The 72,089-nt window shown below is 38.1% G+C and overlaps 1 protein-coding gene, 1 long non-coding RNA gene and 1 pseudogene across 2 annotated transcripts in view; all 3 read left to right on the top strand.

Annotated features, from left to right (window-relative positions):
• The first annotated feature begins 607 nt into the window (after nt 1-607).
• On the top strand, nt 608-23,053 carry LOC137032462 (uncharacterized; annotated as a pseudogene).
• Nucleotides 23,054-25,260: 2,207 nt separating this feature from the next.
• Nucleotides 25,261-32,187, top strand: LOC137032463 (tripartite motif-containing protein 16-like). Its single transcript, XM_067404227.1, has 2 exons — nt 25,261-25,267; nt 31,403-32,187. The coding sequence occupies exons 1-2, from the start codon at nt 25,261-25,263 to the stop codon at nt 31,930-31,932; spliced, it is 537 nt and encodes a 178-aa protein (XP_067260328.1). The 3' UTR covers nt 31,933-32,187.
• A 39,298-nt stretch (nt 32,188-71,485) lies between these two features.
• Nucleotides 71,486-72,089, top strand: part of LOC137033032 (uncharacterized) — a 2,804-nt gene continuing 2,200 nt past the window's right edge. The window contains exon 1 of the long non-coding RNA XR_010896794.1: nt 71,486-71,591. This is a non-coding gene — a long non-coding RNA (uncharacterized lncRNA). The remainder of the gene's footprint in view (nt 71,592-72,089) is intronic.

A 72,089-nucleotide genomic window follows, 5' to 3' on the forward strand; every position in this document is an offset into this window, starting at 1 on the left:
CTTTTACTTTCTGACCCCTGGACTTTCCACCTCTGCCTGTATAATTGCATGTTATTTGAATTTGAAATAAGCAATAAACCTACAATAAACCTGGCTTTCATGTGTGTAGCAACACTTGAACATGACTACTCATAATTAGGCTACTGTACGGCTTTAGAAGTAGGAAGTAGAATTTCAGGTAATACATGAAGATAGCATGAAGGCTAGAATGAGACAGTCTTTTGTCTTGCATCTCATGATAAACTCAGGCGAGCTCAGTGCTGATCAATTTTCCACTAATTCTTTTTTTTTGTGAATTAGAATCTGTACAAAGGATTGAAGGATACACTTCAAAACAGGCTTAATGATGGACACAAAATGAAAGCTTTCTTCGAAAGATTTTAAAGAGCAATGGAGTTTAAAACATACTGTTTTACTCCATGAATCTGAGAGATTGTTGTTACTGTACGTTTGTTTTTATTGTCCTTTTGAAGGTAATTAGCAGATAAATGCCTTGAATCAGGAAAAAGAGCTGGGGAACACACATCCAAAATGCATCACTGTGAGGAGATAGAGGAGGACAGGAAGGAGAAAGAAGAGTATGATGCAGGATCCAGCTGTGTGTCAATGAAGAGTGACCAGTCCATGCGCAACCCCATTATTTTCAGTGATGGAGAAGTGACATCTGACCCCAGGTACAGTAAGATACCCATGTATGCATTTGGCAGATGCTTTCAAATTAATTTACAGTGCATTCAAGCTACCTGGAGCAACATGTTGGGTTGTGTTCTAAATCACACCCTATACCCTCATTCACTATTCCCTACATTAGTTCACTAATATAGTCCACTTGACAGAGTGAATGAAAAGAAGTGAGGGAATTCAGACACTGATGAACACCTGATAAACAGAATCACTGAAGGACAGAGAAACAAGACCAGAAAAAAGAGAAGAGACGAGCAGAAACACAAGAACTACAACTGACTTCAGTCACCATCGTGGTGACCAGTGTCTGCTTTAGTTGGGCTCTTGACTCTTTTACATTTGTTTTCTCTGACTGCTGAAACTGAGTGTTTATAAAACACATTTGATATGGATGGAAAAAGCCAACATGAAGTTGATCAGGTGTTTTGTTTGTTGTGAAAACAACAAAACATTGGTCAATTAAAACTTTCTGTGAGTGTGCAGTCAAACCTCATGTATATTTACTTTTTTACTGCCACCATTGTTTAGAATGATCTGCTGATTTTTGATATCTGTGTGTCTAAATAATGATGCAGCTTTCACTTTTACTTTACGTGCATGGTGTTTAAAAAAATAAAAATAAACTGATTGTTGTTGGAAGTCTTGCTGTGGCTTCACAGTGCTGAAAATGTAACATTTTAGTCTGTTAATAATGTAAGACAAGGGAATAAACACAGTATGAGTTTAATGAGTCAAGAGACTATGTTATGTTATATCTTCATCAACACATAACTATCAGCAATTTTTTTCCACATTTGTTTCTGCTATGACAAATGTGGCTTGCAAAAATAGTTTAGGCAGCCAGAATAAAAACAAAAACTGATGTATAAAAAGGCAAGGGTCAAGATCTCAACTAAAGCAAACGCTGATCTCATCAATGGTGACATCAAACCAAACATTTTAGAAAAAAACATCAATATCTAAATTTCTGTTAATTCTCAATAAGATCTTCTGTAGAAATAAAGTTCAACTGGTCAGTAATAAGTGCAATAATGTGTAACGACTGGAATATTTTTTTTTCCGTTCTTGTTCCTCTTTTCAGTGGTTCTGCTTGTTAACAGCAGGTGTTCATCATTAATGCTCAATCATCACTTAAATATTAACTTAATTATCTCACTGCAACAGCGTCAATGTTACTTTTACTCTGTAGTGTGGACACTAGAGGATGTTCCTGTGGGGTTGAAAGGGTTAAAGGTGTAAGAAAAGACACACCCACAAAATGTATTTTAACAGTAACAAACTGTTAGTTAAAAAAAAACTGTTAGTGGCAACACTGTTGCCAGTAGTTTATGGCAAAATTGAGTTTTGTGGGTCACTATTGTGCTGAAGAGTAGAGCCTGTGCTTAAGTTCAGGAGAAGATCAAGAGAAAATGATGATATGCTGCATGTTGTTTTATTTAACAGATGGTGGTTGTGTAGTTGCTGATGCAGTAAAAAATTCTTTATTTAAAATGTTTTGAATCTAAGAGTGTTATACGTGTACCATTAGTAGTATGTGAGTGTTTTTGTGTGCAGAGACTCAAACTCTCTCTTGAGAGACTCACACAACACTGTGCTGTATTTTTTTTAAATTATAAACCCAATAAATATCTTGCCAGTTTCCTTTAAATACCCAGAACAAATAAATATTTAAATCTAATTTCTAGAATTTTGGTTGGGTAGGATCCCATTACCCAAGGCTCACACTTGTTTTGGGGAAGCAAATTTTTCTCACCAGAGGCATTGAGGCAGACACACCCCTCAAAGAAAGAGCAAAATCCTCATAAGTTTTAAACCTTTGTTATAATGTAAATTACTACTGTGAGATTTAGACCATTTTACTAATCACACTCATTGTTTTTTTTCATCCAAATCATGGATCAGTGTTCCCAGATTATTCAAATGAATATGGTCCATATGATCTTCCTGTCTGAGTGTAGGGAGTTAGAACCCACCACTGCATCAGCTGTAAAAGACATTTAAACAACAACTAAAATTTTTGTCCTAATGATGTTATTCCCAGTCATTTTTTTCAAGCAAATCTCTGACTGTCTATTACCCAGCTTATTGTTTTTAATTAACAAGTGCCTGACTAAGGTCACATGCCCTCTAGATTTTAAGCATGCCGTTGTGACCACTTTTAAAAATACCTAACTTAGCTCCAGGGGACCTATTTTCTATTTTACGTAATCTTGCAACATTTATTATCATTCATAAACACAAGGCTAAAGTTGAGACTTTCCAATCAGGTTCCAATCTGCAGTGCAGAGTACCAAGACAGCTTTGGTACTAAACATTATCTTGGTAACAATTTAGCATAGGGAACACTATTAACTACTACTTCTCCCTTAATAAAATCCCAATTTACTTCTTATTAATAGTTAGTAATGTAGTTAAGTTTAGGTATTGAGTAGGATTAAGAATTTAGAATAAGGTCATGCAGAATAAGGCATTAATATGTGCTTAATAAGTACTAATAAATACCCAATATTCTAATAATATGCATGCCAATTAGCAACTAGTTAAAAGACATTAAAATAAAGTGTCTTTCTGACCTTAGTATTCAATATTGATGATATAAGCCTTGTTTCCACCAAAATTACCCATAACATTGTTCCAGGAACTGTTGCTATCTGCTTTTCCATAGCAGTCTAAAGATTAGTCTGGTGACATTGGACTGCATGCGACTTTACATGTTCCGCTGGATTTCATCGTTCACATTTAAGCTTAATAAAGCCTGAACCTTATCGTCGGTCCTTCTGTCATATTTTTAACCTGCAATGTTGATTCGAATAGCAAACAACACTTACTGCACACATCGTAACCAACTTTTAAAAATGGTGGTTGAAATAAAATGCTGCTTGGAGTCAACCAATCAGCATATTCAGTGCTTCCAGTGAAAAAGTACTACCTTGCAAGCAGGGACGTAATGTTACATATCCTCATGTTTCCGTTTTCCCCTGTGACCTAGTTTCCCCATTCTGTTCATTAGTTCATTTGATTCACCTGTGTCTCATTATCTCATCACCTTGTTAAGTTCCCTTTGTTTGCTTCCTGTATTTAATCCCTGTGTTCACCCTCATTCCTTGTCCGTTCTCGTCTGTGTAAGGTTGTGTTTATTCTACGTGTTATTATTAAAGCCTGTAATCTTCAACTCTCCTTCGTTTTGCCTGGTGTTAGCTACCAACTGTGACAGAAGAACGGACCAATACCGATATGGACTTACCGGCTGTCCAACTGCTTTACCTCGACCAGGAGCAGCAGTCCCTCGAGACCCACACCCAAAGGTTTTTAGATCTGGTGTGCCGTACCAACATCCCAGACGAAACGCTGAGTGTTTTTTCTATATGAGCCTCAGCACGACGTCAAGAGCTCGTCTGCCTGGTGTGGGTCCTCGGGGGAATTTCGCCGAGTATGTGGAGTGGGTGCTGGTGAACTGTGACTCTCCATTCACTATCGCCATCAATGAAGAATTCACCAGCCCCACTCCCCATCCAGAGTTCAGCCTGCCTTCACCCAGCGACACAGTCGACAAGCCAGAGCCCACCACAGATGGAGGTAATCAGCCTGCCGCGAGAAATGAGCCGGAGCTGACAAGCGGGACCGAGTTTCACTTCACCTCAGAACTGGAGTCCCGAGGACAGATGTCTGACCAGGTGTGTGAGCCGGCAACAACGTGCGCCAACGTGGGAGTCCCCGTGGAGTTCGAGGGGATGGAGTGGAGCCCCACCCATATTCCCACCACAGAGGGTGAGCAAGCGCTGGACTATTTACTTTCTTTTTATGAGGAGTGTAGTGAAGAGGAGGATCCCCTGTGTCTCCTACCCCCGCTGGTCCCATCCAGCCTAGAACTGTCCGTCTCCCTGCTGGTTCCGTCCAGCCCTGCGTCTCCTTTGGTCCCTCCCAGCCTCCCTCTCCCGCCTCCTCTCCAGCTACCATCAAGTTTCTCTGCCCAGTCGCCGCTGCATCACGCTGGCGCCTCAGTGTCTCCTCCACCAGCCCTCTGTGGTGTGGATCCACCTCGGGCCAGCCGTTCTACAGCGCCGTCTGGATCCCTGGGCCGCTTAGCTCCGCCTCCTGCCTCCGATCCAGTCTCTCCACCTCGGCCCATCGTCCAGACTCCTCCGCCATGGCTCCTCCCCCTCTCGGCTCCGCCTGGGACCATCGGTCATTCGGCTACACCGGGCTCCCTCGAACCTCCGGCTACACCTTGGTCAGACATTGCCACGCCTTCGCCACGGACTTACGAGTCGTCTGCTGCACGACGCCTCTCCACCCCTACGGCTCCATCTGGCTCCGCCCTCCCTCCGGTTCCGCCTTGGTCCTCTGTCGCTCTGGTTCCACCTCAGACCTCTGGCACCCCGGCTCCTCCTCAAGGTATCGTCGCCACGCCTCCCTCGTGGTGTCGTGCCTGGTCGTCGGCCATCCATCTATGCTCTGGGCTCCTTCTCCATCGGCTTCGTCTCCATCAGTCCTACCCACGGTTTTGTCGAGGAATATTACACCATGGCTCATCCGTCCTTCGACTCCACCGTGGATCATCATCCTGGCTGGACTCTGGAGTCTCCATCTACTCTGCCTGCTCCTGGTCCCCCCCTGGCTCCTCCCACCCTCCACGCCCCCTTGGACTATATTTTCTGTTCCATGGACTCTTTTCTTTTGTGTCTTTATTTCACTTCACCCTCCTCCAGAACCCCCTCCCTCCCTCCTCTGTTGGACTCTTACGGCGCGAGGACGCACCTATCCGGGAGGGGGCGAACTGTTACAGATCCTCATGTTTCCGTTTTCCCCTGTGACCTAGTTTCCCCATTCTGTTCATTAGTTCATTTGATTCACCTGTGTCTCATTATCTCATCACCTTGTTAAGTTCCCTTTGTTTGCTTCCTGTATTTAATCCCTGTGTTCACCCTCATTCCTTGTCCGTTCTCGTCTGTGTAAGGTTGTGTTTATTCTACGTGTTATTATTAAAGCCTGTATTCTTCAACTCTCCTTCGTTTTGCCTGGTGTTAGCTACCAACTGTGCCACGTAACTTTATTTAGACCCTGGTTCCTGCGGTCGAAACACACCAAGTACCACCCCAAAGTCCCTAGTTCCTAGGGAAAGTTCTTGTGGTGGAAACAGGGCTATAATATCCTCATCTCAAACCTTGAACATTTGTTAAGATTAAAATTGTCACTCTTTTAAGATTAGAAAATTTAGGTTGAAAGTATATGTAATATATTTAGATTATAATGCTGTGTGATCTTTTTCATGCAAAAATTTTGTTGATGTACATGTGTCTTTTGTATGTTGTGATCAGATCTGTGCCATCCACTTCATCCCACTCTCAGATCCATATCAGGCAGGACAAAACTGAAGCAGTCCTGCAGTCACACACACTGGAGACTGAAGACTTGCAGAGAGTCAAAGACCAGCACAAAACCAGCATGAAGAACAAGTATGAGAGATTATTTGAGGGAACCAAACTCCAAGAGAATGAAACCCTCCTGAGCAGGATCTACACACAGCTCTACATCATAGAGGGAGAGAGAGAAGGAGTGAATGAAGAACATGAGGTTTTACAGATGGAGAAAACAGCCAGAACACCACACTCACAAGATATTCCAGTCGACTGCAATGACATCTTTAAAGCCTCATCTGAACCAGGATGTGAGGAGAAAGACCAAATCAAGACTGTTCTTACTAAAGGCATCGCTGGAATTGGAAAAACTGTCTCTGTGCAGAAGTTCATTCTGGACTGGGCTGAGGGAAAAGCCAATCAGGATGTAGATTTCATGTTTGTGCTTCCATTTCGAGAGCTGAACTTGATCAGAGATCATCAGTACAGTCTTCACTGACTTCTGCTGGACTTTCATCCTGAACTTCAAGATCTGGACTCAAAGATTTATGAGGAGTGTAAAGTTGTGTTCATCTTTGATGGTCTGGATGAAAGCAGAATACCATTGATGTTTTCAGATACTCAGAAAGTTTCTGATGTGACTGAGAGTTCGTCAGTGGGTGTGTTGATGTCAAACCTCATGAAAGGAGAGTTGATTCCCTCTGCTCTCATCTGGATCACCTCCAGACCAGCAGCAGTCAATCAGATCTCCAAATACATGAACCGTCTGACAGAAATTCAGGGATTCAATGAGCCTCAGAAGGAGGAATATTTCAGGAAGAGAATCAGTGATGAGCATCAAGCCAGCAGAATCATCTCACACATCAGAAGAGCAAGAAGCCTCCACATCATGTGCCACATACCCGTCTTCTGCTGGATCTCTCTGGATCTTTTGTGCTTCAAAAGATCCTGAAAGAAGATCTGAGTGCAGAAATCCCTCAAACTCTGACTGAAATGTACATCCACTTCCTGCTGATTCAGATCAACATGAGGAATCAGAAGTATGAAGAAAGAGATTCAGAGAAACTCCTGCAGTCCAACAGAGAAGTGATTGTGAAACTTGCTGAAGTGGCTTTCAAACAGCTGATGAAGGGCAATGTGATGTTCTATGAGGAGGACCTGAGAGAGAGTGGCATAGATGTCACTGACGCCTCAGTGCATTCTGGGATTTGCACTGAGATCTTTAAGGAGGAATCTGTGATTAATCAGAGGAAAATATACAGTTTCATTCATTTGAGCGTTCAGGAGTTTTTCGCTGCTTTCTATGTGTTTTACTATTATGTTATAAAAAATTTTGACATATTACAGTTTTGTGATGTGATGCATAATCTGCATAGGGATGCAACAGATAAAGCTCTTGAAAGTGAAAATGGACACCTGGATCTGTTTCTGCGGTTCCTGCTGGGCATCTCACTGGAGTCCAATCAGAGACTCTTGCAGGATCTACTGTCACGCACAGAGAACAGCTCAGAGAGCATCAGGAGAACCACACAGTACATTAAAGAGAAGATCAAAGATGGACATGGAGTCTCCACTGAAAGATCCATCAATCTGTTCCTCTGTCTGCTGGAAGTGAAAGATCAGACTCTGTCCAGAGACATTCAAGAGTTTGTGAAATCAGACAAACTCTCAGAGAAGAAACTCTCTCCTGCTCACTGCTCGACAATCACCTATGTGCTTCAGATGTCAGAGGAGGTGCTGGATGAGCTGGATCTCAAGAAATACAACACATCAGATGAGGGTAGAAGAAGACTGATACCAGCTGTGATCAACTGCACAAAAGCCCTGTGAGTGTTAAATCATGTCTTAATGGCTTAAATTATGACTTGGGCATTTAATTTCAATGTCATTTTCAAAAAAAAAGATATGGCAATACAGGTATGGCAATTTACTGTGTTTTACTCTCTTTCAGTCTTGCTGGCTGTAATCTCACTGGTCAGTCATGTGAAATTGTGTCATTAGCTCTTCAATCCTCACACTCTGTCCTGAAAGAGCTGGATCTGAGTAACAATGACCTGCAGGATTCAGGAATGAAGTTGATTTCTGATGGTCTGAAGAGTGCAAAATGTCAGCTGGAGATAATGAGGTATTTAAGAATATATAAGGCATAATGTACGGTTAGCCAGCCATAGTGTTGATGTGTGTCTGTAGATGATCTGACTGTGTGTTTCTGTAGGTTGTCTGGCTGTATGGTGACAGAGGAAGGCTGTGGTTATCTGTTTTCAGCTCTGAGTTCAAACCCCTCACACCTGAGAGAGCTGGATCTGAGCTACAATCACCCAGGACGATCAGGAGTCCAGCTGCTCAATCACAAACAAAATCCAAACTGCTCACTGCAGATACTCAAGTATGTTTAGCAGTAATGACTCAAATATCTGTATGTGATTAAGGTCACCTAAGAGAGATCTTTTGTTAAGAAATTGCTAGTGAATTTTTTGTTTTTATGGTATCATTACTTTTTTAACCGGCTTTATCCGTAAATGTCTCATAAGAAAAAACTTTGAACAGTCAAATTTTGAGGGGGTAAAACTAAAGGACTAATACAAATTAAATTGTAGAAAAAAAACAAATTACTACAACCCATATATTTTTAAAGTCCTACTAGGATTCAAGAGAGTTTAGTTTGTATAGTGGAAAGTCAGTGTATGTATTGAGGCAATTTATTGTTTTTTGAGACTAAATGCTGTCTTTTGCCTGAATGATTGGCCAGTGTTGTGATAATATGTATAGTATCCAAACGATTGCATTTGTAGGTTGATTTTTTTTTTTTTTTTGTATCAGTTTGTCAATAGGTTTTATGCTAAAACTCTTAGCTCTTTTTAAGGGATGTGATGCACTCTTTGTATGTGCATTGACCAGTGTTTATAAAACTAAATTTTATTAAAAGCCTAAATTAAATTTGTTTGTCATAATGTGGATTAAAACAGATTAAAACAGATCGGATTAAAAGCCACAAAACTCACATTTTTATTTGCAATTATAACAATCTTCCCACATATCATATACTCTGTGTGTGTGTGTGTGTGTGTGTGTGTGTGTGTGTGTGTGTGTGTGTGTGTGCTTTTGTTTATATTACATTGTGGGGACCAAATGTCCCCATGATGTAATATAAACCTGAGTTCACCTACATCGTGGGGACCAGCCAGCGGTCCCCACAATGTAAATGGGTTTATAAATCATATAGAATGAGTTTTTGTGAAAAAGTAAAAGTTTGCACAGTTTCCTGTGAGGGTTAGGTTTAGGGGTAGGGGCAGGGTAGGGGGATAGAATGTACAGTTTGTTCAGTGTAAAATGCATTGAAGTCTATGGAAAGTCCCCACAATTCACAAAAACAAACATGTGTGTGTGTGCGTGTGTGTATACCTGGTAAACCCTACATTATATCCCCTTAAAGAGTAATAACTGTAATAACTAGTAATAACTGTAATTTTTGTTGGGACATTTTTGGCCCCTATGTGGAAAACAGCTTATAAATCATGTATGTATATATGTATGTATGTATGTATTTTTCTTTCAATGATTGGTAGAATATACAGTTGGTAGAAATCATTATCCATTTGGAATGTTCTCATAATGATAGGTATACCAGTATGTGTGTGTGTGTTTAGAGAGAGAGAGAGAGAGAGAGAACGAAAGAAAGAGAGAAAGACAGGACTTACATTTTTGCAATCCTGGTCTGATCATGATATCTCCTCCATGGTCCAAACTATACACACACAAACACACACACACACACACACACACATGTTTGTTTTTGTGAATTGTGGGGACTTTCCATAGACTTCAATGCATTTTACACTGAACAAACTGTACATTCTATCCCCCTACCCTGCCCCTACCCCTAAACCTAACCCTCACAGGAAACTGTGCAAACTTTTACTTTTTCACAAAAACTCATTCTATATGATTTATAAACCCATTTACATTGTGGGGACCGCTGGCTGGTCCCCACGATGTAGGTGAACTCAGGTTTATATTACATCATGGGGACATTTGGTCCCCACAATGTAATATAAACAAAAGCACACACACACACACACACACACACACACACACACACACACACACACACACACACACACAAACAGGCGCACCTATCTTAGTGGGGTCTCTCCATAGGCGTAATGGTTTTTATACTGTACAAACCGTACTTCCTATCCCCCTACCCTACCCCTATCCCTAAACCTAACCATCACAGGAAACATTCTGCATTTTTACATTTTCAAAAAAACATCTTTTAGTATGTTTATTAATCCATTTCCCTCGTGGGGACCGCTGGCTGGACCCCACAATGTAGGTGATCTCAGGTTTTTATTACATCGTGGGGCCATTTGGTCCCCACGATGTAATATAAACAAGAACACACACACACACACACACACACACACACACACACACACACACACACACACACACACACACCTGTGCATATTTAACAATGTCATTGGTGTTCTCCTCTCTCTTCTTGATTCAGATGCCTGTGATCTCACACTGGATCCAAACACAGCTCACACTCAACTCATCCTGTCTGAAGAGAACAGAAAAACAACATTTGTGAAGGAGCATCAGCCCTATCCTGATCATCCAGAGAGATTTGAGAGCCAGGAGCAGGTTTTGTGTCGAGAGAGTCTGTCTGGACGCTGTTACTGGGAGGTTAAATGGAGTGGATCAGGTCATGTAGCAGTGGCATATAAAGGAATCAGCAGGAAAAGTGGGATTGACTGTTGGTTTGGACTCAATGAACAGTCCTGGAGTATGTACTGTTCTGATATGAATTACACTGTCTGGTACAATAATAACAGCACTGATGTATCTGGCCCTTCAGCCCGCTCTAATAGAATAGGCATCTTTCTGGACGTGTCGGCCGGCACTCTGTCCTTCTACAGCGTCTCTGACACACACACACTCACACACATTTACACATTCAGCACTACATTCACTGAACCCCTCTATGCTGGATTTGGGGTTTATCCTGATTCTTCAGTGTCTCTGTGTCAGATTTAACATTCTCCTGTGAGGAAATACATTTCCACCTCAGAGAAAAACAAAACATAAATGTTATTGAGATTTCAAATCTTTCCACTGCAACTGTTTCACAATTGTGACATCAATTAATAGTCACAAGTGCAAATAATAAAGTTTCAGTTATGAGCTATAGTCACATTGTAATGTATGAGATCGCTTTTTGAAAATAAGTCACATTGTAATATAAATTTGCAGTGTAAAAAGTAGTTGCAGATTTGAGATTTAAAGTCACATTGTATGATATAAAGTCACAATTACCAGAAATAAATTCCCAAATTATGAAATACAAAGTCACAGTTGCAAGAAAACGAATGAATCAAATTCTGCATTTCACAGGGATATTGATCATTGGCAATTAAATATAGAGCACTAGACTCTGGCTGTGTTTCAGTCTATTGAAGACAGTGGTGTTCAGCGCATCAACAAGGTTTCCCTTCAATGAGCTCTAGAGGGCAACTTCCACAGGTGCAAATAAGATGTGATTGGTCAGATGTTCTGTCATATTGCTAATGTAATTGATATAGAAATTATATTGTTAAATATATTGAGTAGAATTAATACAAATTCATGTTCATATCTGCTACCTGGTATAGCTGTCTATGTGTGAGTGTTTCCCTTTAACCCCTCATGGGTATTTTCAGAGTTTATTTTCTGAGTTACACAAATAAAATGACTTTTAACTCCAAAAGAAGCAAGAAGAGTCAAGAGTCAAAAATTTTGGTTTTGTTTTAAATTATTAAATAAATAAATAAATAAATAAATGTAATAAATTTGGACATTCTCATGCAAAACTGCAAAAAAGGGAAAATTTCATCATCACACGCATGTGTCGTGCTGCTAACGTGCAGCAGCGGCCGATAATGAGCCGACCTCCAGAGGTAATCCTGAAAGTGGTTCATTTTTCTGTCTATGGATGAGGCATATACCTCTCGGATTTCATCAAAAATATCTTAATTTGTGTTCTGAAGATGAACGAAGGTCTTTTTTGGGTGAACTAACCCTTTAACTCATGTTTATAATGTGATTTTTATTAACTGTTATTAGTTTTTGTCATTTTACTATTTGAGTTATATTTTTTATCTTTTATCTAAATGTGGGTGATCATATTGTATGTTTGTTTTTGCGTTGGGGACCCTTTTGCACCATGATTGCATGGGATAGACAGGACATTCAAGGGCGTTTCACCCTCAAAAGCCTGTTGCCCCGTGTTTAAGTGACCAATGCCACTCAACATCTACACAACGCAGAAGTTGCAGTTTCTTCTAACTGGTTTCGTGAACTCTAGCTACATCAGTTACACTTGTCGTCATGATCCACCGGTTACACTAAATGAATGAATTACTGAACCCTTCACAATATTTTGTGAAGGCTCACACAGTCATGATGAACTATCACAGAATAATACTTCTTACACTCTCTCTTAGAAAGGAGAGATTATGTTGATCCATTTGAAGTAATTGAGCTTTTATATTTTATTTATTAAATATAAATTATAATTTATTTATTTATCAAAAGGGGAAATAATGTTTATGGAAATAAGGTTAATGTTTCATTACTTCTTCATTAGTTGTTTTGCTATCCTGATATTTGTCACTCCTTCTCTGAATGGTTTGAATGCAGGTCACAGGTATCGGGTATCAAATGTTGTTATTGTGTGTTTCAGTGGAGACTTCAGTGAATTAAAGGTGATGGTCTGTAGAAACACTCTGGCTCTTCATTTGGTGTGATCTTATAAAAGCTACTGTAGATGTCCTCACTGTTTCAGAGGATCCACAGACTCACTTTCATACTGCTGGATTTTCTGAAATTGTTAAGTCAATGTGTTTCTCCACATTGGATCAATGGATTGGTTTTGTCAAAACATTTGGTCAGTTAATATAAAAATGTGCTTCATGTGGGAAGAGCTAAATGAACCTCCAGGTTTTATTCTACTAAACAACTGATAACATGACTGAATCAATCTGACTTCAGTAGATTGCAGTAGTGGAAGTAACAGGTGAAAATGTCTCTTTACTGTAACATCTGCACAGTGTAACACTGGGTTACTGGTTTTCTTCAATGAATCTTTACTCATGGTGAATCACTTTGTCACGTTACATCTGTGAAGTTCAGCTTGAGACTGAGAGATTCAGACACTAAACACTGAGATGATGCAGTGTTTCAGTGTGTGTTTAAAGCATGTGTTTGTGGACAGACGTCACATTCTCACACTGTCTGTTCTTCTCCATTTCATGTGTCTTTCTGATTTCTCAGTCTGTTTTCATTCTTCATCTTCATTGGTTCCTCTCTCATATCCTGAATGGATGTGTTGTTGGAGTCTCTGCTGCTGGACGGGGGTCTCTATGAGTCTGTGTGTCAACTCAAAAATTTAATTCTTTTTTTGCCATGTTTTACCCCAGACAAATGGGGAGGGGAAAAAAACATTTTGAATGATGATAACTGATCCATTTCTGAAAGCTCTGATGATATTAAATGGATTCTCTGTATGTGTCATGATGATACTGTGCAGTAATTGAGGACATCAGAACACATGCTGATCAAGAAAATGGATGTGGGGAAAAAATATCTTAGGCCAAATTTTAATGTTGGCTTGATAAAAATAATGATTTTTAATCAAGGTCATGCTTTAGCTATTATTTAACTTATTAAACCACATGATTTTTTTTCCCTTGTGTTTTGTTCCTTTTGTTTCATTTTCATTCATACTGTCTGTGTGTGTTCAGTCAGCACAACTGCTATGGTTATTTTATGCTCTTTTTTACACTCTGATGTGGACAAATCAGATAAGTCCAGTGGCGCAAAAATGGGGTATGCAGTATATGCAGTGCATAAGGGCGCCGCACGTAGGGGGGCGCCATTGTGCCAAAACAATTCTTTGAAAATCTTTTTGAATAAAATTTAAAATAAATTTTAAAATTATGTTTGTTGAAAAATAATGTTTTTTTAGCATTTTAAATGAGTAAAACATATATTATTATATTAAGTGAAATCAACTGCTATATATTTGGGACAAAAACACGGCTTAATTTAAGTGTTTGTATATAAATAAGTTAATTTTAACCTTCAATATTACAGTAAAGTAGTATCAACTGACTCCCATATGTAGTTTACAGCATTAGTTGAGAGATTTTTCCTCTAGAAAATTTGCCATGTACTGTAACTGAAATACTACATCCAAAATAATCGATATCGAATCGAAATCGTAATCGAATCGCAAGCATGTGAATAGAAATTGAATCGAATCATGCAAATTGTGTCAATACCCAGCCCTAATAAATATGAGACAAAAACTCAATCAGGCATTTTTGCTCCAATATCTTGAATTTTATGGACATTCCAACTGCATTCTATAAGCTCCACACTCAAAAAAATAACTTGTTGGTCTAACTTAATTCAATTATGACACCTATTTCCACACAGTTGAACTGATTTATTTGAACTTAAGCTAGGTTAATTGTACTGATGAGTAAAATTCATCCTAATTGAATGAGATCACACCAGTTTCATTTGACGTATTCTGTGAATGTTTCCTGAACATAATTCATTCTTGTTGATCCAACCAGTGCTATTGCAATTCAGACTGGTGCTCTTGTGCAGAGTTGCTCAAGTTTTCTGCACTTTTAAGGAAATGGAAAGACCTCTTAGTGTTTAAGTGTTTAATGTTTAGTTATTTTGAACATTTAAAAGAGTTTGTAGCGTATACATTGTTTTTTTTGTTTTTTTTGTTTGTTACCATCATGGTGAAGATGTGCGCTTGTGCTTAGGTTGTGAATAGCTGTTGTACACAGACATACATGTTTCATGACCATTGAGAGGGATAAAGCTGATGACCATATATAGACTGTGTAACTTATGTGCTGGCCCTCAAACTAATTTATTTATATTTCTATAAAAGCTAAACTAAAATAATACATTTTCATATGCTAAGTGTAACATTTGTAGCATGCAAGTAATGATCAGATAAAGAACTTCTCATCACTGGCTTTAGCACAATTAAAGCTTGTTGAGAACAACATAGATTTATTTCATGTAGCCACCCATAGCCTAACCACAAGGTCTACACTTCAGCATAATGGTAACCTCATAAAAATCGACATAACATAAACTCTTTTAAATGTGAAATATAACTGAACATCAAACTTTAAAAGGTATTTCCCTTTACTAAAAAACACATTAAACAGCACTTAAGTTCAACATTTACTGTCCCGATCTATCCCTATGCAAAGCATGCTGGGAACTAGAAATCCACTGCCCAGTTTCAATCAATGCAACATAAATGTTTCATGTAGTCCCAACACAAATGGTTTAGGTTGACCTAACATTTTGCAAATTTAATTTCATTTAACATAATACAATTAAGTGCAAATGCCAATTAAGTAAAAAACTAAAGATTTGTGTTGGTTCAGCTTATTGTATTTAAATAAACTGAACAAGCAGCTAGAATCATTTTTTTGAGTGCATCGCATAGTGAGTTGTTGCCCTGCATTATATTCCTCATCATGGTTGGTATGGGGGGGCGCCAACCATTATCTAGCATACCCCTGAGCAAATGTGCAGTTGTGCCCATGCCGATAACGCTCTCAAAAACACCCCTCTGTTTATGGCCTCGCCCTCTGATCTGGAAACTCTTATCTCTGTCCTGCAGAGACCTGTACTTGGGGTTGGTGGAGTTAAAATGAAAGTAAAAAAAAAAAGAAACTACGCCATTCGGAAGCCATTTACTTTAAACATCGTTTTATTTAAACGGCTGCATATTTTGTGGTAAGTTCATAATTTATTCATCATGTAAACTATCAGTCATATAAAGCTGCTATTTAGGTTTGTGTTCCTTACACTCTCAGAAAATAAAGTACATAATTTTACCTTTAGGGGTACAATGGTACAAAGGTACTAATTTGTACCCTTCTGATTTTTACCTTAAGAGACCAGTTTTGTACCTTTGGTGACAATTTTGTACCTTTGTTAATTGACCCTTCAAAAAGGGGACAAAATTGGCTTTGACAGCATACAATCGTTGACTATAATGAGATATATATATTTTACACACACACACACACACACACACACACACACACACACACACACACACACACACACACACACACACACACTGAATTAAAATCAGAATTTATTAAATCCTTTTCATTTTAAACACATTTTTAAACATTCCATATGAGTCCATCTTGCCGGGTGTTAAAAAGTAACACTGAAGCAGTGTTAAAGTTAATGAGATAATTGATTGATGATTGAGTGATGATTGACAATTAGTGGAGACACCTGATGATAATAAGCAGAATCATTGAAGGAAAGAGAGAAAAAAGGTGTTAATTAATGTTTTATGGACTGTTTCATTTCAAGTCACCATGAAAGAGGTCAGCGTTTGCTTTAGTTGGGCTCTTGACTCTTTACCTGTTGTTATTAATTTATCTCTGGCTGCTCAAACTTTGTGTTTGTAAAGAGAGAAAGAGAAACTCTGATCTGGTCACAATATAATTTGATGATGATATAATAAAGTACAAATCACAAGGGTACAAATTTGTACCATTGTACCCCTAAAGGTACAGTTATGTACTTTATTTTCTGAGAGTGTACAGTGGATTAAGGGTATTTTAATATATCTGTACTGCAGTAAACACAAACAGTAGGTTAAAGCATTTTATTTGCTGTACCGATTATGTTGTACAGAATAATTGAACAACACATATTTATTGTATCTTTTTTTATATCTGTATTTTCACACAAAAGGTCTGAAATCAATCTCTCAACACTCTTTGATAAATGAGAGTAGGAGGACAGGCCCTCTAAAATGAGTTCTCCATCTGCTGGATCAAGCGGCAATGCATCCGGTGATGAAACCGAGACGTCTGATCCCAGGTGACACATCAGCCATTTTTGCATTTGGCATGTTTTTAATCCACAGTGACTTTACAGTGCATTACAATACTCTGCAGTTGAGACAGCAGTTGCAGTTCAAATTCACTGATTTTAAATAGCTTGTGCGTTTAAAGTGACAGGTGACGAATATACAAGAATTTATAATCTGTTGATTCTAATGTTATAGTTATTGTTTTTATTGTGAAGAGTTATTAAATTTATAGTTCACCCAAGAATTAAAATTGTCATTTTGTTTTCTATCCCTCAGGCCGTTCCAAAATTCATTCATTTTCGAATCATAAATTAAGATAGTTTTAATGAAACCTGAAAGATTTCCGTCCTTCTGCTGAAAGTTCTTGGCATCAAAATTTTGAAGATCCAAATGGGTCATAAATACATTGAAAAACTAATCAATATGAATCAAGTGGTTTAATCCCAGGCTTGTGAAGAAATACAATCATTTTATATGATGAACAGATTTATTTAGTCTTTAGGAAGACCCTTAATGGATCTTTAAAGTTCTGGTGGCATGGACTTTGAATGGAGGCATATCAATTACTTAGGTTTCATTAAAAATATCTTAATTTGTTTTTCAAAGATGAATAAAAGTCTTACATGTTTGGAATGACAGACTATTTATTTTTGGGTGAACTAACCAGTTTAAGTACTGTCTAAAATGCTGTTTTGTTTTTTTTTGAATCAGCAGGAGGGAGAGACAGAGATCAGAGTCTCCAGAACCCAGCGGTGTGTCTCTAAAGAGTTGCAGATCCATGGAAGCACCCTTTAAATTCAGTGATGAACCAGTGTCTTCTGATCCTCTGTTAGTATAAACATTTACTTGCTAATTTACTGTAGTGCATCTCAGATGAATAATGATTTAAAGGGTTAGTTCACCCAAAACGTGAAAATTATCCCATGATTTACTTACCCTCAAGCCATCCTAGGTTTATATGACTATTTTCTTTCAGACGAACACAATCTGAGATATATTTAAAAATATCCTTAGTCCTCCAAGGTTTATAATGGTTGTGAATGGCTGCCTGAAATTTGAAGACAAAAAACTACATCCATCCATAAAAAAATTAATCCATACGACTCCAGGGGGTTAATAAAGGCCTTCTGAAGTGAATCAATGCACATGTGTAAGGCAAATATCCTTATTTAAAACTTTATAAAGTAAAATAATGAGCTTCTGGTGCGACAAGCATATGCATTTGACGTACGTCCAAAAAACATTAACTTCTGTGACGTAGTACACAATGCCATGACATACTACGCTCTGTCTACTCTATAACGCGTTGTACGTCATGTCATTGTGCCTTTATTAACCCCCTGGAGTCATATGGATTCATTTTTTTTATGGATGGATGCAGTTTTTTGTCTTCAAATTTTGGGCAGCCATTCTCAACCATTATAAACCTTGGAGGACTAAGGATATTTTTAAATATATCTCAGATTGTGTTCGTCTGAAAGAAGATAGTCATATAAACCTAGGATGATTTGAGGGTGAGTAAATCATGGGATAATTTTCAATTTTGAGTGAGCTATCCCTTTAACAAACTAAATTAAATCCTAGATAGTAAGCAACCATTGAAACAATGTTAAATTGACGTTAACGTGTCAACGTTAGTTGCATTGAATCAATATCATGTTTGCACCAACAATTAATGTTGAAAATTTGAAATTTCAACAAAAGATCAATGGTAATGGCACTGAATCAATGTTACAATGTGATGTTGATTCAACATAATGCTTGCACTCTCAGAAAATGAAACACAATAACTACAACTGACTGAAGCCACACAGCCTGAAATCAACTGAAGATAAAAGAAGACAATAAATATCTCAAGATCTCAGCAGAGGATGATTAAACAACTCCACAAACAGCATTACCAGCTTCACTTATTACTAACCAGACTGACTTTATTTCTGTCACAAGTCTACAGAAGCTCTTTTTGAGAATTAACAGAGGTTTAGATGTTGATGTTTTATTGAAGATTTATAGAAAATGTCAAATGTTTAGTTGTGCAGTTTGACAAGTTTGTGGTCTTTGTAAAAGTGTTTCCTGTTTACCAAAACACAAAATGTGTTGCAAAGAAAGCCAGAAACAAAGATCATCAGATGATATAGTTTTCATCATCATAACATAGAATAATTTACTAAACTTTTCCCTAACCAAAAGTGGTTATTTGTTATTAATAGATTATATTCACCAACAATACTTTCTTTCAACAAATCAAACATTCTAAATTTTGAATTTTAAAACACATTATGGGGAAAAAGATATTTAGACACACACACACATCAAGAAACAGCATATAAATCTCAACAATGGTGACAACTTCATGCCGCAATGCATGCTGGGAGTCATGAGTTTTGTACTTTGTTGGCTCCCAGCATGCATTACGGCATGAAGCATGTCACCATACTTGAGATTCTTATGCTGATTCATGTCTGTGTGTCTAAATATTTTTTTACTAGTGATGCAACGGTACTGACACTAGTAGTGGTATCAGGCCGAATACCAAGCTCATGTACTTGTACTCGTAAAAATACCCCCAATACCAAAGACCTCGCGTGAAGTAACTGACAGAATTTTCTGTGCACAGAGACTCCGACAGCAGCAGCAGAAACAATGTCAGCATCAGAGGTGTGGAAATACTTTAAAATTAATGATGACAAACCACACAATGCGAACTGCATGCTTTCAATCACAATTCGTTATCGATTAGTGAAGGCGGGATAGGTGGAATCGCGCTGAATGACACAGACCAGAAGCCTCTCTCTCTCGCACATGCTTTCTCTCTTTCTTGCGCGCGATCAGTTCTCCTCGCGCTTGAATGGTCAAATGCTCAAATAGTGTCAAAATGTCCATCGTGTGGAGTATCTCACGTAAATACAGTCGGTTATGGCTCAAGTGGACGTAAACATTTGGGTAAAAACAGGATATGTGTCAGTATCCATGGATTCGGTCTTAAAGGGACTGTAGCCTATATTTGTCATTCATGTTAATAAAACAACAAAAGATGTTAAATAAATGTATACATGGTAAATAAACATACTGTATCTGAAAAAACAAGTTTATTTAATTTGTATCTCTATAGTATTTGTTGTATTGTTTGTAATGTCATATATGTTTGGAATGACAGAATAATCATTTTTGAACAAACCAGTTTAAGTACTGTCTAAAATGCTGTTTTGTATTTTGTCAGAATCAGCAGGAGGAAGAGACAGATATCAGAGTCTCCAGAACCCAGCGCTGTGTCTCACAGATCCATGGAACAACCCGTTAGATTCAGTAATGAACCAGTGTCTTCTGATCCTCTGTTAGTATAAACATTTACTTGCTAGTTTACTGTAGTGCATCACAGATTAATAATTGTTTAATAAAAAAAAAATGAATGAAATGAACTCCAAAATATGCAACATATGCACTGTACAGGGGTGCAACTTGAAGAGGGGTGCCAAACTTATTTCTAGTAACCAGTATTTTTCTGATGGTCGTCAGATGTCCTTGTATCACTGTCGTTGTCATCTTTTCATTTTCAGCAGGAGGGAGACACATGAGCTGAGATCTGTGCCATCCTCTACACCCCACTATCAGACTCACATCAGGCAAAACAAAACTGAAGCAGTCATGCAGACATACACACTAGAGACTGGAGACCTGCAGAGAGTCAAAGACCAGCACAAAACCAGCATGAAGAACAAGTATGAGAGATTGTTTGAGGGACTCAAACTCCAAGAGAATGAAACCCTCCTGAACAGGATCTACACACAGCTCTACATCATAGAGGGAGAGAGAGAAGGAGTAAATGAAGAACATGAGGTTTTACAGATGGAGAAAACAGCCAGAACACAACACTCACAAGATACTCCAATCAACTGCAATGACATCTTTAAAGCCTCACCTGAATCAGGATGTGAGGAGAAAGACCAAATTAAGACTGTTCTTACTAAAGGCATCGCTGGAATTGGAAAAACAGTCTCTGTGCAGAAGTTCATTCTGGACTGGGCCGAGAGAAAAGCCAATCAGGATGTAGATTTCATGTTTGTGCTTCCATTTCGAGAGATGAACTTGATCCGAGATCATCAGTACAGTCTTCACAGACTTCTGCTGGACTTTCATCCTGAACTTCAAGATCTGGACTCAAAGATTTATGAGGAGTGTAAAGTTGTGTTCATCTTTGATGGTCTGGATGAAAGCAGAATCACACTGATGTTTTCAGATGTTCAGAAAGTTTCTGATGTGACTGAGACTTCATCAGTGGGTGTGTTGATGTCAAATCTCATGAAAAGAGAGCTACTTCCCTCTGCTCACATCTGGATCACCTCCAGACCAGCAGCAGCCAATCAGATCCCATCTGAATACATCAACCGTCTGACAGAATTTCAGGGGTTCAATGAGCCTCAGAAGGAGGAATATTTCAGGAAGAGAATCAGTGATGAACGTCAAGCCAGCAGAATCATCTCACACATCAGAAGAGCAAGAAGCCTCCACATCATGTGCCACATACCTGTCTTCTGCTGGATCTCATCCACTGTGCTTCAAAAGCTTTTGGAAGAAGATATGAATGCAGAAATCCCTCAAAGTCTGACTGAAATGTACATCCACTTCCTGCTGATTCAGATCAACATGAGGAATCAGAAGTATGAAGAGGGAGATCCAGAGAAACTCCTGCAGTCCAACAGAGAAGTGATTGTGAAACTTGCTGAAGTGGCTTTCAAACAGCTGATGAAGGGCAATGTGATGTTCTATGAGGAGGACCTGAGAGAGAGTGGCATAGACATTACTGAGGCCTCAGTGTATTCTGGGATTTGCACCGAGATCTTTAAAGAGGAATCTGTGATTCATCATAGGAAAATCTACAGCTTCATTCATCTGAGCATTCAGGAGTTTCTTGCTGCTCTCTATGTGTTTTACTTTCATGTAAATACAACTATGGAGGGACTGAAGAGTTTTGCTTCTGTACAAAATCTGCTCAAAGGAGCAGTAGATAAAGCTCTTGAAAGTGAGAATGGACACCTGGATCTGTTCCTGCGGTTCCTGCTGGGCGTCTCACTGGAGTCCAATCAGACACTCTTACAGGATCTACTGACACACACAGAGAACAGCTCAGAGAGCATCAGGAGAACCACACAGTACATTAAAGAGAAGATCAAAGATGGACATGGACTCTCCACTGAAAGATCCATCAATCTGTTCCTCTGTCTGCTGGAAGTCAAAGATCAGACTCTGTCCAGAGAAATTCAGGAGTTTGTGAAATCAGACAAACACTTAGAGAAGAAACTCTCTCCTGCTCACTGCTCAACAATCACCTACATGCTTCAGATGTCAGAGGAACCTCTGGATGAGCTGAACCTCAAGAAATACAACACTTCAGATGAGGGTAGAAGAAGACTGATACCGGCCGTGGTCAACTGCAGGAAAGCCCTGTGAGTTTTTAATCATGTCGTACAGTGAATATTATTTTCTGAAGGGTATTACAGTTTCTGTTGGTGTACTAACTGATACATCTTAAGTATTCTTTTTTTTATTAGATTTTCATTATAGTAAAAGACAGTGATATTATTGAAATACATATTGAAGAATGAAGTTAAGAATTTAATTCTCATATGTTTTACTCTCTTTCAGTCTTGCTGACTGTAATCTCAGTGATCAACATTGTGAAATTGTGTCATCAGCTCTACAATCCTCAAACTCTGTCCTGAGAGAGCTGGACCTGAGTAACAATGACCTGCAGGATTCAGGAGTGAAGCTGCTCTCTGATGGACTGAAGAATCTAAACTGTCAGCTGGAGATACTGAGGTAAGACTGTGAGATCACTCAATGCATCTACATGACAAAAATCTGTTTTTGCTTATTTGTTTTATCCATCTTTAGGTTATCAGGCTGTATGGTGTCAGAGGAAGGCTGTGGTTATGTATCTTCAGCTCTGAATTCAAACCACTCACACCTGAGAGAGCTGGATCTGAGCTACAATCACCCAGGACGATCAGGAGTCCAGCTGTTTAATGACAAATTGAAGGATCCAAACTGCTCACTGCAGAAACTCAAGTATGTGGAGCAGTAGCATGGTTTTACTCAATATCTCTTAACACTTCTAATCAGAGGTGTACAGTAATGAAGTACAAATATTTTGAAAAAAAAAAATCAATATCTACTTTACTCGAATACAAATGTTTTGTTAACTTTTACTTCTCTATATTTTAAAGAGAAAATTTATACTTTTACTCTGATACATTTCTCCAGACTCTGTTGTAAATTTGCCACTGCAAAGTGCAAAAAATAACAGCAAGAAAAGGTTTGCTTATCAGTCATAACGATATCCAGTTTATGAATGAATCTTTTAATCTTTTAATAGTTTGAGTTTATGCTCAATGTAAAAACAGGACATTAGAAAGTGCTGACTGACTGACTAAATGGTTTCTACACCAGCTTTAAGTTGTCTACACACCCTTCATACATAAATGTAGTTGGGTCTTTTGTGTCACATTTCATGAATTGCTGGAATACATGGAGCCAGTAGGAATGCTATCTGTAGAGGAGGATCTTGGACTGTTATGTTCTGATTAGGTAATGGACAAGTAAGACCCCCTGATTACTGGTCAGAGCACAAATAATGTGGAGACAGGTAATCAGCATAAGACTGTGTATTGGAGGCAGAGTGATAGGTCACAGATGTAAATTCAATGATGTACATTGTATGAGTACAATAATTAATGAAGTACAACATTAATAAATTACAATTATAATAAAGTATTTTTCCAATTCATGGAAAAATACACGCCATAAACAATCATTTGACATTAATAACATACAGTGCCCATATATAGATAAAGGTGTGGTGTAAATGAGCAGATTTCAACTTAACATGATGTTAATCACTCAATTGGTATTATAACCAAATGAAGACTTTGGTTCCAAAACACAATAACTCCATTTTGATTAATTTGAGTAAAAAGATGTTTTCTTTACCAAGAAAGTGGCAAGATGAAAACCACTATTTTCTGTTTCATTGATTTTGAAAGTTTTATTATAAAAAAAAAATATTTTTCCCCCCAAAATGCAATAAATCCATGACATGTTTTTTTTTTTTTTCAAAATGCAATTAATCCATCAATATAAAAGTTATTTTTAATATTGAAAATACACAAGAAAGTAAGTTGATCCACATATATGACAGCCTCTGAACTTTGCCAACACTAATCTTATAAACAGGCATTTGACTAAAATACATTCAGCCGTAGCTCCCAAAATGAATTCAACGGGTCATCTTGTTAAAGGGATAGTACACCCAAAATTGAAAATGTGATGTTTATCTGCTTACCCCCAGCACATCCAAGATGTAGGTGACTTTGTTTCTTCAGTAGAACACAAATGATGATTTTTAACTCCAACTGCTGCAGTCTGTCAGTCAAATAATGTGAGTGAATGGGAACTCGATCAATAAGAGTAAAAAAAACGTGTACAGACAAATCCAAATTAAACCCTGTGGCTCGTGACGACACATTGATATCCTAAGACACGAAACGATCGGTTTGTGCAAGAAACCGAACAGTATTTATATTATTTTTTACCTCTAAAACACCACAATGTCCAACTGCGTTCAGCATTCGGTTAGTGAGATCTGATCGTGTTCTGACAACGGCAGTGATGTCTCGCACTTATACTTCAATGAGCGCCAGACATCACTGCCGTTGTCAGAGTCCGATCAGACCTCACTAAACGAGAGATTTCTCTGTGCACGTTTTTTTGACTCTTATTGATCGAGTTCCCATTGACTCCCATTATGTGACTGACAGACCGCAGCGGTTGGAGTTAAAAATCATCTTTTGTGTTCTACTGAAGAAACAAACATCACCTACATCTTGGATGCGCTGGGGGTAAGCAGAAATTTTCATTTTTGGGTGAACTATCCCTTTAATGTTATAAATGAATTATGTCTCCGTTTGTCATTACCGATTAAAGAGTATCTGGCGCCACCGCATGGTTAAAATAAATACATTTGCCGAGTACATTGGTATTAAAAACGGCTTTTAAAAACTGTCCATGATTCAGTTTTGTGGACCGCGACAGAAGTTTGATGCTGTCGTGGAACAAGCAACAGCTTTACCGAGCGCCTCATCTTTATAATCTCCTCACGTAAATGATTACATTTTGATGACTTGCGTTTCTTCCCCAATGCAGAAACCTCCACAGGTTCATCAATGCCGTCAAAATTATACATTTTTCTGTTTTTGTTGATCACAAAGTACAAAGTAGATAAGGAAAACTAGGATGCCGGGTATCTGCAGAAAAAAGGAGACTGTTGTTTGTCGCGTTTTGGAAAGAAAGGGAGAAAACATGATGGAATAACACAACGGATATCGCATTTTGCGCAAAATTAATAACTGACTTTTCAACAATGACCAGATACAATACTGACTGTGGTGGAAACTAGTTTTTTTTTAATTAAAAATGGTGTTTATCACGTTTTGGAACCAAACTCTTCAAATACAGATTAACATCATTAAGATCATTTAGAACCCAGAACACTGATCTGCATCTCAAAGGGTCATTCACCCAAAAATGAAAATTCTGTCATTAACTACTCACCTTCATGTTGTTCCAAACCCGTATGACTTTCCTTCATCTTCGGAACACAAATGAAGATCTTTTTGTTAAAATCAGAGAGCTTTCTGTCCCTCTATTGAAAGGGTCCGTGTACGTTTTGATAGTTTGTTTTCCAATTTGAAATGAAACAGGCAGAAACAAGAAAACAGTCGTTTCCCGTTTTTTCGATTGTTAAAAAAAACCGGAAAAACGAGATTTTGACTCGATTTTCGTTTTTTCCGGGTCACGGATAGAAAACGGAAACACGACTCCAAAACTCGTTTTCCACATGTGAGCGGTCATTACATGCCCCTTTGAGCCGATTGGTCTATCAAACCTGAGCCAGTGACGTCATCTTCAGTTCCTTCAACAAAATAATAGTCCTCTGCTATATCAGTAAATGTCATAAATCGGCTTTCTTCTGTGCAACCTAACGCGTATTTCACAGAAATATGTTTGCACAGATAAAAAAGTTTAAAAAACCTACAGTAAATTTAATTACGTCTGTTTTTAAGCTGTCATTGTGTTTTTAAAATGTAAAATGTAAATGCCTCGACATCTGTTACCAAGCGCATGACATCCTTTGGGCTATACCACCGATCAATAGGCTATAGCCTACATAATGATAGACTATTCTCTATTATAGATCAGTGGCAACTGCACTCATTTTTTTCTTATTTTAATGTTTTGTTTACATTTTATACATTTAAATTCAGTCATTTAGCAGACGCATTCCTTTTATTATCTTTGTAATTATTTTATTTTGTAAATATTCGTGGCTTAAACAGCGGGAAAATTTACTGTATGCAGTTCTGTGAATGTTTTGAAAAACTTAAACTAAACGAAAATTATTGTTGCCTAGCTTGTCAATATAATTTCTGTTTTTTCCCCCCTGACTTTCAACTGACGTGATCATCGTTTCATTAACAGACAAGATTATATTAAATTAGAATTAAACGAAATTTGATAAATGTCTTTTAGCCTACATGAACAAATAGCAGAATAAACACAGAACATGAGGGTTCATCATCATCACGCACCTGCCGCGCTTCTGTGAACGGAAAAAAAGGATTCAATTATATAAAAGGAATAAATAGCCTATGTCTATGCACGAAGTTTATTTCACTTAATTAAAATATTACCAAAATGAAAGGGGAAAAAATGCGACAATATGAGTGTCGGTTCTTTTTTGAGAAGTTCACAGAAAGGAAACCGAGACGGAAATTTCGTTTATTTTACGAGCAATGTTTTGTTTTTATTGTGAGTGTACAAAAATAATAGGCCTATTTAACTCTTCACAGATTCGAATGGTGTTACATATATTTGACCATAAATGTCTGAGTATTTTAAGTTGTTTCCGCTTTTATAAGAAAATTCAAGTGAACGCGTCGGCGCCTCGCGCACAGACAACATCAGTTTTAGTAACTTGACATCACAGCCTGTTAACTGTCAAAATAACATACATTCAACCAAATATATAAAAAGTTATACTACTCATTTTAAGTAGTCTGTGTACAATAAAAGCGTTTAAATAAATATAGTTTAGCCTCCAAATCGTGAATATCGAAACATTTGGATTTGTGTCAAATTAGAGAGGTAGCCTAGGTTATAACGCCGGTTTCTGCTTTAAATTAATTCGTTTTGGCTTAACATTTATATATTATTTTTGTCATAACTAAAATAGCTATGTAGCTGTAATTTTGATCTTTAATGTTTGATCTTTACATATTCCCTCAATCTTTTAACCAAAGGGTTATTAACATTAGCCTATATTCAGCAGGCAATGTTAGGCTATATAAAATAAATAAAGAGAGATGAGATATTGTTCGTTTTTCAAAATTGCTTACACTACTTATTTATTGTGATTTATTCTATTTATTCAAAACAGAATAAAATAAATTTATTTTTTTTATTTTATTTATTTATTTATTTTTAAAATCTGTGCTTTTCATCCGCTCCTCTCTGTGGGTAGTGCAGTTTCACCAGGCATATTAAACTACAAACAGCATTACAAACAGTCTGTGTGCTGATTAACATTTCTGAAATAAATATTTCTGTGAAATACGCGTTAGGTTGCACAGAAGAAAGCCGATTTATGACATTTGCTGATATAGCGGCAGAGGACTGTTATTTTGTTGAACGAACTGAAGATGACGTCACTGGCTCAGATTTGATTGACAAATCGGCTGAAAGGGGCGTGTAATGACCGCCCACATGTGGAAAACGAGTTTTGAAGTCGTGTTTCCATTTTCTATCCGTGACCCGAAAAAACGAAAATCGAGTCAAAATCTCGTTTTTCCGTTTTTTTCGAAACAATCGAAACAATCGAAAAAACGGGAAACGACTGTTTTCTTGTTTCTGCCTGTTTCATTTCAAATTGGAAAACAAACTATCAAAACGTACACGGACCCTTTCAATAGAGGGACAGATCTATCCGTGACCCGAAAAAACGAAAATCGAGTCAAAATCTCGTTTTTCCGTTTTCTCGTTTCTGCCTATTTCATTTCAAATTGGAAAACAAACTATCAAAACGTACACGGACCTGAAAGAATCAGGGTATCTTCCGTTCATTCATGTTTTGATTTGATATTGAAACCAGAAAAATGAGAAAACCACACTTTTTTTTTCGTTTTTCATTTTTAAAATGAAAACGAAAAAACAAAAAACTGGCTTGATTTTTCTTTTTTCGTTCTGGGGTTGGAAACAAATAAGCAGTTTGAAAATTCGATCTCTACATGTGGGTGGGAATGAAATGCCTCTTTCCGCTGATTGGTCAACGAGACGTCAAACCATGTCGTCATCAGTTGTTCATCGGTTCTGCTCAACAGAATAAAAGTCCCTCACTCTACAGCTGTACGGATTCTTAACGCGTTTATTCTACATTTCATCTCTTTCTAGTGAATTCTAGCCAGACTAGTGAATGGCTTGACACAAATCGTTCTGATGCAGAGTCAGGGCTTAATTCTGTGTAGACATTAATTCATCACGTGAAATATTAGTTTATCTCATAAATATTAATTTACTTTGCAGCTGCACACAACTACCCCAAGCCTACAACTTAGATACATTGAATGTAAAAATGTCTTTTGTTTTAGACAACATGGGATGGATTTGAAATGATATATAGGCTATGAAATATATATATATATATATATATATATATATATATATATATATATATATATATATATATATATATATATATATATATATATATATATATATATATATATATATATATATATATTAGTGGTGGGCATAGATTAATTTTTTTTATCTAGATTAATCTAGATTAATCTAGATTAAAATGGCTCATTTGAATTCTGCCAAAGACATTCAGAATATGTGAGATACCCAAATTGTCCCTGCGTCCCAATGTCCATACTATCCATCCTAAATAGTATGTGAGATTAAAATAAGTGTGTCCCAAAGCATAGTATGTTGAAAAGAGTATGCCAAAAGTCCCCGGATGGTCTACTATTTCCAGTAGATTTTCAAAGTGTGGATTCATGCACACTATAGAGGCTAATATTGCCCACAACCCATTGCGCGTTCGACGCTGAGAGGTTGTTTGAGTGACTAATAATCAGTTCAAACTAATAGAAAATATTTATTTGAATGTTATATGTGTTATTTTTCATCTGCAAATACCAATGTGGACTTTTATAAATATCTGATTGGCCATTAACTTTTAAATGCATCATTATGCATTAATATGAGGAGAGTTCTCCACATGAAAGACTCGCGACTGCAGATCAACGTGCTGCATTTCTCTCCAATACGGTAGGAAATTAGCTAAATTAAATGTGGAGGATGTAAGATGATTGACAGGCCAGTTTACGGTGACTGGATGCGACAGAGAGAAAAGACGCAATTGTATGACGTGATAGTATGTCCCAAAGCTTGTCTAGTCTTTTGCTACACACTCAAAAGTAAGTACTTTTTGTTCACAGAAAGAGTACATACTTTTAGGGCGTAGTATAAGTAGGCGAATTGGGACGCAGCAAATGACTAAAAGTAATCCGCCATTTTGTCCGACAAAGCAGATAGGAGTTAGAAGATTAACCTCGGTGGAGTTAAACTTGAAAAACTGTGTATATTGACATCTTTCCGCGTTTGAAACAACATTGATTCTCATGTTCATTCATGTTTATTTAATGCTATAAATGGACTCGTAGTAAGAGATGATCGGTTTACGAGCCTCTTGAGCTGAGGCGCTACAGCAGTCTGTCATGACCATGGTCACGACACATTAAAGAGCCACAAAACGGTTTTTATTGTTTGAATTTCTTAAAAAAACTACACCGTTTTAAAGCTGGGACTTTGTTTAATATCATAAGTAACCTGCTCTGTCTTGTCTGTCGACGTGTTGTCAGTGTCCTCTTTGCTCCGTGATGCATTTATCACTGCGTGTGGCGTCACAGCGCCATGGCTTGACAGACAAAGCAACAGTAACTAAGGGGGCGGGTCTTTGCGAAGGGTCAATTCGGCTAGGTATACATCCGCGCTAAACTATCAAGGTGAAAGTCATCATAGCTTGCGTACCCAGCCAGCAGAGCCATGTGGGGCCCAAATGGGTTTGACCTGGGCTATCTAACTGGGACCCAGCCAGTTTTGCACCCAGTTTCCATGTAGGTCCCACATGGATTTGCCCAGATGAAATGAACACTGCTTAGTGTGCACACTACAGGCTGTTTAATGTAACACTTAATCAGTGTTTGAGGTAATGAGATAATTAAGTGATTGAATAATGATTTTGTATTAGTGAAGAACACCTGCTGTTAACAAGCATAATCACTGAAGGAAAGAGAAACACAAGAACTACTTATTAATTACCCTGATTTGAAAGCTACATGACTGAAACTTTTAAGCTTCAATGAGTTCATAAAGAGATTGTAAGACTAATTCATATGAAATGAGTGGTTTAGTCCACATTTTTCTAAAGAGAAAAACGATCACTTTCTATGATCAACAGATTGAATTTCAAAGTTTCAGTTGTGTAGCTGTCTATGCTACACAAAATCTTTGATTTTCTTGGTGTGGTTTTCATCACGCATGCACATATTTGCTCTCCATTCTGCTGTCATTGTTTGCGCGTCTAAAACCTTTGCTTGCGAGTTGAAAAATGACCAAACTCCTTGTGCCTAGATATTATGTCGCCTAGTGGAATAAAGCTCCACTTTAATTCAAAACTTTTCAACGTGCAAGCAAACAATGTCAGGAGAACGGAGAGCAAATTTGCATGATGAACTAAGAAAAACAAAGATTTACTCACACTGCAAAGAATTTTGAAATAAATGTATTTTTGTAATTCAATTCAATTCAATTTTTTAATCACAATAGCTTTTGCTCTCGAGCACCATTTGTTTGATTGAGTAATAAGCACACACACACACACACACACACACACACACACACACACACACACACACACATGTTTGTTTTTGTGAATTGTGGGGACTTTCCATAGACTTCAATGCATTTTACACTGAACAAACTGTACATTCTATCCCCCTACCCTGCCCCTACCCCTAAACCTAACCCTCACAGGAAACTGTGCAAACTTTTACTTTTTCACAAAAACTCATTCTATATGATTTATAAACCCATTTACATTGTGGGGACCGCTGGCTGGTCCCCACGATGTAGGTGAACTCAGGTTTATATTACATCATGGGGACATTTGGTCCCCACAATGTAATATAAACAAAAGCACACACACACACACACACACACACACACACACACACACACACACACACACACACACACAGAAGGGCGAGAGAGATGTAAAACTGTCATTCATTCTAATCTCTCTTGTGTTCAGATGCGTGTAATCTCACTTTGGATCCAAACACAGCACACACTCAACTCATCCTGTCTGAGGACAACAGAAAGATCACACACGTGAAAGATCATCAACCTTATCCTGATCATCCAGAGAGATTTGAGCTCTATGAACAGGTTCTGAGTCGAGAGAGTCTGACTGGACGCTGTTACTGGGAGGCTGAACGGAGTGGGATGGGGGCTGATATTGCAGTGACATATAAAGGAATCAAGAGGAAAGCAGGGAGTAACTGTTGGTTTGGATACAGTGATAAAACCTGGAATCTGTACTTTTCTGCTAATGGATTCACTGTCTGGCACAATAATGTGAACAAAAACATACCAGCCCCTTCACCGCTGTCTAATAGAGTAGGAGTGTATGTGGACGTGTCGACCGGCACTGTGTCCTTCTTCAGCGTCTCTGACTCACACACACTCACACACTTACACACATTCAACACCACATTCACTGAACCCCTCTATGCTGGATTCAGGGTTTTTGATTCCTCACTGTCTCTGTGTCAGATTTAACAATTTGCTGAGGAGACACAAAAAATATTAAAAATGTTGTGCTTAAAACTCACTCAAAATTAATATTGTTCTTGATTTATTGTTCTCATTTGCTAATATTGGGGAAAACATGTGATATTGCTTAACTGTAGGCTATCATTTTAATCTCAGTGCTGGCAGCTCCCTTATCACGCAAGCCTGATCCTCTGATTCATGAACAGGACCGTTCGCACCCTGGATATTTCTGTATATATATAAACACTTAAAGAGTTAGTTTACCCAAAAATGAAAATTCTGTCATTTATTACTCACCCTCATGTCGTTCCACACCCGTAAGACCTTTGTTAATCTTCAGAACACAAATTAAGATATTTGAGTTAAAATCCGATGGCTCCATGAGGTCTGCATAGGGAGCAATGACACTTCCTCTGTCAAAATCCATAAAGGTACTAAAAACATATTTAAATCAGTTCATGTGAGTACAGTTGTTCAATATTAATATTATAAAGCAAGAATATTTTTGGTGTGCCAAAAAAAACCCAAAATAACGACTTATTTAGTGATGGCCGATTTCAAAACACTGCTTCAGAAAGTATTGGAGCATTATAAATCAGTGTATCGAATAATGAATCGGATCGCGGTTCAAACCCACCAAACGGCTGAAATCAAGTAACTTTGGCTCTCCAAACTGCAGATTCGACACACAGATTCACAATGCTCCGATGCTTCCTGAAGCAGTGTTTTGAAATTGGCCATCACTAAATAAGTCGTTATTGTGTTTTTTTTGGCGCACCAAAAATATTCTCGTGGCTTTATAATATTAATATTGAGCCACTGTACTCACATGAACTGATTTAAATATGTTTTTAGTACATTAATGGATCTTGAGAGAGGAAATGTCATTGCTGGCTATGGAGGCCTCACTGAGCCATCGGATTTCAACAAAAATATCTTAATTTGTGTTCTGAAGATTAACAAAGGTCTTACGGTTGTGAAACGGCATGAGGGTGAGTAATAAATGACAGAATTTTCATTTTTGGGTGAACTAACCCTCTAAGTAATCTCTCAATGATATTTCATCAAATTCACTCATATTTTCCTGTCATCATCATCATAAAGTGTGTATTATGCACAGTATTATTGTGCTGTTGCAACATTAATGCAAAGATTGATAGTTGTGTACAGTGTGTTGGAAATTAATTATGTCATAGTTTAATCATTTTAATTGATAAGGATTAGTTATAACAGGCCTATGCTTGAATGTGGGATGTAATGCCATATGAGATTAATAAAAACGTATTAAACTCATGACAATACTATGTATCTCATGACTTTATATCCCCCATTGAAGTATATATTGGGAGTTATTTTTTATGAATAAAATACTTAATAATTAATGTTCGTCGTACGGCAATACGATTGGGGGAATTGCTGAATGAGTAGCTGCATAGCCTTTCCACCTGCCGGTAAATTCGAGCAATGGTCTATAAGTGGCCGTATAAGCTAAGTAGAAAATAATTTCTTTGTAGATTATACAACAGCAACTTGGAAAACAGACAAAACAGAAAAGGTAAAAAGTGATATTTGAAAAAAGAGCATATCAATCTAATAGCTGTAGAACCCATAGCGGAACTAACTTTACCCCGCGTCACGAGATTTCCGATTCTTGTGAAATAATATGTATGTTTCGGCACTAGTTATGGGACCAAATTCCCGCCAAATATACTGCGGTCACGGATCAAAAAATAATAAGCATGATTTCAAAATGTAAAAACACATGTAAAAATATAATGCACAAAATAAAAGAAATATTGCAAAATGATGGTCATGGATCAAATTATAATAAGCCTGAATCAAAAAATTAAAAGCGCATTAAAAAAATGACAAGCATTAATCAAAACTTTAAACACATTAAAAATGATATTGCACAAAACTTAAACTTGTGTAATGTGTTCTTAAAAATGATGTTTTCCTTGGTTTAATTAATTAATTATTTTGTGCTCTCTTACATTTTCTGCTCTTTTTTATATTATTTAGTTATTTTTTTGTACGTTTGTGCTGTTTTTCTCTTTGCTCTTCTTTCCATGTTCTGTGCTTGTTTTTCCGAATCATGCAGTGCGAGTTTCATGTAAATTATTGTGGGCTTAAGCGTCAACATTGGTCCACTAGTTCTGGATTTACAACTCCTCCTCTAGCCAATCAATCGAAGAGGGGAGTTAATGTCACTCCAGTGCGTGTTGTGCCTGTCTGACAATCCATCATGTTATATTCACCGGCTTCACGACCAGTCATGCTGCCTTCACATGCTCTCAGAATGGAATGATATTAAACACTAGTTTCATAGTTAAAAAAATCGGACATGAACACTCTCTCAGGTCAAAATGTAAATGTGATGAGCTCGTAATCACAACTTCGTAATCACAAAGTACGAAATTTCTAATGGCACATGAAGTCAGCATCAGTCATCAGTCACCTTTAATGCACCTAACACTGGAACTGCACCACGAGACGCAGCTGCCTCACAACTTCACTCTTATGTGTGCCTGTCTCATCTGTACCTGTTATGGCTATTACTGTTAGATTTTTTTTTTCTTTTTTACTATTCATACTATAATAAAATATATTGCTTGATGCCTCTTCAATTCCTGTCTTTTGCACAAGAGAAGATAACAAATGAAGCCTACCTCACTAATATACAGTAATTGCTTGAAGTACTGTTAAAAATATGCCATCGCAGTTGTTTAGATCATTGTATATTGCTCGTAATTTTGTCATATATTGTTTTCCTATAAACAGAATTGTAGCTTTTGTACTCCATGTACAGTATGTCATTGACAAGAGTGGTGGTTTTATAAATGATCACATTTTGTGTAGCACTGAGATTAAAATTATAGCCTACAGTTAAGCAATGCAAATGTTTACTGTATAAATCAAGAACAGCATTAATTTTGAGTGCGTTTTAAGCACAATATTTTGAATATTTTCACTTTTTGCCCTATTTTTAAGAAAAGAGTTCCAAACAAAGCCACAGCAGAACAGCGTCATATTTGAGTTAAACAGTGGCTGCGTCCGAAACCACCTACATATATAGTAGGGAAAAAGCAGTAGGCAAGCGAATGAGTATGTCTGAATCCTTAGTTTTCAAAAAAATAGTAATTCTCGCAAGATTCTGACATGCCAAACAAACAATCATGACAGAAGAAGAGAACACGGTAAAAAGTTTCGTGTTGTGTTTTTAATCGATCATGTTTATTTGTTGTGTATTTAATCGATTGTTAACACTTTTTTTTATTAGAGCAAGACAATGAAACACAACAAAGACACCATTTAAAAGTAGTTATATGAAGTGCATGCGTTATGTATATCAGTGGTGTAGTCCTAAAAAAATAAGTGGTGTACTATTACCCAGACCCCCCCCCCCCCCCCCAAAAAAAAAACAAAACAATGTAAACATGACAGTAAATATGTTTTTTGTTGTTGTTCACTAGTAACATGTTTCATTAAAAACAAATAAATACAGTGCATTCTAAAATTGGTTGACATTTTCAATGCTTTACAGTTTGACTATTATTTAAAGGTGCCCTAGAACGTTCTATCACAAGATGTAATATAAGTCTAAGGTGTCCCCTGAATGTGTCTGTGAAGTTTCATCTCAAAATACCCCATAGATTTTTTTTAAATAATTTTTTTAACTGCCTATTTTGGGCATCATTAACTATGCACTGATTCAGGCTGCCCCCCCCCCCACCCCCCCCCCCCCCCCCCCACACACACACACACACACACATTATAATACAGTGCATAAACAAAGTTCACACAGCTAATATAAATGGATCTTTACAAGATGTTCGTCATCTGATGACGAAGAAACGATGTAAGAAACGATGGTAACTTTAACCACATTTAACAGTACATTAGCAACATGCTAACGAAACATTTAGAAAGACAATTTACAAAAATCACTAAAAATATCATGTTATCATGGATCATGTCAGTTATTATTGCTCCATCTGCCATTTTTCACTGTTGTTCTTGCTTGCTTACCTAGTCTGTTGATTCAGCTGTGCACAGATCCAGACGTTAATACTGCCTGCCCTTGTGTAATGCCTTGAACATGGGCTGGCATATGCAAATATTGGGGTCATACATATTAATGATCACGACTGTTACATAACAGTCGGTGTTATGTTCAGATTCGCCTGTTCTTCTGAGGTCTTTTAAACAAATGAGATTTACATAAGAAGGAGGAAACAATGGAGTTTGAGACTCACTGTATGTCATTTCCATGTACTGAACTCTTGTTATTTAACTACACAGCAAAAGCCCCAGTGTTAAATTAACACCCAGAGTGTACATATGAGTCCATCTTTCGGGGTGTTAAAGTAACACTGAAGCAGTGTTAAAGTTAATGAGATAATTGATTGATGATTGAGTGATGATTGACAATTAGTGGAGACACCTGATGATAATAAGCAGAATCACTGAAGAAACAACAAGAGAAAAAGAGAGAAACACAACAACTACAACTGACTTCCAGCTATTAAACATTATTACACTTATTATTAACCAGTTTGATTTGATTTCTGTCATACATCAACAAAAGTTCTTATTGAGAATTAACAGATGTTTAGATGTTAATGTTTTAATGAAAGTTTAGTTTGAAGTCACCATGATGGTGAAAAGCATTTCCTTTAGTTGGGCTCTTGACTCTATTTATAAACATTAATTTATTTCTGGCTGCTCCAACTTTGTGTTTGTAGAGCACATTTATTATGGCCAGAGAAACTATGATCTGAGCTGTGTTTCCCAAAAGTGCTGTGAGCCAAAGTTGATCAATTTAGGTTTACAATGCTTTGGGAAGTACAGTCACAATGGTTGTGTTTTCTCATTGTGAAATGGTCAGATTCATTGGTGACATCCAGTATTAACTGGTGATATAGATGTTATATTATTTCTTTATAGTAAATCTCTGTTACCGCTTGAGATCCAGCTAGCTTTTATAATCTGAAAGGTTTTTTTGAAACATACACAGACATCAAGAATCAGCTTATGACCCTCAACAATGGTGACAATCAAACAAAGTGCTTCATGTTGCAGTGCATGATGGGAGCCACCAATCAAAACTCATCCATGGCTCCCATCATGCATTGCTGCATGAATAAATTATGCAGCTGAATTGTCCTGTAATTTTCGTAGATTGTTCATGTTTGCTTTTATTTTTCTGTTGTTTTGTTGTGACAGTAGCTTGTTTTGTGATGTTCAGAGTTGATCTGTTTGTCAGTATTTTGTATTTATTTATCGTCACCGTTCTTGAGAATCAGATGCTGATTCTTGATGTCTGTGTGTGTTTAAACACTGAGGCTTCAGTGCATAATTTATTATTCTTAAAAAAAAGGAAAAAAGTCATACTGCTGTTGGATCTCAAGCTGTAAAATCACAGGACTACAATCATTAATACTAAAGCTACACATCAAGCACACAGTCAGAGATTTAGACTTTAAACGACATCAGGCCATCACATGATGATTATATCATCATCAAATTATATTGTGACCAGATCCTATTTTCTCTGACTATAACAAATGTGTTTTACAAACACAAAGTTGGAGCAGCCAGAGAAAAATTAATAATAAAAGGTAAAGAGTCAAGAGCCCAACTAAAGCAAACGCTGACCTCTTTCATGGTGACTTGAAATGAAACATTCATAAAACATTAATTAATACCTTTTTTCTCTCTTTCCTTCAGTGATTCTGCTTATTATCATCAGGTGTCTCCACTAATTGTCAATCATCACTCAATCATCACTCAATTATCTCATTAACTTTAACACTGCTTCAGTGTTACTTTTTAACACCCGGCAAGATGGACTCATATGTACACTTTGGGTGTTAATTTAACACTGGGGATTTTACTGTGTATGCCGAGGTAAATTCAATTTTTGATTCTAGGGCACCTTTAAACATGCTGCTTTGGAATTATAGTCACTGTGAAAAATGATATATCTGAAATTCAAGTTTAATTTTATTCAAAAGGGTGTTAAAAAAAGGCAATTATTCAAAATCTAATTCATTAACATTATAAAAATGTGGTCACAAACAAACAAAAACAGTAGTCAGGCTGAATGAAAATTTAAACCACTCTCTGTCGGTAGGTGGCGCTTATGGAGCAGCAGAAATAGAGCTGTTTCCCCGGTAACCTCTGTAAACTCAGTTTTATATTATTATGCACATGTAAGCTTATCAGTTTGACAGAATTTTCTACTTCATTGTGTCATAAAAAGTCAAACTATCATTTTCCATTATCATAGCATTTGTTATTTGAACACGCACTGTCAAGCCTGGTTTTTTAGCCGACGATGAGCGGGAAAAGGTAGAATGACAGAAGTGCTCATGCACCAATTTACAACAAAGAATTGTGAGTTTACACAACAGTATTGGACACACAGTTAAAGGGGAAGCTAACAGGACAATGTTTTATGGACTATCGAAGCAAAAACAAGTGGGTGTACGCAAATACTGATCCTTAGAAGTCGTAATACGCAAACAGCCCTGAGCAAAAAGTAAGCATACGGCATATGCGTGCGTATCACCCCGACTACACCACTGCTGTATATGTATGTATAATATAACTCTCTATTGAGACAAATGAGAAGGAAAGAGAAAGAGAGAGAGAGAGAGAGTGAAAAAGTGAGTTAAATAAAATAAATAAATATAACCAGGGTTTACATGAGGGTTTACATGGGGCTATTTGGTTGTCAGTTTATTACAGAGTTTTATGAAATGATATTTATTTAGCCTGGTTTGTCAGTTTATTAAGGAGTTCAATGTAGTGTTATATGTTTAACCCGATTTATCCAGGCTGTCCATTCACAGGGAGCCCCATTGTAGGTCCCGGTTCGGGGGGGAAAGGGAAGGAGAAGGGGAAGAGGGGAAGGGGACGGAGGGAAAGGAGGGATGGAGAGAGAAAAAAAAGAAAACAAAATTTAAAAAGTATAGACAAGAAAGAAAAAAAAATAAATATAATTTATTAAATAAATAAAGGGCAAAATAAAAGTAATAATAATAATAGTCTTTTAAGTAATCCAAAATAAACAATTAGGTAATTATATAGAAAAGTGAGGAGAGTATAAGGATGTGTATAGATTCCAATATGTTATTATAAAAATAATAATAATAATAATAATAATAATAATAATGGTAATAATAATAGTTAAATAATTAATTTCATTGTAATTAACAATGTATATTATGATCATATATTTATAAACTAATGTATTGACAATATCATTATATATATATATATATATATATATATATATATATATATATATATATATATATATATATATATATATATATATATATATATATATATATATATATATATATATATATATATAATATATCATATACAGTGGGTACGGAAAGTATTCAGACCCCCTTAAATTTACTTAGGACCATGTGATATTTCAGTTTTTCTTTTTTAATAAATCTGCAAAAATGTCAACAATTCTGTGTTTTTCTGTCATTATGGGGTGCTGTGTGTACATTAATGAGGAACAAAAATGAACTTAAATGATTTTAGCAAATGGCTGCAATATAACAAATAGTGAAAAATTTAAGGGGGTCTGAATACTTTCCGTACCCACTGTATATCTGAAGGTCTTCCAACAGTCTTTTTTTTAGCAGGGGGGAGATAAAACCCTCCTGAATAGGATCTACACACACACTACATCATAGAGGGAGAGCACTCTCAAAAAGGATGTGTTAATTAATAACACATTTTTTGTGTTATGGCTATTTTAACACATTTTTGTGTCAATTTAAGTTGATCATGTGCAGAGAGAGAAAGAGAGAAACAACACTGTGTCCAACACAACATGTGTTTAACTATCATCCAATCACATTGCTGCTACGTCACTCCACAAGCCGTTAAGCAAGTTTGTGCCTCTTTCTTCATCGGTGGACTTGTGTTCATTTTGACACATTCATTGTGTTATGATTTTAACACATTAAATGTGTCAGGAAGGTGATCTGCTGTTAACAAGCAGAATCAAAGGAAAAATTCACAATTTTTAAGTTACCATCATGGAGATGAGTGTTTGCTTTAGTTGAGCTCTTGAACCTTGACTTTATAATATTAGATTTTTGGGCTGTTGTGAGTTATAACAGCCAGACAAGCAAAGAGAAAAGATGATCAGGTGGTGTTTGTTATGTTTTCACATAATCATTATTTGTCTTGAGCTCATTTAGAGCCCAATCTCTGAGCTAGATTTACATTATTGATTATAGCAGAAGATCAGCTTTTTCTACATAGTTCAAAGGTATTTCTTAAAAAGTTGTTCTGATCAAAAAAAATAAAAAAATCCTTGCTTTTAGGCACACACAGACATCAAGAATCAGCCTGTGAATCTCAACAGTGGTGACAGGCAACATATTCTGATTTTAGAAACATTAGAAATGTAACGAAATGTGTAGCGGTTATTAATCAATTTATGGATGAAATATGAATATAATAATTCATAAGGTTATGAATAAATTATGATTCATATATCGACCCAATGGGGAATTAAACATATATTGTGAATCAATTACAACGAATTATAATCAATTACATATATGATTAGTTCTGGTTTAATAATTATTTAGAGAAACTGTTCGTTTGTCCAGCAAACTAAGTCCCTCACAGAATATTATAAACGGAGTTATTCTCTGGCCATGAAAATAACTAAAGCATAAAGCGATCGAAAAAACGTTAAAGTGACTTGGGTTTTCCGCTGAAAGAACAAACAGAACAATCGAGCATGAATAACGTTTTAATATATGCAAACTACGAATACAGAGGTTCTAAATATATACACAAGAAAATACACACCTATGTACAAGAATAGAAGTAGAGAAGGAAAGAGAGAGAAGGCAAGTAGCAAACTCACAACCAGTCCTAAGCCAGCACGGAAATCAGTTTCATCATCTAAGATTGAGAAACGGCAGTATACTTGCATTGGTTGCGTGTGTCGAATTTCAGGTTAGCGCTGGTGCAGTTCGTTGGCTTCCTCCGTTCAGCGGGAAGGTTTGAACTGAGGACGAGAGTGAGTTTCGCTGGAAGATGGCGATCCCGAAGCTGAGCGCGGTGGCAGCGCGTGGTCACCGGAGGGGTCCGGGAAAAACGTGCACGAGATGCTCGTGAGACAATCGGGAGAGAACACGGGAGAGAGGGCGTCCTTGCTTTTATGACAGATAAGCCGACACACCTCCTTGAGGTGGGGTAGCCAATAACATGGGTGCAAAGTTGGCGGGAAAGCTTTTCCTTTGCTTGGCCTCACGACTTAATCTGCATGAGTTATGACTATCAATTCAGATCTCCAAATGGAGTGTGTTCTTCACAGTATCATTAAACACATAGAAAAATGCATTTGTCAGCGGTGTGACATATCTCAGTAAATAGCTCGTGTCCGGAGCTTTACGGCGAGACCAAACTCGATAGGTCAGAAAGGCATAGGAGAGAAGTTATGGTTTGCAGACAAAATTATATCGTTAAAATGCACACTAGCACAAATACACTCATTTAAACACTAGGAAACATGCATAGGCCCTAAAAATATATGAAATATATATTTCAGCATAGTGGTAGTTTACAAATACAGTTGAAAATGTATGATTGTGTGTTTCTGTGTCTGTCTGTGTGTGTGTTTTTGTGTGTCCCTGTGTGTGTGGGGTGTTGGAATGTGGATCTGGTCAGTCTCTGGGGGGTTTTACAACCCAGTCCAGCATGCTAAAAGCATTCTGAACATTCCAAAGTTTATTGATTATCCTGATACGTGTGCATACGCTACAGATTCCCCCTTTCGGCCAACGAAGTTCCTGTGCGGACTTCGTTGGACGGTAACCAAGTTCGATGGCACATGGATCCGGATGGTCACGCAGCAGGTGGTTCCTACTGGTCCTTGAGGGAGGGCAGATAAGCACCTGTCCATGGATTCTTGCATCCCTTTGATCCCTTGGGATAGGATGAAGGCCAGGCCCAGGGCGAGTGCGTACTTGATTGCCATGGAGAGGCAACGGATTGTGTTGGCAGCAGTCCAAGCTCGGGCTCTAGGTGAGCTGGTCAGGACAGGCAGTCGTGAGAGTGCTTGGAGGGCTGCATCAATAGGAGTACTGTCACTTAGCTGGGACCCCCCTTTGTCAATCCTCAGTTCCATTCCTGGATCTAAGGTGTGATTGTGATCCCTGGGGGAAGATGGGATTTCCAGTTCTGACTGGTCCTCTTTGCTTGAGAGACAGTGCACTGCCAGATGGCTGTGATAAAGGATGGAACTCAGGGGTACCTGGATCCTCTTACTTGGATTGGGCAGGCTGACACGAGTGGTGGTGTTGTGCTGATTGTAGATTAGGATGGCAGCATGAGTGGGGGTGTGGATGAGCAGTCGATCACCCACAGTCTCGGCTTGTGTTCCGATAACTGGGGTGCGAGGCTTGGCCGGGCAGCGTGTGTCGCTGGTCATGGGCTGCAACCGGCCCATTCCTTCAGTGTGGTTTCTGAGGAAGAGCTGGTTTGGGCAGAAGTACTGAAAGTCTTTGGTGAAACTATACCTGCGAAAGTGGGGAGCCGGGCACAGCCGTGGGTTGCTGTTGTGGTAGGCTACCGCAACTGAGGTGTGTTTCTTGGCATGGGTGTTACGTTGCCGCCACCTGACATTGACCGTGTCTTTGGGTCTGCCAGTAGCAAAGTCCAGCACAGTTTGTGTAGGATACTGAGGACTCCTATTCATAGCCACTCTGTCCATAGAGAAGCTAATTTCTCGCAGCAGGTCTGTCAACAGAGCTATAACCAGCTGATTTTGGGCAAAGTCATTCTGGAGGACTGTAAACAGTTGCTTCCTTGAGTTCGCAGTTTGGATCAGCAGGAAACTGTGAGTGCGGAGAACCACCGCAATACCTTTCCAGGATTTGCAGGTGGTTTGCAGGGTTTGGCTCTGTGTTGCGAGTTGCTTTCTCAGTTGTAGGCGGAGCTTGTTGTGCTGCTGATGAGGGGAGCAGGCTGTGATGAGACTCAAGTCTCCTGGTTGGTACAGATGCAACGGCAGTGGCACCTGCCGTGCCATCAGTAGTTCTGTGGGGAACACCTGAGTTGACTCCTGTACGGTGTCTGTGATGGCCATGAGCATCAGAGGAGGTTTTACCGTCCAGTCTTTCTGGTCGACTGACCGTGGAAATGTGATTCCTCGGTTTTGCAGTGAAGCTCGGTGCTTTGCGTTTGCAGTCTGGACATGACGGTAAACTTGACATCCTCTGGCGTGCTCTGCCACATCTTGCTGCATGCTGGGCCAGTGCGCCACTTGTTTTAATGTCTCGTCCGTAGTTCTGGTGCCATGGTGTTTGGCACATGGTGTGTCGTGGGTGTATATCAGTTCACCCCCTTTTGGCCCTGTGGCAGTACAGGCTTTGGCGCTGTGAGGACATCAGGGACATACTTTAGAAAGTTTATTCCCACACGCAGCATGTGGTCGGTCTCGTGCAGTCGTTTGTTGCTAGGGGCCGCCGTGGGACCAGATGCCGGGAACGGGAGGTTGGAGGGGTCTGAGTGGTGGTACAAAACATGTCGAATGGAAATGTTGGAAAGTTTGGTTGTCAGTGGCAGTGGCAGTAAGGTGGGAAATGTTGCAGGAACAGTCCGCTGGCTGCGGGTTGTTGTTGCCACACTAAGGGTGGGTGAATGGGGTGGGTGTGACCATAGCTTGTTATGCAGTGTGCCAGTCTTGGCAAGGGCATTAGTTTGGTCGTTCACACCTTTGTCACGCCCTGGTTGCTTCAAGCATCTTTTCACCTTTTCCCAGTAAATGATCATGTCGTGTGCTTGGGTGAGGTGATCACGTGTCTGGAACATGTGTTGATGTTTCACCTGCTTGTTGCATTCAGTCTTGAAACCAGTTTGTTTCCAGCCCAGAAGATGGCATGTGAAACAAGGTCTGGCAACGTGTGAGTCTGTGCACATGAGTTCCCTGATGTTATGAGCTGAGGAGACGTGAAGGGTTTTGAGGGTAGCTGCTGCTTCACCATATTGACATGACTGGGGACCCCACCTGCTGTTCTGTGGTTGGCAGGGTTGGTTTCTTAACCATCGTACCCCTGCATTTGCCTGTGGGATGCCCTCATGGTTGTAGGAACGTCCATCGACGTAGGCCGTGGGCATTCCTTGGCACGCATTCTTTTTGAGGTATCTGTGACAGGCTGGTCGCTGTTGTTGGGGTACCAGTATCTGAAGTGTCAACGCTGGTGTGCTGTTATAGCAGTTTTGACAGGCAGCTGAATCTCCGCTCCGTGCAGACTTGTGCTTTCTGGCACGTTGTGGCAGTGGCACCTGCTGGTTCAGCCTCCTGAAGTCGCTGGTGGGTCGCCATTTGCTGTCTGGTTTGACAATGGACCAGGTAGGGGCTGAATAGGTACTGTTGCATGGGCAGATAACACCTTTTCCTTCTGTTGAATGAACAACCTCCTGTACTGGTTCATGTGGGGCGATGTGACCTTCGTACTGCCTGATTAAGGTGGGAGGAGCATTTGGGTGTGTTGCACTATGCACTGTGTGAAGTTTAGTGAGACCACAGCATAAAAGGTCTTTGTCAAATGTCACTTTGAGTTTGTGCAAGACGTTTCTGAGTTTTCGACAGTCTGCATCATTCTTTAGCGCACTTGCATCTTTCTGGATCTGTTGGCCTTTAGGCTCAAACCTTGGGAAGGGCTCCTCTGTTGTAGTGTAAGCTGTCAGGTTGGCTGTCCGAGGTGCAGCGCTTTCCTGAGTTTCACAGGCAGGCTGGTTAGCGACTGTGGGTACTGCAAGGTGTTTGTCCTCCATCAGCTCCGTTCTGTGCACCTGTTCTGTGGGTACCAGTTTGATGGAAGTGATGGAGATGCTCTTGAAGGATGCTGTGAAACTTGTGTTGCTTAACCCTCTGGAGTCTGAGGCTGATTTGGGGCCTGGAGAACTTTTGACATGCCCTGACATTTGTGCTTTTTTCAGTTGTTCATAAACATATTAATGGAAAAAGTGTCATTACACTGTATTCAGCACAAACTAGGCTACAATAATATGTGAGGAACATGTATGTACATGTTTGTGTTTTTGAAGGAATAACATTTATGCGTGGTTGTTGAAAAAACAAAAAACTTAAGTCACTGAAATAAGGCCAAAAAAAGTATAATAAATCTGTGTTCATAAGACTTTAGGGTATTGGAGGTTGTAGACTAGAGTTTTTGCTTCAAAATTATGTAAAAATTATGCTGCCTACTCCTTCATATTTAACAATATATTGATTTAGTTTTTGTAAGACACTTTTTGCCAAGAAACACAGTATGCAAGGAGGCGTGAATCACCACTGAAAATGGGCCATTCTCACCTGAGAAGACAAAAGAATTGGATAGTAATGAGCTGAAATGACTTGCATATTAATGAGGCATTTCAGTCAGGTAGGCTGTGAAAAAAAACCTTCTGTGATGTCTCAAGCTCATTATGATATATGAAACATACAGAAAAATATTATTACAATATAAAGTAATGGTTTTATATTATACTTTAAAATATAATGTATTTCTGTGATGCAAAGAGTCTGAATATAGGCTTTTAGTTTAAAAGCATGCACATTTGGAGAAATATTGGATTCTCATATGCTTATGTCAATTTTCTATACAGAGGAGTTATTTTTATTTAATATTCACTGTCATTACTATGAGCGCTGGTGTTTTCAATTCATCCTTGAAGTCGGAGGGCGCTCTGTGCATTTTAGTCCTCAAATTCATCTAAAAGAAGAAGAGGCTATTCCATGAATGGAGTTTCCAATACATACAGCAGCAGGAGGGCGCTAAAGAAACAAAAACTCATCTAAACTTCATCTGTAGAAGACAAGTAAACAGGAAGTAACTGCATGTCTTCTAGAGATCGCTAACCATGACTTTTACATCCAGATAAACACTTTTCAAGACAATAAATACACGATTGAGATAATAAATGCATGTATTGACTGAATTTGCGTCTGAATAGCGCTGGCTCCGTGGGCGTGGCCGCATTAGCAGATAATGAGCTGAATCACGGATTTCTGACATGGCTCTCTTTTCATACAGATTACATAAACAAAGAAGGTTTGTTTTCGATTTGACTTACATGATTTAAAACCTGACATCTTAACGTTTTTTTAGACATAAGTGTAATTTTTTTGTCATTAGTATTCACTAAGTTACAGTTCATTTTCTGAGAACTATCAGATTGGAGTTCGTTCAGAGGGAGAGGAGAAATCACGCATCATGTTAGTTTTCTTTATTTTACAAAAAGCACAAAATTCTGTTTTTACTCTGAGTGTACACAAATGAAAGAAGACATTCCACAGATTAAAATGGTGTATAACTCTTAATTGTATGTGCAACATTGACGGAGTATTTTGAGTCTCTTTCACACTGATAAGAAAAAAACCACGGTGGTATCGCCGGCGATACCGTCAGACCTCAGAGTGTTAAGCTTCCTTCTGGGACCATGGCAGCTGGTATTAAGTTAATGACTGTTAACTTGCGTTCAAAGTCATAGGGGCCGTGGTCCATTATCCATTCTAGATGGTGGGCTTTGGGAATGCTGATGTCTGTGACCATGCATTCGTTGAGCCAGCTGTGAACTACGTAGGGTGACACTTCAGTTAGCGGTGTGGCTTTTAGAGCAAGTCCAAGTTCCACGCCTTCAGGTGACAGTGTGAAGGAGCCCAGCATGTGGCTTAGGGTTTGACCACATTGCCTGTTGAGCCAAACAGCACCCCCTTTGGTGTAAGGTGGTACTACAATTTCCTGTATGTTGATCCAAACAGCACCCCCTTTGGTGTAAGGTGGTACTACAGGTTCCTGTATGTTGATCAGGATGCAGACCTGTTGGATAGTCTGGCCTGACAGGAAGTTGGCAGTGTTGACAGGAACAACAGGAAGCTGTACAGTCATTGGGGCCCATAACAACTCATTTGCACTGTCCGTATGAGCACTAGAGTGCATCAGGATGTCTGGAAGGACCAGGAAGTGATGGGTTAAATGCCGGTTGTTCCATTTGAAGTTCACAACGCAGATGTCCTTGACGGTCATCATGGTTGACAGACGAAAGTCCAATGGGAAGCGTATTTGCATGTTGACAAATGGGAGGTCCGGTGTTCCTTCAATGAGGGCACTTAACAGCGTGTGGCTGAAGGCTGAGTTGTCTGCCCACAGTGTGAGAATAATGTCTGTTGTAGTTACATCATTCAGCTGTGAGTCTGTCATGACCTTGGAGCAGAGGGAGCTACAGTCTATGGTGGGTTGAAGTGTGCCGGGTAGCGAACTTGAACTGTGCTCTAAGACCGGGTTCCCGCGGTTAGCTGGGAGATTTCCCGCGACCTCTGTGACCTGACCGTCTGGCTCAGGTGGCCTGGGTGACTGGGAAGGCAGAAGTTCACACACTTGAGCCCAGATTTTCAGTGGTCTGGCGTTCAATAAGGGCTCAAAACAGTCTAGCAGGTCTTTGTGAGTGGAACAGAGAAACGTGTCCATTTGCGCTACGCACACAGGAGGTACCAGGCTCACTCGACCACTGGTGTGGTGTGTGGGAGCTGTGTGTTCAAGGTGGACCTCATTTGGACTGTGCGACTGCACATTCAGCTCACATCTTTGTGACTTGAGAGTCTGAGTTTGTCTTTCAGCTTCATTTCTCAGTCTTTCAAAAAGGTAAGGACAGGTTTCTGGACAGTGATCGGAGTCTGGGTAACTGGTTGGAATTTCTACAGTCTTTTTAGACGCAGTTCTCTGCTTGGCTTGAGCTTCGTCGACCAAGTCTCGCGGCTGCTGAATAGACATGCTGCTTGAGCAGGCCAAGGCTGCCAGATGATCACTCACCGCAGGGTGCAGCTCTCGGAGAAGCAGAGGGTTGAAGATGAAATCTTCCTCCGTTGCTGGCTGGTTACGTGCTCCGTAGTACCCCCTTTGCATTCGGCTGTAGAAAGTGTATGGGTTATTCAGTCTGCCCCGTTTTAGGTCCATGGCAGCAGGGAGCCCTTGATCTGATGCAGGGTCAGAAAGCTTTTGGATCAGAACCTGTCGCAGGTGCTGGCAGTTGGATGTGACAGCTGCTGGCGAAGGTTCTTGGCCGTTGGACGTTTTGGGCAGTGGACTTTTAACCCCATTTGGAATTAGGGCTTCTTGACTGGTTAGGGAAACTCGGTGATGTGTGTTTCCCCTCCCATGCCACTTTTCAGTACTCTGTAACCAGTGTCAAGTTCATTCACATAGTCTCTTTGTTGTTTCGGAGCCATAACTCCTTTCTGGGCCTGTTTGAGATGATTTTCACAGGTCAGGGCTTTAGTGTGTCTGTCTTTCAGTGTAGTCTCTGCTTTGGCTAGGGGAGCTTCGCTGTGTTGGAGTTTTCCAGTCAGTTTTCTACGCTCCACCTCCAGGTGGAGCTCTGCGAGGGCTTTTTGAAGTCTTTGCAGCTCCTCCTGCAGCTCGGGTTTGGATTCGTCCGCTGTCCAACGCTGGTCCTGGGTCTCGACGAGTCGCTGATCGTGGTGACGATGAATCTGGGCCTGATTCCTACGGGCGTCCTCCGCCTGGAGCTTGAGGTTGTGGGCGATGGCTCGGATGACTCTCGCCCACTCTTTGTAGCTCGGCATTGGATCGTGGGCCATTAGTCGATTCAGGTTGTCGTCCAGCTGCTCGTTGCTTAGGTGCTGGGGATCCACAGCGTCGTTGGGCAGGATTGTGCTGGTCAGGGAGCCCAACCCGGTCTTGAGTCCGTCCCCATGGGTGCTGGGGCTGGCTGCTCTGAACACGTTAGCTTGCTGTTGGCGAGAGAAAGACAGCACAAACAGAACCAATGCAAGCACGCGCAGGGCTAACGACTTATAATAATGCATGATTATATAATTCTTTGGTTTGGTTCCAGTTAACTGGTGCAGACAGTTAGTGGAATGTAGGCTAGACACTTAATTGTCGATAGCCAAAAGGACCACGCGGGTCAATTTGTGTGGGTGAGTGCCGGATTTGAATAAAGATTTTGACAGGCGGTAGCCCTAAGAGTCCTTTGATGACTCTCGCTGCTCGGTCGTCTATCTATTACTCAGTTTTCCGTGATGGCTCTCACAGGCTCTGCTTTTACATGAACTGAAAGAAACAAACACAGTAGAGAAGCAAAACAGAACAGGGAGGATGCAATTAAATGAGAAATAGAGCAGTAAACAAATAGAAAGGAATCAAAATAGAATCGCAATAAACTAAAACAGAAGGGCTAGAGGGGAGAAGTGAAACTTAAACTTCCTATTCCAGCTGGGTTTATGACGGTGTCAGGCGAGTGCACGGTTGCATCATAAAACCTAGAGGGATGGTATGGATCGAGAGCCTAAGGGTTGGCCCGCACCTGAGTAATTGAAGAATATGTAATATTCTGTGGCTTTCAATTAGGTGAAGTGACTGTATGTCACTAATTTAGGCCTGGGTGAATCGTGGGTGCTCAGATAAGAACTCAATGGCAGGCCACCTTTCCTCGCCGATCAAACACTCTACTGCGGTGTCCGTGGCCACCTGTCCCCTTTGTACCACGGTGCAACCTCTCAAACAGGGAACACCAGCACAATTGCGCACTTTGGCAAGGTATTTGCGCCAACGGCCCGAGTGACCAGTCAAGATTGAGTTTTCCCTGAACTCAGAGTCTGTCCCCTTTACGGGCAGTTACTCCAAACGGGCGGTTCTGTCATGCAGAAGCCTGAGCAGGGAAATTAAACAAAATTGCCGCTTGTTGTCACCCCGGGTCTCGTTGCCTCCCTGTACCTGATACACAACTCGCTGATGTCCTTGCGTGTTGCCCGTGATACGAGGTCAGAGTGTCTCTGATTCACACACAGTCAGTGAAAGAACCGCCAGGCCAGGTAGCTCCACTCACTGGAACTCACTGGAGCAACCGTCAGCTCACCCCAGGGCGCTAAAGGGCCTTATCTGCAAGTGCTCAAACAGTCAGGTAAACACGACTTAATTGTAAATTTAAATCTCAATTTAAATCTTGTTTAAATAGAATTTAAATAATTAAGTGTGTAGGATAAAAGAGTAGGGGTCTAAAATGAACTAGCTAGAAGCAGAACAAAAGTAAAAAATAAAATAAAACAAAAACAAATCAGATGCACTTGATTCAAATTTGAATTAAACTTGTTCAATTAAATTTAAATGAGTGCATAGAATAACAGGATGGGAAAAAGAGAAAAGAGGATAATTCAGAGGCACTTGATTCAAATTTGAATTAAACTTGTTCAATTCAATTTAAATGAGTGCGTAGAATAACAGAATGGGAGAAAGAAAAGAGAAAGCCTTCCCTATTTGCAGATTTTTCCTAAAGAGAATTGCTTGTTGATAGCAAAATGCCAACTGATTGACACTACTTAATTTTAAAATTGAATTAAATGTTATTTAATTAAATTCAAAAATAAGTGTATGAAATAAGGGAGGCTTGGGTGTGCGTGAATATTATTGCCAGCCAATAACACACAGGACCCAGAACTAAGAGTGAATAAAATAAAACATTAAGTAATAAAGGGAATGAATTTCCAAAGTAAACTAAAGAAATAACTTGAGAGAGAGAAAAGACAAAAAGGGAATGGATGAAATAACACAAAGTGGAATAAAAATAAAATAAATAAACTGAAATAAAATAAAATAAAGTAGATCTGTGAATACAGGAAAAAGAATACAAGGGAAAAGAGAATTGACTTATCTGACAGTGTCCACCAGGGGGCGCACTCTCAGAAAGTGAATTCCCTTGTTGGAAGGGAAACAATTTAAATTAAAAATTTAAACGTGTTTAAATTAAATTTAAATCAGTAAACCACATTCCAACAATGATTGGAAAGCATAACCACCAAAAGCAAATTACTTTTACAACTCCCCGCAGTATAGAGAAGCAAAAGATAACTTGGAGATAATTTCAGTTCAAAGTATGGAGCGGCTTTAACTCAGAACGTCCACGCGGTGGCGTCACTGAGTCCACACAACCAATAAGTAGGGAGGGGTGGCACACCTGAGCAGACTGCCCTCTGGCGTCTGGTCAGAGTTACTGCATCCCCTTTCTTTAATTCGTGATACAAAAACGAGCGCGCTTGTGGGTTTCTGACCCTTACGCTGTTTTAACTGCACGGTCACGATTACAACTATAGAACCTCAGCGGATTCTTTCATAAATATATGTGTACCGTTTTACTCACGGGTACACAACTCTGGGAATCAGTCCCTTTGGTGCAAACTTTAATGCACGCGAATATGTAACTTTTGCGGGATTGCTTCGCCGCTGTTACTAATCAACATTGGATCAGAATGCTGATACGAGCTCCAAATTATTACACATCAATCGATAAACCAGACGGACTGCTTTTCCGATTAGATCTGTAACGGGGATCACGTGGTTTTGGGTAGCTAGTCCAAACGACGTAACCCAGGAGCAAACCGGCTATTGTGAATTTTTGGACGACACAAGAAATTCAGATTCAGTAGCGGGTAAATATAATGAGGCCTCGAAAGAGTGGTCGCAGGAATCTCGCCACGACCCTCTAAACTTGCTGAACACGATTCAATTCGTTTATTCAAGCGGAAATTAATATTCAAAACTGTAACTTACTGCAAAGATTGTCGTCCTTCACAGATACGAGCTTGAGATATCAATGGACTGCAGTGTATTTCACGGTCAACCAAGGCTATGCCTGCAGTGTTTCTAGACACAAACAGCAGCTTGTTAACGGTGCGTAGTGAGGACCCGTGCGTCTTCTCACTGAATAAAACGCGTAATAAATAAAAATGTAAGTTAAATCATACAAAATTATTCTACATTGCTCTTTTACCGAAAACCAAGTTTAAAACGTTGCCCGCATTCTCCACCAAATAATATATGTAACGAAATGTGTAGCGGTTATTAATCAATTTATGGATGAAATATGAATATAATAATTCATAAGGTTATGAATAAATTATGATTCATATATCGACCCAATGGGGAATTAAACATATATTGTGAATCAATTACAACGAATTATAATCAATTACATATATGATTAGTTCTGGTTTAATAATTATTTAGAGAAACTGTTCGTTTGTCCAGCAAACTAAGTCCCTCACAGAATATTATAAACGGAGTTATTCTCTGGCCATGAAAATAACTAAAGCATAAAGCGATCGAAAAAACGTTAAAGTGACTTGGGTTTTCCGCTGAAAGAACAAACAGAACAATCGAGCATGAATAACGTTTTAATATATGCAAACTACGAATACAGAGGTTCTAAATATATACACAAGAAAATACACACCTATGTACAAGAATAGAAGTAGAGAAGGAAAGAGAGAGAAGGCAAGTAGCAAACTCACAACCAGTCCTAAGCCAGCACGGAAATCAGTTTCATCATCTAAGATTGAGAAACGGCAGTATACTTGCATTGGTTGCGTGTGTCGAATTTCAGGTTAGCGCTGGTGCAGTTCGTTGGCTTCCTCCGTTCAGCGGGAAGGTTTGAACTGAGGACGAGAGTGAGTTTCGCTGGAAGATGGCGATCCCGAAGCTGAGCGCGGTGGCAGCGCGTGGTCACCGGAGGGGTCCGGGAAAAACGTGCACGAGATGCTCGTGAGACAATCGGGGAGAGAACACGGGAGAGAGGGCGTCCTTGCTTTTATGACAGATAAGCCGACACACCTCCTTGAGGTGGGGTAGCCAATAACATGGGTGCAAAGTTGGCGGGAAAGCTTTTCCTTTGCTTGGCCTCACGACTTAATCTGCATGAGTTATGACTATCAATTCAGATCTCCAAATGGAGTGTGTTCTTCACAGTATCATTAAACACATAGAAAAATGCATTTGTCAGCGGTGTGACATATCTCAGTAAATAGCTCGTGTCCGGAGCTTTACGGCGAGACCAAACTCGATAGGTCAGAAAGGCATAGGAGAGAAGTTATGGTTTGCAGACAAAATTATATCGTTAAAATGCACACTAGCACAAATACACTCATTTAAACACTAGGAAACATGCATAGGCCCTAAAAATATATGAAATATATATTTCAGCATAGTGGTAGTTTACAAATACAGTTGAAAATGTATGATTGTGTGTTTCTGTGTCTGTCTGTGTGTGTGTTTTTGTGTGTCCCTGTGTGTGTGGGGTGTTGGAATGTGGATCTGGTCAGTCTCTGGGGGGGTTTTACAACCCAGTCCAGCATGCTAAAAGCATTCTGAACATTCCAAAGTTTATTGATTATCCTGATACGTGTGCATACGCTACAGAAAAGAAGCTACTAAAAAGTCACATAAAACAGAGAAAGAAAAAAAAATAGTGAGAATAAAGGAAATTACTATATAATAGTGAGAATAAAGGAAATTAAATTAAGCTCATAATTTATTCATGCAGCAATGCATGATGGGAGCCATAGATGAATTTTAATTGGTGGCTCCCAGAATGCACTGCAACATGCTTTATTATTCTCACCACTGTTGAGATTCACAGGCTGATTCTTGATGTCTGTGTCTCAAAATGAAAGAGCTTTTTTTTTGTTTTTTAAATCAGAACAACTTTTAAGAAATCCTTCAGATTATATTGATAAAGCTGATCTTCTGCTGTAGAATCACAGTGCTGCTGTAATCAATAATGTAAGTCTAACTCAGAGATTGGGCTCTAAATGAGTTCAGTGACTCAGGTCAAATAATGATTATGTGAAAACATAACCAACACCACCTGATCATCTTTTCAGTTTGCTTGACTAGCTGTTACAGCAGCCCAAACAAAATCTAATATTTAAAAAGTCAAGGTTCAAGAGCCCAACTAAAGCAAACACTCATCTCCACGATGGTGGCTTAAAAATTGTGATTTTCTCCTTTGATTCTGCTTGTTAACAGCAGATCACCTTCCTGACACATTTACTGTGTTAAAATCATTGACTCAGTGAATGTGTCAGAATTAACACACAAGCGTCGTCCCTAAACTCACACACTGATGTGTAAGAATTGAACACATTTTGAGTCAGTTTTAACACATCCTTTCTAAGAGTGTGTATTGCATTCATTTTAACTGGTCAAAAATAGCACATCTATGACACAAATTGTGTGATTTATGACACATTAGTGTGTTAAATAGTTTAACACATTGCCTGTGTTAAGAAGAATAACACACTGGTTGAGTTAAAAAAAAGTAACACAACATGTGTTGTCCTTAACTAGACACACGGATGTGTTAATATATAACACAGGTTGTGTTGTTTTTAACACATTTGTTTTAAGAGTGCAAAGATACTTTTTATCTACGGTTGCAAGTATTCATGAGCGCACAGTCAGCAGTGTACTGTAGCAAATTTTATAATTGGACAAGCCAAATTAGCTATATGGAAGTCTTGTAGACTGGCTGCAGAAGGGCGAAATATAAATGTTTCTCTGCTATTTTCCGCTTTGGTGAAATCTAGAATAAGAGTGGAGCACAGTTTTTTTTTCAAATGACAAATAATTTAATTGAGTTTGAGTTTAAATGGTGTGTAAATGGTGCTTTACTGTCGCTTTGTGATGACGGAGAAATAATGTTTAATTGGTGATGTAAGGTGGTTATATTATCTTGTTGGTTATTTATTTATTTTATTTTATTCTTTTTTCTATTGAACGCTTTGCAATGTGTTGTGTGAGGTAGAATGACGTGGTTGTTTTTTAGAATGTTTTAATAAAGTGTGTTAAAAGTCAAAAGTCTCTCTCTCTCTGTCTCTCTCTCTCTCAATTTTTCAATTTCAATTTCAAATGAGCTTTATTAGCATGACTGTGAATCACAGTGTTGCCAAAGCATTAACATATTATACATAAATAATAAAATAAACAAACAAACAAAACATATATTTATACATCATGTTACATGCAGCAATGCAAACAAATCCATCTTAGTAAATTAATAAATTAAGCAGGTCTCTAGAGAGTTATCCATCTCTAATGTTGTGAATGGCTAACACATATTTTGCAGCTAGTGTAGCTGTGTTATCATCTTCACCAAGCATGAAGGGCATTTTCTCAGTATCACTCAGTTCAATGAATGATGGAATTAGTGTTCCAAGTATGGAGAGAAATGTTTCTCTCGTATTGTGATATTTAGGACAGACGAGTAGAAAGTGTCTCTCTCTCTCTCTCTCTCTCTCTCTCTCTCTCTCTCTCTCTCTCTCTCTCTCAATTCAATTCAATTCAATTCAATTCAATTCAATTCAATTCAATTCAATTCAAGTGTGCTTTATTGGCATGACAAAAAATATACATTTGTATTGCCAAAGCAATTGCAGCTGGGCTGCTTACAAATACTGCATATATGTATTAACAGAAAAAAAAGAATAATAGTAATAATAATATATAAACATATTAAGCATGTAGTGCAAAATACTAATGTATGTAAGTGTATAAACTAGAAAAGAGAGAAAAAAAAGATGAGGGATTAGACTTATTTACAGAAGCAAAATGTACATCTAAGTAATATAAAAGAGTAATACGGTTTAATATAATCTACATGTGCTGGAAACATCAGATCAGGGCAGATTGAGTGTTTTCTCTTCTATGGTGACAGGCAGACACATATTGAGCAGCAAACACACAGCAGTTCTTGCGTTCTCCTAACAGATATTGCAGTTTCTCCTGGTTTGAAAGAGTTTTAAATGTCGGATGGATCTGCTGTATTTTATCATAGAACACTGTCCGTATGTCCGTGTTTTTGGAGCATTCTGTTAGGAAGTGCATTTCTGTTTCCATCTGATTCAGATCACAGTGTGAACACAATCTCTGCTCCGGGGGCAGACATGTTTTTCTGTGTCTGCCTGTCTCTATCATCAGCTTGTGTCTCTATCTGGTCAAGGTGCGTCTGAGTTTCTTATCTGACACTGTGTACAGATACTCTGCCATACTGTACTCTCTTTTTAGGGTCAAATAGCATTGCATTTTACTCTGTTGTACATCAGGACTGAAGCTCTGGATCAGCTGTTGTTTTTTTTCTCTCTCTCCCTCTCTCCCTCTCACACACACACACTCTCTCACTCACACACACACACACACACACACACACACACACACACACACACACACGGTTTTAAAACTGCCCATGATACATTTCTCATCTCTCTTCTTGTGTTCAGATGCCTGTGATCTCACACTGGATCCAAACACAGCACACACTCGTCTCTCTCTGTCTGAGGAGTACAGGAAGGCAACATATGAGAAAGAGGATCAGCAGTGTCCTGAATGTCCAGAGAGATTTGAGCACCATGAGCAGGTTTTGTGTCGAGAGAGACTGACTGGACGCTGTTACTGGGAGGCTGAATGGAGTGGATGGGCTTATATGGCAGTGACATATAAAGGAATCAACAGGAAAGGAGGCAGTGACTCTTGGTTTGGATACAATGACAAATCCTGGAGTCTGTACTGCACTGAAAACAGATATTCTGCCTGCACAGCAAAAGCCCCAGTGTTAAATTAACACCCAGAGTGTACATATGAGTCCATCATTCGGGGTGTTAAAGTAACACTGAAGCAGTGTTAAAGTTAATGAGATAATTGATTGATGATTGAGTGATGATTGACAATTAGTGGTGACACCTGATGATAATAAGCAGAATCACTGAAGAAACAACAAGAGAAAAAGAGAGAAACACAACAACTACAACTGACTTCCAGCTATTAAACATTATTACACTTATTATTAACCAGTTTGATTTGATTTCTGTCATACATCAACAAAAGTTCTTACTGAGAATGAACAGATGTTTAGATGTTAATGTTTTAATGAAAGTTTAGTTTGAAGTCACCATGATGGTGAAAAGCATTTCCTTTAGTTGGGCTCTTGACTCAATTTCTTAACATTAATTTATCTCTGGCTGCTCCAACTTTGTGTTTGTAGAGCACATTTATTATGGCCAGAGAAACTATGATCTGAGCTGTGTTTCCCAAAAGTGTTGTGAGCCAAAGTTGATCAATTTAGGTTTACAATGCTTTGGGAAGTACAGTCACAATGGTTGTGTTTTCTCATTGTGAAATGGTCAGATTCATTGGTGACATCCAGTATTAACTGGTGATATAGATGTTACATTATTTCTTTATAGTAAATCTCTGTTACCGTTTGAGATCCAGCAGAGCTTTTATGATCTGAAGGGTTTTTTGAAACACACACAGACATCAAGAATCAGCATATGACCCTCAACAATGGTGACAATCAAACAAAGTGCTTCATGTTGCAGTGCATGATGGGAGCCACCAATCAAAACTCATCCATGGCTCCCATCATGCATTGCTGCATGAATAAATTATGCACCTGAATTGTCCTGTAATTTTCGTAGATTGTTCATGTTTGCTTTTGTTTTTCTGTTGTTTTGTTGTGACAGTAGCTTGTTTTGTGATGTTCAGAGTTGATCTGTTTGTCAGTATTTTGTATTTATTTATCGTCACCGTTCTTGAGAATCAGATGCTGATTCTTGATGTCTGTGTGTGTTTAAACACTGAGGCTTCAGTGCATAATTTATTATTCTTAAAAAAAAGGAAAAAAGTCATACTCTGTTGGATCTCAAGCTGTAAAATCACAGGACGATAATCATTAATACTAAAGCTACACATCAAGCACACAGTCAGAGATTCAGACTCTAAACGACATCAGGCCATCACATGATGATTATATCATCATCAAATTATATTGTGACCAGATCATATTTTCTCTGACCATAACAAATGTGTTTTACAAACACAAAGCTGAAGCAGCCAGAGAAAAATTAATAATAAAAGGTAAAGAGTCAAGAGCCCAACTAAAGCAAACGCTGACCTCTTTCATGGTGACTTGAAATGAAACATTCATAAAACATTAATTAACACCTTTTTTCTCTCTTACCTTCAGTGATTCTGCTTATTAACATCAGGTGTCTCCACTAATTGTCAATCATCACTCAATCATCAATCAATTATCTCATTAACTTTAACACTGCTTCAGTGTTACTTTTTAACACCCGGCAAGATGGACTCATATGTACACTTTGGGTGTTAATTTAACACTGGGGATTTTACTGTGTGGCACAATAATAAGAAAACGGACATACCAGCTCCTTCATCGCAATCTAATAGAGTAGGAGTGTATGTGGACGTCTCAGCCGGCTCTCTGTCGTACTACAGTGTCTCTGACACACACACATTCACACACATACACACATTCAACACCACATTCACTGAAGAACCCCTCTATGCTGGATTCAGGGTGTTTAAATCCTCATTGTCTCTGTGTCAGATTTAACAATCTGCTTTGAGCAGCGGTGTAAGTACAGATGGTGCAGGCAGTGCAGGCGCACTGGACCTGGGCAGCGGGGACGCCCGCAGCACACGCAAGCAGAGGCCCTGGCGACGAAGTGACTCTGCAAGTTAATGGTGATATTCACATTTCAAATGAAATGCGCTAGTTTGAGATTCGAAATCATGCTCTACCGCTTACTGTCGACCATATATATCAGATCATGTGAGCGAAGGCTCAATATTCTGCTCTATGCCAGCACTTCTACTTCAACATCTAAGCTTCTGTTAATTCTCAATAAGATCTTCTGTAGATGTGTGACATAATTACATAATTACTTTATTTTGATTTTATGTATGTGTGAATTACAATAAGGATATAATTACAGGTAAGACCATTGATGGCATGTCATTACCATGCTTAGGGTGTTAACTTTTTTTTTTATCTAAAGCATTTGTTATGAAATAGCAACCTACACATTTAGAAACTATAGCTTCTAACATGCCACAGCTGTGATACGAATCTATAGTGAAAAATATATTCCCTTAACAGATTATGTATTATAAATTCTACAAGTTAGTCAAAATTTACCACAATAAATACAATAGAGTTTCATAAATTCTAGTAAAGGTGGTCATGTAATTTATGCGTATTTGATGTCTGGGGGAGGGTGAGCTCGGAATTTGGCCCGAACCCAGTGAGGTGATGGGGTGGTGAAGGGATGCTGTGAAACTTGTCGCGGGAGAGTGGTGAGAGACGGCTTTATATATCGGCTTCCTCTTGCACTGAGTTTTGTTAAATTAAAACTTCATCAAATGCTAAACAATTACAAGAACTATGTTACTTTTTCATAAGGCCAAGAAAGACTTTAAAGTCTGAACCTTCTTAATTTATTGACTAAACAATTGTTCTTCCCCTTGTGTAAAATGGGTTCTGATAATAATGACAGATATCATTTTGGAAAAACAAACAAACAAATAAACCTCAAGAGGGAGCATGACAGAGCTGACAATAAAGAAGACCCTCCTTTGTACGCAAACCTAAAAACTCTGTAAGACAAAATGGTCAATAAACACCTTAATGCATAAATCCAAAGTCCTATCAGGAAACGGAGACTTTCCCATTGCCTGAAATGAACAACAGAACTTAACCAGTAACATTTCATTTTCACCACTCAGAGAACTATGAAATTAATGAATCATGTTCAAGGATGAGATAATGAATTATTTTTTGTATTATCTGTACATTTGATCACACTATTTTATGTCATCGTAATGAATTTGCTGCAAGGAATATGAAATGTAATGCTGTATTAGCCTGTTACTGTGTGATTATTTGTCAAATGGTTTGGTGGGTTAATGATGGAGAGTTTTGTGTTTAAAACAATCGTACTAAATGCAGCATGAGCTTTTGAGTATGATATTATTCTCGTACGTGTGGTTTCAGTTATTCCTACTACATTTTTTTGTGTATTGAGAATACATTTTAGTACAGAAGTTATTGTTTTAAGTTTTGTTCATGGAAACGTTCGCACAGATTTCAGACACAAATTCATTAAATTATGAATTAAAGACTGTGATTTGTTATAAGTCATTTTTGGCTCATTCTGTGTTTAGCTGTTTTTTATTATTATTATTTAATTATTTAACTCAAACTGGTCCTCAGGAAGATAGCTGTACAAGTGCAGCAGAACCTAATATCACTAAAGCCGAGTTCAGACTGCACGATTTTAGCCCCGATTTTGGCTCGCCGACAGGTTTTGAGAAATCGCCGACAAATGCCCGAAATCACAGGAAAATCGGTGCTCGTTCACGCGAGTGACAATCACGCAGTGTGAATGAGCAAAGACGCGATCTGAGAGAATCGCCGACGAGTCGCCGACGCCCGTGAGATATTTGGCATGCTAAATATCTGGACCTGTCGGTGATTCAAAATCCTGCTGTGTGAAAAGTGTTCTGACTGAAAACTACATCGGCAATGACCGACAGCCAATGAGAGAGCAAGATACAGAGCAGCGGGGAGTTCGGGGAGGAGTTACAGACCAAAATATCAGCAAGCATGGCTTCGTTTCAGATAAACATCACAATTATATCAAACAGAAACAAAGCACAAACATTTGCTTGACCATCCGCAACAGCAGCACATTGAAAAGTTATGCATTTACCTCCAACTCTCGTTGCAGAACACACAATCCACAATCTCCCCAACCATTTCCTCCTCCATATTCTTCTTTTCTTTTTCTTGTTTTCGCTGCAAATAGGTGCACAGGCAATTTGTATTGCAAGCTTCTTGCGGGCTACCGTTTTTAATAATAATAATAATAATAACTCCGGTCTTGCACGCGTGATATCGCGTTCTTTCCTTGTCACATCTCGCGTGTGTTTGGTTGTGAAACGTAGTTTGAGTGCCAGACAGAGTTGTCGGCGATTCTTCCTATTGTAAAGTCATGCAGTGTGAAACCTTCTATCGCCGATCCATCGTGCAGTTTGAACACAGCAGCGACTGAATGCTTGCCAAGATAGTCATGCAGTGTGAAAAGAACAGTGACCCGACTACTTTGAAAATCGTGCAGTCTGAACTCAGCTGCAACATGTTTCTGGATCAGCAGCTTTGCCAATCACATTTGAGGGACAAGTTTGCAGTTTTCAGTGCACACACTGATGAAGTCTCAGTCAGATCAGAAACTTTATGTGCATCTGCAGTGGTGTGCGCGGGGGGGCTTGAGTCTCTGCCCCTTTGATCGCAAAACTGAAGTGCCCATTTCGGTCGCATCGTGGTGCCCCCGAGTTCCCATTTCAATTTAAATAACATAAACATTCATCATCCTCTTCTGTTATTCACTGGTGTTTAGTTTCAACAATCAACACCACATTTTGAGAATAATTATAATCAATAAAAACAACAACAACAACAAAGTGTAACTGCTCAAGCAATAATACATCACCCATTATATACATTATTACCTAGCTAGCAAAAATCTGCATTTTATCTATTCTTATAGTATAACATCTCATCAGGCATCACATTAGGCTTCCTTGACTTTATTTATTTATGGCTCTACACTCTTAGAAAATAAAGTACATAATTGTACCTTTAGGGGTACAATGGCTTGTCACTGGGACTGTATCCTCATGGGTACAAATTTGTACCCTTGTGATTTGTACCTTAAGAGACCAGTTTTGTACCTTTGGTGACAATTTTGTACCTTTATTTAACAGTACAAAAATTGACCCTTCAAAAAGGGTACAAAATTGGCTTTGACAGCGTACAATCATTGACTAATGAGATATATATTTTACACACACACACACACTGAATTAAAATCAGATTTTATTAAATCCTTTTCATTTTCAAATTTTACATTTCATTTTAAACATTTCATATGAGTCCATCTTGCCGGGTGTTAAAAAGTAACACTGAAGCAGTGTTAAAGTTAATGAGATAATTGATTGATGATTGAGTGATGATTGACAATTAGTGGAGACGCCTGATGATAATAAGCAGAATCACTGAAGAAACAACAAGAGAAAAAGAGAGAGACACAACAACTACAACTGACTTCCAGCCATTAAACATTATTACACTTATTATTAACCAGTTTGATTTGATTTCTGTCATTCATCAACAAAAGTTCTTACTGAGAATGAACAGATGTTTAGATGTTAATGTTTTAATGAAAGTTTAGTTTGAAGTCATCTATTTATTACTCTATTTATTAACATTATTTTATCTCTGGCTGCTCCAACTTTGTGTTTGTAGAGCACATTTGTTATGGTCAGAGAAACTATGATCTGAGCTGTGTTTCCCAAAAGTGCTGTGAGCCAAAGTTGATCAATTTAGGTTTACAATGCTTTGGGAAGCACAGTCACAATGGTTGTGTTTTCTCATTGTGAAATGGTCAGATTCATTGGTGACATCTAGTATTAACTGGTGATATAGATGTTATATTATTTCTTTATAATAAATCGGTTACCGCTTGAGATCCAGCAGAGCTTTTATGATCTGAAGGGTTTTTTGAAACACACACAGACATCAAGAATCAGCATATGACCCTCAACAATGGTGACAATCAAACAAAGTGCTTCATGTTGCAGTGCATGATGGGAGCCACCAATCAAAACTCATCCATGGCTCCCATCATGCATTGCTGCATGAATAAATTATGCAGCTGAATTGTCCTGTAATTTTCGTAGATTGTTCATGTTTGCTTTTATTTTTCTGTTGTTTTGTTGTGACAGTAGCTTGTTTTGTGATGTTCAGAGTTGATCTGTTTGTCAGTATTTTGTATTTATTTATCGTCACCGTTCTTGAGAATCAGATGCTGATTCTTGATGTCTGTGTGTGTTTAAACACTGATGCTTCAGTGCATAATGTATTATTCTTAAAAATAAAAAAAAAGTCATGCTATTGTTGGATCTCAAGCTGTAAAATCACAGGACTACAATCATTAATACTAAGGGTGTTTTCACACCTATGGATCGCTTGTTTTGTTCCGAAACAGGGACTAAATTTGTTACAATGTTGCATTTTCTTCTTGGTTCGGTTTGCTTTCACATGGCAATATTTCAAAGCGTACCAAATTGCGTTGAGCCAAGTCACATGCGAGTAATACTGTCCTCTCATTGGTCAGAGTTTCCGCTGCGTCATCCATCAAAATAATGATTGACAAGCTAGCTCCATGAGCTTATTTTGGCTTTATTTGTAACTTTCGAGACACACACAAACACTTTATAAATGTGGCCGTCTCTCGCGCTGTTAAATTATATACTCCATTCATATTTGCTGCGGCAAATTCAAACGCGCGCTCTTTCTCTTTCTCTCCGTCTCTGGATTTCCCAGCGCTGTCTAGTAGGCGACCTGTTGTCCGTGTGTCTGTCGAGAGAGACCATTTGAATTTTATAATGAAGCAGAACGGGAATTGAGACTTCGTCGGGACAGCATTCTCGCACGGAGAAGTGTAATTACACAACAGAGGCGCTCGTTGGTTTTCAGATATGGTAAATAATGTGCTCACTCACAGAATCAGACATTAACTGCTTTTTATATCACATTTTCCGTTATGAAAATGATATCATATGGTTCGTTGGTCCGTTAACTGGGTCGGATTGCTTTCACATCTCAAGCGAACCGCTCCAGAGTTCGTTTGAAAGCGTACCGAGACCACCTCTTCAAGCAGGTCTCGGTACGCTTGTTTGGTCCGCTTTTGGTGCGCACCCGAGTGCGATTGCTGCTTTCACACCTGCCCAAACGAACCGCACCAAAGGGGGAAACGAACTCTGGTACGATTCAACCGAACTAAATGAGGCAGGTGTGAAAGCACCCTAAAGCTACACATCAAGCACACAGTCAGAGATTTAGACTCTAAACAACATCACATGATGATTACATCGTCAAATTATATTGTGACCAGAGCCTACTTTCTCTGACCATAACAAATGTGCTTTACAAACACAAAGTTGGGGCAGCCAGAGAAAAGTTAATAATAAAAGGTAAAGAGTCAAGAGCCCAACTAAAGCAAACGCTGACCTCTTTCATGGTGACTTGAAATGAAACATTCATAAAACATTAATTAACACCTTTTTTCTCTCTTTCCTTCAGTGATTCTGCTTATTATCATCAGGTGTCTCCACTAATTGTCAATCATCACTCAATCATCAATCAATTATCTCATTAACTTTAACACTGCTTCACTGCTTGTTACTTTTTAACACCCGGCAAGATGGACAGCCTCTGCTAAGCCATTTTTTTTTTTTTTTTTGTAAAAGTTTTTGTTTTATATATATACTATATATATCAATAAAATATATAATGACATATATATATATATATATATATATATATATATATATATATATATATAATTTATATATCATTTATATCATTTATATATCATTAAAATCTTTAAACAACAACTTTTACAAAAACAAAAAAAAGGCTTAGCAGAGGCTGTCTCTTGATATTGTACCTTAACCTTTAAAAGAAACGGTACATATAAGTACCTTTTAATGCTTGGGAACATATATGTACCTTTTTGACCCTCAAAAAGGTACAAACATGTACCTTGAGGTCCAATAATAAGCCCTATGGGGTACATTAGTGTAGATTGTACCTTAGGGGACAGAAATGGACTCCTACTGTACCCTTATTTCTGACAGTGTAGGGTTGATGTGATTGTACTTGATCCTCGCTGAATTTTAATTTAACTGCATAAACGAGGCCCCATGATGACTGGTTTTATTTTCATTATTTGCTATTGTGGCAGATTGTTGATTAGACTGTTAATGTGTTTTAAAGCCCTTGTTTAGAGCTGAAGATGGAGTCACAACCCTCATAGAGCTTCCAGATGCCTCTGAGCACCTTACAGTGGTCCAAAGAAGGATCTTCCCACATGATCAAGAGCTGCTAAACTCGTCCTTATCGTCCACCAGCGCCCGCTTGAAGGAGAGAGAAAAGAGATGTGTGTTTTATATGAGACTAACAAATACAGCCTTCAAAAAAAAAAAAAAAAAAAATCCAGAACAACATAATTTTTCATTATAGAAAGCATAAGCTTGAAAACAATGATCTGACTTGCCAACCGATCTCAAGGAAAAATAACTATTACAAGGTGGCGATTTCGTATGAATGCATACTATGTGAATTGCAGAGGTGGGTAATCCAGGGGTCAAAGAGTAAAAGTCCTGCCATATTTTTATTCCACCCACTGAAGCATTAATGAGATAAATAAGTGAATAATTGAGTGATGATTGAGCATTATTGAAGACACCTGATGATAACAAGCAGAATCACCAAAGGAGAAAATCACAATTTTTAAGTTACCATCATCGAGGTCAGGGTTTGTTTTAGTTGAGCTCTTGACCCTTGACTTTTTAATATTAGGTTTTGTTTGGGCAGTTTTGACTGTCAAAGCCAATTTTGTACCCTTTTTGAAGGGTCATTTTTTGTACTGTTAAATAAAGGTACAAAACTGGTCTCTTAAGGTACTAATCACAAGGGTACAAATTTGTTTTAAATTACTGGAACTCTCTTGTAAGTGTACAATACTAGACAGGCACTTGTTAGTTCTACATACTATTCCTATTTCACCTTACTTGGTTTTTTCAAGGCAATCGGTCTGCATGCTTTTTTTAATTAAGGTTTACTTATTGGATTTTACAGTGTACATCGCTTCATTTCAGAAGGCCTTTATTAACCCCCGGAGCTGCGTGGAATATGTTTATGATGGATGGATGTGGATGGAGACACTTTGATCAGCTCATACTCGTTGAACACTATCACTGCCATTGAATATATTTACTTATTTTGTCAATCTTTTCTTAAATATGACCTCAGTGAGCTTTGCAGACCACATCAGGAGTAAGATTAAAGATGACAACAAACAAACCAGCTATGAGCAGGAGGGCATTGATAAAGTGCCTTATGACCACGGCACATCTCACCTGTCAGTCATCGCAGAAGATGGGAGTGCAGTGGCAGTCACCAGCAGTATCAATGACTAGTAAGAGAAATATAAAGAGATCAGTGTCCTGGTCTTGATCTATCACAGCTAATTTCAGTTACTGAGAGCTGCAACAACTGAACTCCCTACCCACTAGCTGTAATATGTTGGAAGTTGTCAGAGAGTCAGCAGATTCACTGGCTCTCAGGCAATTTCCAACATGTTTGATATTTTAGAGCCTTCACAGCCCAGAGGAAACAAATACCTCATGCCCCTTTATATGGTGAGATTACTGCATTAATTACATTTGAATGTTTTGTGAGTTACACTCCTATGTCTACAGCTGGTAGTCAACCAGAATGCCTATTAATGCCACAGCAAAAATATACCAATCTCATTACAAAGTCGTTCACGAAATGATGATGTACGTGGAGCTGAAGTCATAAAATAACAATAAGGATGAAAAATTACAATGATGGTAATTTCAATGATGGTAAATTAACTTTTAAAAGTTTAGAATTAATACATCTACATTTCAAACGTATTTATCCATTTGGATTACATAGTTTTTACATAAACAAACTAATAAACTTAGTGTGATTCATATTTGTCAGTCATGTAAATGAAATAGGTAAGATTTATCTAATAGTATGCGGAAAACTGCTCAGGTTATACAACACTGCTTAGTGTTCATGTGTTTGCGCACTACTGAGTTAAAATATTGAAGCAGTGTCAGAGTTAATGAGATAATTAAGTGATTAATTGAGTGATGATTGACCATTATTGAAGACACCTGATGATAACAAGCAGAATCACCAAAGGAGAAAATCACAATTTTTAAGCCACCATCGTGGAGATGAGGGTTTGCTTTAGTTGGGCTCTTGACCCTTGATTATTTATTTAATATTAGATTTTGTTTGGGCTGTTGTAACAGCTAGTCAAGCAAAGAGAAATGATGATCAGGTGGTGTTGGTTATGATTTCACATAATCATTATTTGTCCTGAATCACTGAACTCATTTACAGCCCAATCTCTGAGTTATATTTACGTTATTGATTACAGCAGAAGATCAGCTTTTTCTCAAAATCAGATCAGGATTTCTCAGAAGTTGTTCGGATTTTATTTTTATTTATTTATTTTTAAAAAGGTAACTCATTTAGAGACACAGACATCAAGAATCAGCCTGTGAATCTCAACAGTGGTGACCATCAAAAAGCATGTTGCAGTGCATTCTGGGAGCCACCAATCAAAATTCATCCATGGCTCCCATCATGCATTGCTGCATGAATAAATTATGAACTGAATTGTCTTAGTAATTTCCTTTATTGTCACTATTTTTTTTTTCTGTTTTTATGTGACTTTTCAGTGCTGCTGTAACCAATAACGTTGGTTAACGTTATTATGTGAAATCATAACCAACACCACCTGATCGTCTTTTTTGTTTGCTTGACTAGCTGTTACAACAGCCCCAAAAAAATCTAATATTAAATAAATAATCAAGGGTCAAGAGCTCAACTAAAGCAAACACTCATCTCCACGATGGTGGCTTAAAAATTGTGATTTTCTCCTTTGATTCTGCTTGTTATCATCAGGTGTCTTCAATAATGGTCAATCATCATTCAATTAATCACTTAATTATCTCATTAACTTTATCACTTTTACTTTCTGACCCCTGTCTTTACACCTCTACTAAACGATGACTCTCATCATCAACATCTAACCATCAGCACCGGATCACACGTTCTCTTGACATTTATGCCATAACAAAGGCGCTTTATAAACACTCAGTTACAGCAGCCAGAAAACTTTTTACGCAATGAAACCAAGAACCCAATTAAAGCCAACACTGACCTCAAAGATGGTAACGTCAAATGAATCTCAATAATTCATCAACATCTAGGCCTACACCTCTGTTAATTCTGTAATAATTCTGTAAACTCTGTAATGTTTTGTAGCGTAGTTTGTTTATGTAAAAACTATGTAATCCAAATGGATGGAAAATTTGAATGTAATTAAATTTTTTTGAGTGAACATATAATAATTGAGAGAAGTTTAGAAAATGTGTGTTTTACCTGCTTATTTTCGCTTCACGTCCACGAACAGCAGCAATCCTAACGGTCGAGTGACTCCAGTCAGCTCCGCTGCTCCACCGTGTGCTTTGAAGAGACTGTATCCTTGCGCCGGGCGGGAATTCCTTCATTTCGCCATTTAAACTCTACATTGTTGAAATGTCTTCGTATTTCAACAAAGAATGTATGATTATATTATATTACGAGATGATATTATGAAAAGAAATTCGTTACGAAACGAAACATTGAACGCAGCAGAACTACTTTGACAAGCGGAACAGTCAGAGTAGTGATTAAGTCCAATAAAAAAACGGATATTTTATGTTTTTTCACAGTTACATGGTTTTCCACATTATTACAGCGGATATGTAAATTTACATTATATTTCTGTGATTTTACAGAATATTCAAAATACAGAAAAAATCTGTAAAATATTAATCACCATTTTATGTAAAATTACACATTATTCTGTAAAAATACAGAACATTTCTTTTAAAAAACAGAAATTTAATGTAATACTAAAATACATGCAATTCCCTGTACATTTTATAGTGGAAATTAAAGTACAGCAAATATCAGTAAAACAACAGGCATGTCAGTGTATAATGACAAAACGGGAAAAATCTGTAAAAAAAATACAGACCATTACCTGTAAATTTACATTTATTTTTAACAGTGTAGTCTAATACTTAAATTAAACATTCCTAACAAGATTTACTCAACAAAGTAAGATACAACATGTTTGTACAACAAGATATTAATGTATTTTGGTGTATATTTTTATGAAAGCTGCTGCTTTGTTGTTCTTTTCAATCTTGTTGTCTGGATCTTTTTTGTGTTCTCACAGCTTTGGTTCTAGGGTGATGTCCCGCTCAACAGGCATTATATTTAATAACCAAATGAGGGATTTCATTGTTCCTGAGGTGATCAATGGAGTTAGCAAAAACAACTTAATTCAACCAGGTAAAAACAACTTGCATGCCTTGAGTTTAAATGAGTTACAATATTAACTCTTTCCCTACCGGCAATCCATGTTTCCACTGAGGGGCGCTATTGCACATCTTCTGAAAGAGCACAGAATGAAGTGAAAGAGAAGCAGAGGCTCAGTTCTTTCTTTTCATATACTACATGTTCAGATATTTATACAACAACATAACCTGGGGACCATGAAAGTTTTGTGAAAATGATGAAAAACGCTGTTGCTTGCTGGCAACATTTTACAAGAAAATTCTGGTGGGGAAAGAGTTGAGTACACAAAAAATAACACCTATATAAATGTAAATGTTCACATGTAAAATTCTGTTTGTTTTGACAAGGTAAAAGGCCACTTTCATCAAAGTGTCCCACAATAATATTGGACAAAAAGTCAAAATGGTGGTTGGAGGTGCAGGAGGGACAAATATCACCACATCAGTTGCTCAGGTAACAAAAACAATTAAAGCATTGCTCAACTTTACATTACAGAAAGCAATATCAATACACTGAGATTTGATTATTCTGAATTACTATTCTGAACCTGAAAAACATGTTTATTCTGAATATGGCTAAGGTTATGTGTTTTAATAAATAAACCATAGGTTTGTGTGTTATTTAAATCAGCTTTTTGTCTAAAAACCCTTTCCTCTCTTTCTCCCTCATCTCAGGTGATCCTGAACTATCTGTTCTTTAATTATGACCTGCAGAAATCTGTTAATGAACCCAGAGTTCAGATCACGCTGAATGCGACAAATATAGAAGATGACTTTGATGAGGTGAGATCCTTACACTTGACAACAAAAGTTTGTCATCTAAATTAGATTCACAAAAACAGAAAAGTGATAATTATACTAATTTTCTCTCTGTGTTGTATTTATGTTTGCAGCGTGTAATTGATGGCTTGAAGCAGAAGAATCATAATATAATTCAAAACACATGTTATACTTCAAAAACATTATCAGTGGTCCAGGCGGTCGTACGACAGGGGGACAAAATCTGTGCTGAATCCGACCACAGGAATTACGGCTCTCCTGCTGGATACTGAGTGCTGCACCTGTGATCATGCTGCTGTTGAGCCAGCAAAAGTAAAACTGTTGTCTAGTGACAGATCCAGACTTGTTTGCTGGGATGCTTTATGGGTGCCAATAAAACTTGAGCAGGCAACGTGCAGAAAGTTATTCATAAATGACATATTGTTTCACTCATGCTATATCACAGCTCCTAAAAATGCTGCATATTTTATCTGTAGTATTGCAGTTTGTCCATTTTTCATTAAGCTTATCTTTTGCTATCACTTGCCTTTTGAAATCTTCAAAAAAAAAAAAAAAGCCCTCTCAATATACACTCAAAAAATGATAATTTTACTGTTGTGAGCTTTACTGTAAAGAGTTTGATAGTTGCATTGTTTTGAAGAATTGTTTGAAAATCAATAAAGTAACATGTAAGTATAAGCCTACATGATAAGTGTTTTTCAGTCAATGTAACATTGGTTAGTGCTGAAATTGATAAACACAATGCACTATGTTTTTTTGTACATCAACATATTTTGATTTAAACATTTGTTTGGCGTGTTGCTATTTTGAGGCAACTGAAAACGACTGCAATATGAAAACGTATCCTGACTACGTTGGTCCAAAGTGCAAAACGTAGAGGGGTTACAATAATGGCCCTTAAATTGTATGACTGTTACATTTTTTTTTTTTTTGCCTATTGTTTTGCGTCCAAGTCACGTGACTTTAGAGAGCCCGGCCGTGAGAACAAAAAACATGGCGGACGTTTCTCTACTTTTTAGTGAAAAAACAATATTTTGAGTTAGTTTCTGCATAAAAATAAGTTTTGATTACATTTTTAGCGAGAAATATATATTCTATTTTCATAATATTCACTCAGTGAATGTACATAATCACTCGCTTGCGCGTTGTTGCAAAGATTTATCTGATCTCGCCAGAATAATGTGAAACTGCTACGTTTTGGTTGCTATGAACAATATTTTATTTTCTGCATCAAAATAAGGTTTGATTACATTTTAAGCAAAAAATATATATTATTTATTTTCATAATATTCATTCAGTGAATGTACATAATCACTCGCTTGCGCGTTGTTGCAAAGATTTATCTGATCTCGCCAGAATAATGTGAAACTGCTACGTTTTGGTTGCTATGAACAATATTTTGAGTTAGTTTCTGCATAAAAATAAGGTTTGATTACATTTTTAGCGAGAAATATATATTCTATTTTCGTAATATTCACTCAGTGAATGTCAACCCGTTCTCACTCCTGACCGTTCTCACGCTGAAGAAGTCTCCTTCAGAACACATCGCGATATTTGGCATCAGTTCGCGTGTGCTGGATGTTGGTAAGTAGTCGTAAATACGCTGTTCTAATGTTTGATATAATGTCTTTTCTGTTTGCAGATATTAATCAGATTAACGTTAGCTCCCTCATGTTCAGTCACTGCATTATATCTGTCACCTCCGCTGAGGTTTTGCTTTTCATTGCTTTCTATATTAAATACTAAACTAGGGTGATTAAACACTGTCACGTGACGTGCAATATATTGCACAATATATATAACATATTCATATCAGGTTCAAAGTAGTAGTTTCAAAATGGTATTTGTTGTAGAAGCACGGTAAAAAACAACACTTACCATGCTTTTTACCACAGTATTGGTAGTTTTAATGTGATTTTTGTTGTAAATACAGAGTAACCACAACACTTATCATGCTTTTAATGCCTAATAATGTTAAATCCAAAAACTGTAAGGTCAATAAGAACTTCTTTCCTATATATATTTATAAATAAACCTATATATTATAAATAATGATATTTTCTTTTCTCTTGTTTTAGCTGAAAAGACAAAAAGGGCCTTTTGGAAATGGATGAAGGAGACAGAAAGCTGCAAAGGCAAATAATTGCAATGGTATGTATGTGTTGCTTTTAACCCTTTATCAAACATTTTATCAAGCATTTGTTAAATAGTCTCACAGTAAATTAAAATTAAAGTCAAATCCTGTACATATTTATCACCTTATTTGTAAATCAGTTGTGCCCCTTCTTGGACAGTTGGACGTCCCACACATAAAAGTTTATATTAATTCCATTGAATTCTTTAAAATGATTACAGATTGGGCCCAAAATGTTCCAATGATACATGATGTCTCTCCGCACCTCATAACTACCTCTGTTTGCAAGAGTGGAAATTATCATTTGACTTGTCACATGACATCAGATATTCAATTATTTTGTCATAATCAAAATAATTGAATATCTGATGTCTATTCAATATCTAATCAGTTACACTGCTGATAATGTCCTGCTTGCATGTGAAACATGTTATTTTTTTATTTATTCTTTTAAATATAAATATAGCTTGCTATTAAAGACATATGTTTAATCATGGAAATGCCCACATATCAGT

Source organism: Chanodichthys erythropterus, chromosome 12 (genome assembly GCF_024489055.1).
Source record: "Chanodichthys erythropterus isolate Z2021 chromosome 12, ASM2448905v1, whole genome shotgun sequence".
NCBI lineage: Eukaryota > Metazoa > Chordata > Actinopteri > Cypriniformes > Xenocyprididae > Chanodichthys > Chanodichthys erythropterus.